General features: G+C 42.7%; 4 protein-coding genes across 5 annotated transcripts in view; 3 read left to right on the top strand and 1 right to left on the bottom strand.

Moving 5' to 3' along the window:
- The first annotated feature begins 13,045 nt into the window (after positions 1–13,045).
- Positions 13,046–41,472, top strand: LOC135522083 (cytosolic non-specific dipeptidase-like). Its single transcript, XM_064948009.1, has 13 exons — positions 13,046–13,097; positions 36,215–36,360; positions 36,539–36,669; positions 36,902–37,045; positions 37,257–37,419; positions 38,125–38,213; positions 38,454–38,651; positions 38,744–38,828; positions 39,034–39,194; positions 39,508–39,672; positions 39,852–39,993; positions 40,513–40,660; positions 40,823–41,472. The coding sequence occupies exons 1-13, from the start codon at positions 13,057–13,059 to the stop codon at positions 40,893–40,895; spliced, it is 1,686 nt and encodes a 561-aa protein (XP_064804081.1). The 5' UTR covers positions 13,046–13,056; the 3' UTR covers positions 40,896–41,472.
- A 32-nt stretch (positions 41,473–41,504) lies between these two features.
- Positions 41,505–47,298, top strand: LOC135522084 (beta-Ala-His dipeptidase-like). The gene is made up of 12 exons (XM_064948010.1): positions 41,505–41,642; positions 42,390–42,530; positions 42,896–43,039; positions 43,165–43,327; positions 43,682–43,770; positions 44,051–44,248; positions 44,344–44,428; positions 45,206–45,366; positions 45,802–45,966; positions 46,334–46,475; positions 46,569–46,716; positions 46,839–47,298. Exons 1-12 carry the CDS (start codon positions 41,607–41,609, stop codon positions 46,903–46,905), a joined length of 1,539 nt encoding a protein of 512 aa, XP_064804082.1. The 5' UTR covers positions 41,505–41,606; the 3' UTR covers positions 46,906–47,298.
- A 4,345-nt stretch (positions 47,299–51,643) lies between these two features.
- LOC135522082 (G-protein coupled receptor family C group 6 member A-like) lies at positions 51,644–59,029 on the top strand. The gene is made up of 8 exons (XM_064948008.1): positions 51,644–52,125; positions 52,421–52,586; positions 52,726–52,860; positions 53,042–53,824; positions 54,447–54,659; positions 55,253–55,376; positions 55,600–55,904; positions 56,131–59,029. The coding sequence occupies exons 1-8, from the start codon at positions 51,644–51,646 to the stop codon at positions 56,995–56,997; spliced, it is 3,075 nt and encodes a 1,024-aa protein (XP_064804080.1). The 3' UTR covers positions 56,998–59,029.
- A 9,284-nt stretch (positions 59,030–68,313) lies between these two features.
- LOC135522081 (importin subunit alpha-6) overlaps positions 68,314–71,663 on the bottom strand; it is an 8,908-nt gene continuing 5,558 nt past the window's right edge. For both annotated transcript variants that reach the window (XM_064948007.1, XM_064948006.1), the window contains 3 exons: positions 70,692–70,819; positions 70,316–70,494; positions 68,314–69,747 (listed from right to left, as the gene is read on the bottom strand). In XM_064948007.1, coding sequence (XP_064804079.1) covers positions 69,560–69,747; positions 70,316–70,494; positions 70,692–70,819 — 495 coding nt within the window. In that variant the 3' untranslated portion in view covers positions 68,314–69,559. The remainder of the gene's footprint in view (positions 69,748–70,315; positions 70,495–70,691; positions 70,820–71,663) is intronic.

The raw sequence follows: 71,663 nt of genomic DNA, 5'->3' as shown, positions 1-71,663 counted from the left end.
TGGTCAGTTGCACAACTGAATGCATTCAACTGAAATTTGTCTTCCGCATTCAACCCAACCCCTCTGAATCACAGAGGTGCAGGGGGCTGCCTTAATTAATGTCATCGGTGTCCGGGGAGCAGTTGTTGTTGGGGTTAACTTCCTTGCTAAAGGGCAGAACGGCAGATTTTTCCACCTTGCCGGCTCTGGGATTCAAACAAGAAACCTTCTGGCTCCTGTCCCAACACTTTAACCGCTAGGCTCCTTCACCAGCCAGAGGTTCCAGTCAAACAAACTACATGCAGTAACAAATGTATTTTATTAGCAGCTAAACATGCATAACTCTCTCTCTGATTTTCATGTGTAACCTTTTGCTTTGGGATCAGTACCCATTTAGAGTGTATTCAAAAAGTTGAACATTTGGGCCAAGTGATAAAGTTTGTACTCTTTCTTCAGTAGGCCATAATATAGCTTAGCTGTAGTTTCACGTGTCTCTTTCTTGGTTTGCTGCAGCAGTGGAACATTTTTCATTACCAAGACAACACTGGTCCCATTATAGAGAAGAGCCACCCTCACCTGTCCTGCTATAAGGCACAAGAGAAGAACTTGTTGAGTTGAACCAGTTAATTTTGGGTGACGTAGAACTACACGGCTAGTGTCCGAGGCCCCACAGTGCAGCAGTAAAATAAAATACACTACATACAGTGCCCCTTGAACTTTGCGACCTTTTGCCACATTTCAGGCTTCAAACATAAAGATATAAAACTGTATTTTTTTGTGAAGAATCGACAACAAGTGGGACACAATCATGAAGTGGAACGACATTTATTGGATATTTCAAACTTTTTTAACAAATCAAAAACTGAAAAATTGTGCGTGCAAAATTATTCAGCCCCCTTAAGTTTGCTGCGATTACAGCTGTAAGTCGCTTGGGGTATGTCTCTATCAGTTTTGCACATTGAGAGACTGAAATTTTTGCCCATTCCTCCTTGCAAAACAGCTCGAGCTCAGTGAGGTTGGATGGAGAACATTTGTGAACAGCAGTTTTCAGTTCTTTCCACAGATTCTCGATTGGATTCAGGTCTGGACTTTGACTTGGCCATTCTAACACCAGGATATGTTTATTTTTGAACCATTCCATTGTAGATTATGTTTTGGATCATTGTCTTGTTGGAAGACAAATCTCCGTCCTAGTCTCAGGTCTTTTGCAGACTCCATCAGGTTTTCTTCCAGAATGGTCCTGTATTTGGCTCCATCCATCTTCCCATCAATTTTAACCATCTTCCCTGTCCCTGCTGAAGAAAAGCAGGCCCAAACCATGATGCTGCCACCACCATGTTTGACAGTGGGGATGGTGTGGTCAGGGTGATGAGCTGTGTTGCTTTTACGCCAAACATAACGTTTTGCATTGTTGCCAAAAAGTTCAATTTTGGTTTCATCTGACCAGAGCACATAACTACCACATGTTTGGTGTGTCTCCCAGGTGGCTTGTGCCAAACTTTAAACGACACTTTTTATGGATATCTTTAAGAAATGGCTTTCTTCTTGCCACTCTTCCATAAAGGCCAGATTTGTGCAATATACGACTGATTGTTGTCCTATGGACAGAGTCTCCCACCTCAGCTGTAGATCTCTGCAGTTCATCCAGAGTGATCATGGGCCTCTTGGCTGCATCTCTGATCAGTCTTCTCCTTGTATGAGCTGAAAGTTTAGAGGGACGGCCAGGTCTTGGTAGATTTGCAGTGGTCTGATACTCCTTCCATTTCAATATTATCGCTTGCACAGTGCTCCTTGGGATGTTTAAAGCTTGGGAAATCTTTTTGTATCCAAATCCGGCTTTAAACTTCTTCACAACAGTATCTTGGACCTGCCTGATGTGTTCCTTGTTCTTCATGATGCTCTCTGCGCTTTTAACGGACCTCTGAGACTATCACAGTGCAGGTGCATTTATACGGAGACTTGATTACACACAGGTGGATTGTATTTATCATCATTAGTCATTTAGGTCAACATTGGATCATTCAGAGATCCTCACTGAACTTCTGGAGAGAGTTTGCTGCACTGAAAGTAAAGGGGCTGAATAATTTTGCACACCCAATTTTTCAGTTTTTGATTTGTTAAAAAAGTTTGAAATATCCAATAAATGTCATTCCACTTCATGATTGTGTCCCACTTGTTGTTGATTCTTCACAAAAAATACAGTTTTATATCTTTATGTTTGAAGCCTGAAATGTGGCAAAAGGTCGCAAAGTTCAAGGGGGCCAAATACTTTCGCAAGGCACTGTATCTCAATGAGAGATCCAACCACTTTCAGCCATTCTTGAATAAGAGAGTTGGCACAAAAAGACCATGACAAAGAGTAGATTCAGATAGATGTGCAAATAAACTTGGTAATACTGTATTCCTTTGCCTGGCTGTTTTTTTAAATGCATTTTTTATTTCACCTTCATTTAACCAGGTAGGCCAATTGAGAACAAGTTCTCATTTACAACTGCGACCTGGCCAAGATAAAGCAAAGTAGTGCTACACAAACAACACAGAGTTACACATGGGATAATCAAATGTACAGTCAATAACACAATACAAAAATCTATATTCAGTGTGAAAATGTAGTAAGATTAGGGAGGTACGGCAATAAATAGGCCATAGTGGCGAAGTAGTTACAATTTAGCAGTTAAACACTGGAGTGAAAGATGTGCAGAAGATGAATGTGCAAGTAGAGATACTGGGATGCAAAGGAGAAACAAAAAAAGAACATCATGGGGATGAGGTAGTTGGGTGGGCTATTTACAGATGGGCTGTGTACAGGTGCAATGATCGGTAAGCTGCTCTGACAGCTGATGCTTAAAGTTAGTGAGGAAGATTTTGCAGGTTTTTCTACTTACAAAGCATGTAGAGGTCTGTAATTTTAGGTACACTTCAACTATGAGAGACGGAATCTGAAACAAAAATCCAGAAAATCACATTCTATGATTTTTAAGTAATTAATTTTATTGCATGACATAAGTATTTGATACATCAGAAAAGCAGAACTTAATATTTGTTTGCAATTACAGAGATCATACGTTTCCTGTAGTTCTTGACCAGGTTTGCACACACTGCAGCAGGGATTTTGGCCCACTTCTCCATACAGACCTTCTCCAGATCCTTCAGGTTTGGGGCTGTCGCTGGACAATACGGACTTTCAGCTCCCTCCAAAGATGTTCTATTGGGTTCAGGTCTAGAGACTGGCTAGGCCACTCCAGGACCTTGAGATGCTTCTTACGGAGCCACTCCTTAGTTGCCCTAGCTGTGTGTTCGGGTCGTTGTCATGCTGGAAGACGCAGCCACGACCCATCTTCAATGCTCTTACTAAGGGAAGGAGGTTGTTGGCCAAGATCTCACAATACATGGCCCCATCCATCCTCCCCTCAATACAGTGCAGTCGTCCTGTCCCCTTTGCAGAAAAGCATCCCCAAAGAATGATGTTTCCACCTCCATGCTTCACGGTTGGGATGGTGTTCTTGGGGTTGTACTCATCCTTCTTCTTTCTCCAAACACGGCGAGTGGAGTTTAGATCAAAAATATCTATTTTTGTCTCATCAGACCACATGACCTTCTCCCATTCCTCCTCTGGATCATTCAGATGGTCATTGGCAAACTTCAGATGGGCCTGGACATGCGCTGGCTTGAGCAGGGGGACCTTGCGTGCGCTGCAGGATTTTAATCCATGACGGCGTAGTGTCTTACTAATGGTTTTCTTTGAGACTGTGGTCCCAGCTCTCTTCAGGTCATTGACCAAGGCCTGCCGTGTAGTTCTAGGGTTGATTCCTTACCTTCCTCATGATCATTGATGCCCCACGAGGTGAGATCTTGCATGGAGCCCCAGACCGAGGGTGATTGACCGTCATCTTGAACTTCTTCCATTTTCTAATAATTGTCCCCAAGCTGCTTGCCTATTGTCCTGTAGCCCATCCCAGCCCTGTGCAGGTCTACAATTTTAACCCTGATGTCCTTACACAGCTCTCTGGTCTTGGCCATTATGGAGAGGTTGGAGGCTGTTTGATTGAGTGTGTGGACAGGTGTCTTTTATACAGATAACGAGTTCAAACAGATGCAGTTAATACAGGTAATGAGTGGAGAACAGGAGGGCTTCTTAAAGAAAAACGAATAGGTCTGTGAGAGATGGAATTCTTACTGGTTGGTAGGTGATCAAATACTTATGTCATGCAATAAAATGCTAATTAATTACTTAAAAATCATACAATGTGATTTTCTGGATTTTTGTTTTAGATTCCGTCTCTCACAGTTGAAGTGTACCTATGATAAAAATTACAGACCTCTACATGCTTTATAAGTAGGAAAAACTGCAAAATCGGCAGTGTATCAAATACTTATTCTCCCCACTGTATAAGACTCCAGCTTCAGGGATATTTGCAGTTTGTTCCAGTCACTGGCAGTAGAGAACTGGAAGGAAATGCGGCCAAAGTAGGAGTTGGCTTTGGAGATGACCAGTGAAATATACCTTCTGGAGCGTGTGCTACTTGTGGGTGCTGCTATGGTGACCAGTGAGCTGAGATACCTAGCAAATACTTATAGATGACCTGGAGCCAGTGGGTTTGGCAACGAATATGAAGCGAGGGCCAGCCCACGAGAGCTGACAGGTCGCAGTGGTGGGTAGTATATGGGGCTTTGGTGACAAAACAGATGGCACTGTGATAGACTACATCCAATTTGCTAAGTAGAGTGTTGGAGGATATTTTGTAAATGACATCGCCGGAGTCAAGGATCAGTAGGCTAGTCAGTTTTACAAGGGTATGTTTGGCAGCATGAGTGAAGGATGCTTTGTTGCGAAATAGGAAGCCGATTTTAGATTTTATTTTGGATTGAAGATGCTTAATGTGAGTCTGGAAGGAGAGTTTACAGTCTAACCAGACACCTAGGTATTTGTAGTTGTCCACATATTCTGAGTCAGAATCGTCCAGAGTAGTGATGCTAGACGGGCGGGCGGGTACGGGCAGCGATCGGTTGAAGATGCATTTAGTTTTACTTGCATTTAAGATTAGTTGGAGGCCACGGAAGAAGTGTTGTATGGCATAAAAGCCTGTCTGGAGGTTTGTTAACACAGTGTCCAAAGAAGGGACAGAAGTATACAGAATGGTGTCATCTGCGTAGAGGTGGATCAGAGAATCACCAGCAGCAAGAACAACATCATTGATGTATACAGAGAAAAGAGTTGGCCCGAGAATTGAACCCTGTGGCACACCCATAGAGACTGCCAGAGGTCCTGACAACAGGCCCTCCGATTTGACACACTGAACTCTATCTGAGAAGTAGTTGGTGAACCAGGCGTGGCAGTCATTTGAGAAACCAAGGCTGTTGAGTCTGCCGATAAGAATGCGGTGATTGACAAAGTCGAAAGCTTTGGCCAGGTTGATGAAGACGGCGGCACAGTATTGTCTTTTATCGATGGGGGTTATGATATCGTTTAGGACCTTGAGCATGGCTGAGGTGCACCCATGACCAGCTCGGAAAACAGGTTGCATTGAGGAAACTTGGCTTTCAAAGACTTTAGGAAGGCAGGGTAGGATAGATATAGGAACCAGACTTGATCTGGAAAGAAGTAGAATAATGGTGAGGACAGTGTTCAGTCTGGTTTAACCAGGTAAGTACAGATGTACTATCTTAATTTGATCACTCTGCACCTGAGGAAATTCAAATGTGCCTCTTGATTTACATACATTTATTGAAAACCTGCAGTTTACTTTCTCTCTCGTTTACTCAAACGCTAAAGCACCAGACAGTGAAATTATTACTTACGAGTCCTTTTCCAAAAATGTAGAGTTAAAGACAAAGATTATATACATGTATGTGTGAGTGTGTGGGTAGTGTGAGTCCAGTGTGTGTGCATAGCATCAGTGCATTATGGAACACACCAGATTAATAAATGTGTTTATGACTAAGCCAAATCTCTAAGCTTGCTGAACCGGTTTGGTCTGGAAAAAGGATGTCTAAGTAGCTTGTATTCATGTTATTGTCTTATTCTTGTTTTTGTTCTATACTCTTTGCTGTACGGTGTCTGTGGGTTTTTCAAAAGGCGCATTAAATCCCATGTATTATTATTATTATTATACATTTTGTACAACATATTCTCTTCATGCTATTAGTGTTTATTATATGGTAATTATCTGAAATAATATTGAATAGATGAGAGGGGCAGTGAGAACAAGGAAGGAATCCAACTTCACTACAGACTGTTCAAATAGATTGCAATTCATCAATACCACATCTCTCTCTCTTTTTTTTCTAGGGGCGGGAGGTAGCTTAGTGGTTAGAGCGTTGGGCCTGTAAATGAAAGGTTGCTATATCGAATCCCTAAACTGACAAGGTCAAATCTATTCCTGTAAATAAGAATTTGTTCTTAACTGACTTGCCTAGTTAAAAAAAAAACATCTCTCCCTGTTCCCTCTGTTAAAGTTCTGTCTATATCTAGCAATAATGTTATGTCACTGCAAGATCTCACTTCAGTGTCACGACTCCTACCGAAGGTGGCTTCCCTTCCTGTTCGTGTGGCGCTCGGCGCTCGTCGCCCGCCTGCTGGTTGTGTGGGATTATTTTGATGTACATGTGTACACGGCTGTATGTCACGGTTGTCCGTGTGTTTGTTTTTTTTGCTGGGCGTTTTTGGGGGGCATTTGTTTTGGTTGGCGTCTGTTCACCTTTGTAGTGCATTAAAAGTAAGCGCTACCCTGAACTCTCTGCTTCCTGCGCCTGACTTCTTCCCCACTACACCCCGGGCGTTACATTCAGTGTCTTTCTATGACTCAATGGTGCATTGTCTGGTGTAATGAGGAATAAAAGAGGGTTTTATGCTTGATGGTAGTGACATTACTTAAAACCTTCAGAGTCAAGTGAGTTAATGAATGATGTTGAGATGTCAGATAAGCTTTTTCCTCTGACCTACATACTGTAAGGTGTTATATAAATATTCATACACATGGCTCATATATTATACAGCACTAAGCTGATCTGCCTGACTCAAGTAATTTCTTGTACCCCTGCTAAAACTTATCTCAGCTCTATTGTTTCAGGACCCCTCTGATCTCCGGGCTCACTGTCCCCCGACACAAACATACCCAGCAATAAACTACCCCCCTCAGCTATGTTATTTCACGACCCCATTTGCTCCCTTATCTCACGACTCCGGGACAAACACGGACATTCCATCACACGAACACACACACCTGGCCATAATGGGACACACAAACATCTTCTTGCATAAACACACACACACACTCCACTCCCCTTTCTACTGGGCAGGAGCCAGGATGGGACGACTTCACGGGGCACCAATAAGGCTCCTGCACAGGCTCGGTCAGGACCCGCCTCCAACCTTCACCAACCAGTCAGAAGACAGAACTACAAGAATCAACCTACATCATTCTATGTACAAAATCTGTTGCACACTCTGTTTAGGGATCCTTGTCAGCTGCCTCCTTCTGAGCCATATGACTAGGTCCGTGCACGCTTAATTAGAGGACAAGATATCTTTTACTTAATAAACTGCCTTTTTGCTATACTTGATTCCACTCTGTCCAGCGTCTTGATTTGGTCTCTCTCTCCGGTAGCTAATCATCAACAAAGGTTACATGCAGCAGAGAGTCACTCTGTGGTAAAAAGCTACTCAACACTTCTCAGGCTCAGAGTGGTAAGGGGCTTCCTAAGAAATTGAGTAGGCTGACCTACGCATCATTTTCCCATTTAGAACTAGCCATACAGTTTTTTGAAATGTGAAAGCAACCGCAGTTTACTTTCCCCCAACAACATGTTCACCAATGTTTGATTGTAATTTCATTTAATTGTATATCTATATGAATTGTGGAAACATATACATTATACTGTTGTTATTACCTAACATGACTGTAATCATAGCTGACCAAATTAATGATAAATAATAAGTAATAATAAATAATCATACTTTGTTGGAGGGTTAAGGGGTATAAATCTATTCCTAACCTAGATTACAAAATAACTTTTAGACGACACATTTCAGTAAGAAAGGAGCTGAGAGCGCAGTTGACGATACCAAACATTGAGTTGAAGAGAAGATAACTGAAATAATAGGTTCAGCTAAGGGCAGTTGTTAGTGTTTTATACTGGAGAGGGAATGCAAATCAACCACGCTGGACAGAGTGGAATCAGGTGTATCAAAAAGGCCGTTTATTGATCAAAGATATCTTGTCCCGCAGTTTAACGAGCACGGATCTAGTTCATATAACCCGGTAAGGAGTCAGGTGAAAAAGAGGCCTAGATATTGGTCACAACAGATTTTATACATGGAATATGTAGGTGGAGTCTTGTCGTGTTGGTCTTCTGACTGGTCCTGAAGAGTTGGAGGCGGGCCTTGCTCTAGCCAGAGCGGGCCCCATTGGTGCACAGCAAAGTCCTTTGCTCTTGGCACCCGACCAGTAGGGGGGTAGAGTGTGTGTGTACAGTGAGTTTTACAGGGGAGTAATATTTGCGTGATGGCAGCTGTGTGTCCTTCGGATAATCATGTTATTGCACACAGGCTCTAGACTTGACTGAAGACACTGGGCCCAGAGTTATCTGAGGGCATCCGGTTTAAACAGAGCTTTGGTCTGCTAGTAACGCTTTATATTAGATTATTTATATAACACAGTGCACAGACCTTTGATGAGGATACTTATTTTGCTAGAACCACTCCTGGGGTGGGTAGGAGGATATATCAGCTAATCATCGCTAATGTAGGCTAGATGAATCAGCTAGTTTGCTAGGCTACGCAGTCAAAACAAGCGAATTCGTCTTTACTCGACTTGAATTTGTTCTGATACTGAAAGAGGCGAACTGTAGTTGCCTCCTTCCCTATCCCTGACAGTGAGACGAGACAACACATTAATTTCAAACTCAGTTTGTTGGGCAATTCATCTTATTTAAGTTACAAGATAGAAAAGAGACAACAAAAATATTTGTTTAAAGCAATGACACCAATCTAAATGTCATGCTTTCATAGAAGGGGAAAGGGGGCAGGTGCTCCAGAACCTCAAAGGGCTCTATCTGTGCATGGGAGTTGCAGTGATGAGACAAGATCGAAATTACACAAAAAAACTTTTTATAATAATAATACAAAATAAAAACAAAACAAATACTGAACAAAATTACAGTACATTTGAGGAAATCAGTCAATTGATATACATTCAGTAAACCCTAATCTATAGATTTCAAATGGTTGGGATTACAGATGTGCATCTGTTGCTCACAGATACCTTAAAAATGGGTCTCAAAAAATGTGTCACTGTATTTTTGTTCACTCAGATTACCACCGATAAAATGCAATTGTGTTCGTTGTCTGTAGTTTATGCCATACCATAACGCCACCGTCACCATGGATCACCCTGTTCAGTTTCTTGATATGCCACACCTGCCAGGTGGATGGATAATCTTGGCAATGGGGAAATTCTCACTAACAGGGATTTAAACAAATGTGTGCACAAGATTTGAATGAAATAAGCTTTTGTGCGTATGGAACATTTCTGGGATCATTTGCTTCAGCTCATGAAACTAAATGGACCAACCCATATTTTTGTTCAGTGTATAAAAAAAGCTTTACATAAAGCCATGCACAGATAGAACCCTTTGAGATTCTGGAGCACCTGCCCCTTTCCCCTTCTATGAAAGCATGACATTTAGATTGGTGTCATTACTTTAAACAAATATTTTTGTTGACTCTTTTCTATCTTGTAACTTAAATAAGATGAATTGCCCAACAAACTAGATCAGTTCTCATGCACTAATTATTCTTGAAAAAAATTCCCCTCTGAAAAAAGCCCTTCCGTCTTGAAAAAAGCCCATCTGCAACCGCAAGCTTCCTCTTCGCATGCAGGAGCTTCACATCTGCGCCTGGCAGTGAGTTTGAAATTAATGTGTTGTCTCGTCTCACTGTCAGGGATAGGGAAGGAGGCAACTACAGTTCGCCTCTTTCAGTATCAGAACAAATTCAAGTCGAGTAAAGACGAATTCGCTTGTTTTGACTGCGTAGCCTAGCTAACTAGCTGATTCATCTAGCCTACATTGGCGATGATTAGCTGATATAGCCTCCTACCCACCCCAGGAGTGGTTCTAGCAAAATAAGTATCCTCATCAAAGGTCTGTGCACTGCCCTTAGCTGAACCTATTATTTCAGTCATCTTCTCCTCTTCAACTCAATGTTTGGTATCGTCAACTGCGCTCTCAGCTCCTTTCTTACTGAAATGTGTCGTCTAAAAGTTATTTTGTAATCTAGGTTAGGAATAGATTTATACCCCTTAACCCTCCAACAAAGTATGATTATTTATTATTACTTATTATTTATCATTAATTTGGTCAGCTATGATTACAGTCATGTTAGGTAATAACAACAGTATAATGTATATGTTTCCACAATTCATATAGATATACAATTAAATGAAATTACAATCAAACATTGGTGAACATGTTGTTGGGGGAAAGTAAACTGCGGTTGCTTTCACATTTCAAAAAACTGTTTTCTAAAGGCTCAGCAGTCATTTTCCACTCCCCAAGTTACTTTATAGTGGTATGTCTGTCTCTTATCTCTTTCACCCCCCTGCAGGGTTCTGTGTCTATGAATCTCTTTTAGCCTTGGGGCGCTTTCTCACAGACACCCTGTTTTGACTGCAACAACTCACACATCTCTCAGAATTCTTATAAGAAGCAGAGACTAGAAAAGAACTGTGGAACAATATTAAACCTTATAATGCATTTTTTTAAATTAACTCCTTTTTCTCCCCAATTTCATGGTATCCAATTGTTTTTAGTAGCTACTATCTTGTCTCATCGCTACAACTCCCGTATGAGCTCGGGAGAGACGAAGGTTGAAAGTCATGCATCCTCCGATACACAACCCAACCAAGCCGCACTGCTTCTTAACACAGCTCTCATCCAACCCGGAAGCCAGCCGCACCAATGTGTCAGAGGAAACACCGTGCACCTGGCAACCTTGGTTAGCACGCACTGCGCCCGGCCCGCCACAGGAGTTGCTGGTGCACAAATGGACAAGGACATCCCTACCGGCCAAGCCCTCCCTAACCCGGACGACACTAGGCAAATTCCCCAAGTCTCCACACAGATCTCCCGGTCGCGGCTGGTTACGACAGCCTGGGCGCGAACCCAGAGTCTCTGATGGCACAGCTGGAGCTGCAGTACAGCACCCTTAACCACTACGCCACCCGGGAGGAATATATATATGTATTGTTAATCTGTCCCCCACGACCCTATAGATGTAGTGAGGGAGGGGTCTTATAACCCTTCCCCTTCTATTAATACAACATAAGCATAATCAATTATTATAATACATCAATCATTTGGTGCAGCCCCTATCATGACCCCCAGGTGACCCCCCATCAGGCCCCCTTCTCTGCAGGGGACATGCTGACAGGAAACCTCAGTGCCCTACACAGAGTGGTCTTTTGATTGGGTTTCAAGAACCTTAACTTCCATTTTTCCACAGAAATGTCAAAGTAAAGGGTCAAAGTGTGTGTGAAGAACGATGTAACATTGTTATAAAGTAAAACAATGCTTTTGAGTTAGGGGGTCAACCAGCTTGTGATATTCCCACTAATGCAGTCAGCGTCCCACTGCCATTCAGTTCAACACGTTGCCCTTTAAATTTGCACCGCTCTGTGGTTAGCATTAATCTGAACCACATCCAACCCACAGTCAGTGACTTTCTGTCACTTGTATGTCAGTCACATTAAAGCTGGGACTTTATTGAAACAATAACAATGTGGTCTCCTCTGTTTTGGTAAAAAGCTGCGGAATAGGCCTCAAGAAATTCAAGCACTTTCAAATTCAAGATCTATGGATGCAGGGACTAACTATTCATTATATCAAAATTATAGTTTTAACCATGTTTTGCGGCTATATAGTGTTTGTTTACATTTACACTGTTTAGGAACACTGGAGTAAAACAAGCTTATTTTTTAGTTCTGATGGGGTATGACCATTGAACGTAACTCATGAGGCATTTCTAAGCTATATTGTTTAGGAATCAATGAATATACTGTATATAATTGATTTCTAAGTCCCAAAATATAGGTAGCAAGTAAGGATTCTAGCATTAAAACTAAAACATGCAATACAACCAAATTAAAATACATTTAAAAATGTATTTATATTGCCAAATTGCATGAGATTACTATGGACGCTGTTTCCGCCATTGTAAAAATAATTATCAGGTAGGGTAGACAGCTCTGTCCACCTATTTAACTCTAGGGAGAGAGAGTTGTGAGACTCAGACCCCCCAACTCAATACATCGCAAAGAAATGGGAAGGCAGTTTCACTCAGAATGCATCAACAGGCTTTCATGGAAACTAACCAGCAACATCGTCATCACTTTCCAAATAGAATCTTGACGTTTTTCTATTTGCTTCACTTTTACCCGTCACTCCAAGAAAGGTGTGGGGACAGCTATAAGAGTGTGGTATTGGAACCAGACTGGTTCTAACCCGACCTCTGTGGCTGCTCAGTGGGCGGGGTTTCCATCACAGTGGAATGAGTAGCAATCTGAGTCAGGGGACTTTCATGTGGTAATTCATCACCCACGTTAATCTACCAGCAAGACAATAACCCCAGGCACTAATCAAAATCCACAAAGAAATGGTTAATTGTCCATCAAATCAACATAGTGCAATGACCATCTCAGTCTTCGAACTTGAACCCCATTGAAAACCTGTAGTTTTAATTGTAAAGGGCAGTCCCATAAGCGCAGACGAAGGATATCAAGGATCTGGAAAGATTATGTATGGAGGAATGGTCCCTCCCAATGTGTTCTTCAATCTCATAAAATATTTTAGAAAAAGGCTAAGTGTCATCATCCTCACAAGGGGAGGGTGCTGGAGTATTGAAAACATGGGATCCAATCATTTTGACCCCTCCTTTTATTTTATTTTTTATTATTACTTATTTTATTACATCTTTCTCTGAGAAAAGTTATTAGTATAAAAGCATACAATATAGCTCAGTATTTGTACTGTTTGTTTCATACAGTATTTTTTGCTCATCTTTCTCAAGGGATGTAACGGATGTCGTCTGGAGATAGAGAGGAGGACCAAGGTGTAGCGTGGTAAGTGTTCATGTCTTTTTAATAAACAAACTGAACACTGGAACAAAACAATAAACGATGTGAACAAAATGAAACAGTACTGTGTGGCTCAAACACTCACACTGAAACAAACACCCACAAATCAAAAGTGAAATCCAGGCTACCTAAGTATGATACTCAATCAGGGACAACAATTGACAGCTGCCTCTGATTGAGCACAATACTAGGCCGAACTCAAAAACAAACATAGAAAAACAAACATAGACTGCCCACTCCAACTCACGCCCTGACCATACCAAAACAAAGACAAAAACAAGAACTAAGGCCAGAACGTGACAAGGGATCCAATAATTCCAGACCCCACTGTATATGAATTGTTGGAACATATAAATTACTTTTGTTATTACCTAACATGACTGTAAAGAACAAGTAGTAAAAAGAGCTTTACTTTGTTGGAGGGTTAAGGGGTTTATAAATCTATTCATAATCTAGATTACAAAATAACTTTTAGGGGACACATTTCATTAGTAAAGGAGCTGAGAGCTCACTTGACGATACCAAACATTGAGTTGAAGAGGAGAAGATAACTGAAATAAAATGTTCAGCTGAGGGCCGCGCACAGACCGTTGATGGGGATACTTCTTTACTAGAACCACTCCTGGGGTGGGTAGGAGGCTATATCAGCATATCATCACTAATGTAAACTAGATGATCATCTAGTTAGCTAGTCTATGCTGTCAACTTGGGAAAGATAGCATAGTGTTGTGGGAATTATGAAACTGTGTACAACGCAACCCCAATTTGAATCAATGAAACCCATTGATTTAAAAAAAAAAACTGTCTAACACTGGTTCACGCAGAGGTTATCATTCCAATTCTTATTGTGTGTTTTCATGTCGATAGTGGTGCGAGTCTGAGTGATAATAGGCAGTAGAAAACATTTCTCTATTACCCCTAATTTGTCATTCTTACCTTCTGTAAACTGTGTACGTGAACCTCACCATCATTTGGGATGCTGCAGAACTGCACGGCTATGCTACGTGACAGAGGTCGTGTTCCCCTGATAAGGCGAGGTGACGCAACAACCAATAAACAATGAAACAATTGAAATGACACGGACGACACGCACACACTCCCACTACTGAGACACCAGCAAGAATAAGCCAGACCTGGCAAGAATAAAGCCGTTACCTCGGCGATTTCCCTTCTAAATAGAATATTAAGATTAATGAAGATCGTAAGCAATAACACAAATGGTCGAAATTTGTAAAATGTTATTAGGAAGCAGAATTAAAAATACAATTGTGAATAGCCTTAATAGCACAACTAATATTATAGCATTGACAATATTGTTAACAGCATTAAGAGTAATGATTACTAGAAAATTATTATGGTAAAAACAGTTAAACATATAACAGAACATTCTTTATCATGCTTCTCACTAATAATAGTAGTAATAACAAATAATAATAATATCATTATAATAAGCAACTTTTTGTTCAATCTTTTATCCTATTGTTATTTGGGCCATTATTATTTAAGTGGTAATGCCCGAGAAGCGGGTGTTGCTCGTCAAGTGCCAGAAAACTGTGTCAATATGTCCTCCCAACACCGGCATTATTCCCGGGCATTATCACTTATATACAACGGTTTACCAACACATTCAAATAATAATTTATTCATACGATTTCATCCTTCCACAATATATAGTCCTGACCAAATCTAGGGTTGCTACCCAAGCCGGCTGGTCGTTCGTTCTAACTGTTTGTTTGCTAGAGAGCGACCTAGTCATTCAGTATTTTTGTTCTGTATCTATGGACGCGACCCAGTCTTTCATTCTAAATGTTCCTTTGCCGTACTGGCTGGCAACGGTCTTTTCCCTTGCTTGCTAGCTAGTCAACTACAGCTAATTTACAGTCACGTAAAAAAAAAAAAATTTAAACAGCGAAGTAGCTGCATTTGCGTTTGTTTAAGCTGTTTTCTAGTGACATTTATTTGGATACATCCATAACAATAAGCTAATGATGCACGATTTCACCTGGTAAAGAAAATGTGCTCTTTCGTCAGGACACTGTTGTTCAGAGGAGCTAGCCAACAACACAACTAACACAATCACTTCCAACTGAAGCTGGACAGACAGAAAACCAGCAGCACTTTGTTTAGTTTGACCTTTTTTCTATTGATATTTCTTTGTATATTTCAAAAGAAATTATGCTGATTCATGATTTCGACTGTGAAAAGCTGCATGCCTGTCTGTCTCATCCCGACACCTTCATTACTATAGGACAGCTGGAGATTGAATTTGAACATTGAAACAATGTTGTAAATGTCAGAGAGGCAGACAGCAAGGTTTATACAAATATCCACTGTTGAAAACTAAATGTTAGTCTTAAAGAAATGTGAGATAATGTCTAGATGATTTTTATAGTGGAGATTAAGTTTATACATTCCCTGGCTGGGCTGATGAGACAGTGGATTAAGCAGTCAGATGGAACAGAGTAAATGGGCATTTTAATGTCATAGATTTAGCCGATGATAACTTGTGGAATAGACACTGGCTGGAATGCGTTCAGGATTAGACCCACCTGTTGTATAATGCACTGCACACAATGTTCTGTCTTTCATATTTCACTGAACACAATTTCCTGTACATTGTGTCACAGTAAAAGGTCAATATCCCTCAGGAGTTCACACCCCCAAGGTCGTCATTGGTATTATTGTGGCCCTCTAAGGCTGCGTTTATACAGGCAGCCCAATTATGATGTTTTTTTCAGGTCTGAAAAAACATCTGATGTGAAAGTTCTAATGTGATTGGTCAAAAGACCAATTAGTGGAAAATAATATCAGAATTGGGCTGCCTGGCCCTCCCGGGTGGTGCAATGGTTAAGGACGCTGTACTGCAGTGCCAGCTGTGCCACCAGAGACTCTGGGTTCGCGCCCAGGCTCTGTCAAAACCGGCCGCAACCAGGAGGTCCGTGGGGCGACGCACAATTGGCCTAGCGTCGTCCGGGTCAGGGAGGGTTTGGCTGGTAGGACAGATATCCTTGTCTCATCGCGCACCAGCGACTCCTGTGGCGGGCAGGGCGCAGTGCGTGCTAACCAGGTTGCCAGGTGCACGGTGGTTCCTCCGACACATTGGTGCGGCTGGCTTCCGGGTTGGATGCGTGCTGTGTTAAGAAGCAGTGCGGCTTGGTTGGGTTGTGTATCGGAGGACGCATGACTTTCAACCTTCGTCTCTCCCGAGCCCATACGGGAGTTGTAGCGATGAGACAAGATAGTAGCTACTAACAATTGGATACCACGAAATTGGGGAGAAAAAGGGGTAAAATTCAACTAAAAAAACTAAAACTAAAAAAAAGAATTGGGCTGCCTGTGTAAATGCAACCTAAGAGTGGGAAATCAACTTACATCCAAATATTTTCATATTAGATTGAGGTTATTATTTACACAAATACATGTACAACAATGGAGCACTTTGGCAATTTCCAATAAAACGGAATTGCAGTGCAGCTTACATAGATATAAGAAAATGAACATGATTCAAAGAGGCACACATTAATAAAAACAGTTAACTTTGAATAACAACCTCATCTAGTGTCCGTTTGAAAGCCTAACAAATTATGGAATTGGGCTTTTTTTCTCAGTTCCATGATCCATGAGTCGGTGATGAGCATGAATGCAAAATGAAGGTAATTTGTAGTGTCGATGCTACTTTTAAATATCTAGAATTTATTTTATAGCAGGAAGTTTTAAAAAACTGAAACCCATTTAAAGGGATACTTCTGGATTTTTAGCAATGAAGCCCATTATCTACTTCAAATTTGAAGTTTTAATGCCACAGTGAAATTCCTTTCTTGCAAACTCAAAAACCAACAATACCATAATCAATAACAATATATTACTAGAAAGAAGAAGATGAGAAATAAGAATAAGAAATATGAAATACACAATAAAGTCATTAAGTAAGAATGTATTGTGGTATCCCAGGAGGTCTACCCCAGGGGACGATAATAGAGGGGAGGTACATGAGGCGACGTTGGCTCCCTCTGCTGGGAATACGGGAGCTGGGCACCCCGACACGGACAGCGCTCAGTGGAGGTAATTAGAGGAAAGTGCCAACCAGCCGTGGAGGCCAAATAATAGGAGCAAGGAGGCACACCGCAGGAGAGAACGGGGAGAGACCAACACCAAGCCACAGTAGAGAAGAAGGACCAAGCCAAACCTAAGTGATTTTCTTTGTTATGTTTATTTTCTGTCTTAGAAGAGTTGTTTTTGTCGACTAACACTTCCCTGTCTCTGTGTCAATCTCTGCACACTCAACCAAACACCCCACAGTTTACCACAGTATATACAAGAAATATTTAGAAAGTCAGTTCCAATACTATATTTACATGTTTAGGGATACTGTAGCGGTGGAGGTAGATATGTATAGGGGTAACAGGATATAAGATAAACAGAGTAGCAGCAGCTTGCATGTCAGTGGGTGTGTGTGCGGGTGTATAGAGTCAGTATAAATGTATGTGCATATTATGTGTGAGTGTTTGTGTGTGTTGGAGTGACAGTGAGTGTGTAGGGCCCAGTGAGTGTGCATAGAAGCAATGCAAAATACTGAAATAAACGGTCAGTAAAGATACAAGGTTAACTCGGTCTGTGTAGCTATTTTGTTAGCTATTTATTAGTTGTATTTCTTGGAGATAGAAGCTGTTCAAGAGCCTGTTGGTGTCAGATTTGATGCACCGGTACCTCTTGCTGTGTGGCAGCAGAGAAAATAGTCAATGTGTCACGGATCCCTCCAGTACTGTTGCTCTTTCCAAGCACCAGTTTCGGAGGTCTATGTCACCGGCCTCCAAGAACTGAATTGTGTTCATTACGCACACCTGGTACCCATTCATCCTTGATTTTATATTGTATAAATGTGCCTTCTGTTCACCATTGAGGTTTCGATTATTGTTCCAATGTCCGTTGGTTGTGTGAGTACCTGTGCTGTGTTTTGGCTTTCGTGCCGCTTGTATTGCTCAGATGATTATGGGTCTCGTCTCGTGTGGTATCATTGTGTGCGCTTGTATATTTATTTGAGGTACTCCTCGCTCTTTTGTTTTGGTCTCAACCTTGTGTTTTGTACACATGTTTGGTCTTTGTCCCTGTGCCTTTACATGGCACACTGTAATTTGGGTAAATAAAAAAAACTTACGCATTCCTGCGCCTGTCTCCCGATCCCTTTATACCAACGTGACACAATGGTTGGGGTCATTAACGATTTTCCGGGCCTGGGTGGCAGGGAGCTTGGCCTCAATGATGTACCCGTCTGTCCGCACAACCCGCTGAAGCGACATGCGATCGAGGGCGGTGCTACTGGCATACCGCCCTCTCTGCGGATGACTTTGTCAACCACAAAAGTTTGACAACATCCGCTACTCATTCACTCAATTGGCATGCTGGCTGCAGGAATGTCAACCGGAGCTGTTGCCAGAGAATTTAATGTTAATTTCTCTACCATAAGCCGCCTCCAATGTCGTTTTAGAGAATTTGTCAATTACATCCAACCAGCCTCACAACCGCAGACCACGTGTAACCACGTCAGGCCAGGACCTCCACATGGGCTGATCTGAAGCCAGCCACCCGGACAGCTGATGAAACTGAGGAGTATTTCTGTCTGTAATAAAGCCCTTTGTCTGTAATAAAGCCCAGTCATGTGAAATCCATAGATTAGGGCCTTCTGAATGTATTTCAATTGACTAATTTCCTTATATGAACTGTAACTCAGTAAAATTGTTGAAATTGCTGCATGTTGCATTTTATATTTTTGTTCAGAATATTTACATGAATATGTACAGTACTTTAAAATACCTGTATAAAAGTGAGTTATCACAAAATACACTATTTACAGACACACAATCATTAGACATATGAACTAATCAGGGATGATCCAACCTGCTCTTAAGGAGCCACATGGTGTACAAGCCCTTGTGCAAGCCTTTGTTCAAGCCCAGTTCTACATGTTTATACTAATAAGCTGATTAGGTGTGGTAGAACAGGGCTTGAACATGAATCCTGCTCACTCTGTTTGTCTCTCAGAGAATGGGTGGCCACCCCTTATAAGAATACCGTAACATATGACAAACTGCTGGGAAACACCTGTAAAAACATGTCACTAGACAAGTACAAAAGCACACCAAAATTAAACACAAAATACAAATTATTGAATTACAAGTCATACATTGAATATGAATTGAAACTTTAGCTAATGTAATAAGTAATGCTTTTAAACAATATGCCTATATTTTCAAGAAGATCAACACAACTTCCACTTAGTTATCTCTGTGATGTCAGCAACTGCCTTTGGCGAGGAACATACTGGTAACATGCTTTCAGTTCCTGAAAGACAAAATGTCACACCCTGATCTGTTTCACATGTCTTTGTGCTTGTTTCCACCCCCTCCAGGTGTCGCCCATCTGCCCAATTATCCCCTGTGTATTTATACCTGTGTTCTCTGTTTGTCTATTGCCAGTTTCTTGACAGGTCTTTCCAGCATATCTTCCCGTTCCTCAAGTTCTGTTTCCTAGTTTTTCCCGGTTCTGATCATTCTGCCTGCACTAACCCCGAGCCTGTGCCTGCCTGACTCTGACCTGATTATGAACTTCTGCCCACCCTAACCCTGAGCCTGCCTGTCGTCCTGTACCTGCCTGACTCTGACCTGGTTACAAACCTCTGCCTGTCCTTGACCTGCCCCCAAAGTACCTGTTACATTTTGACTGGAAATGTATCCAATTCACAAACTTATCAAGTGAACATCCCTGGTCATCCCTACTGCCACTGATCTGGCAGACTCATTAAACACAAATGCTTTGATGTCTGAGTGTGCCCCTTGCTATGCGTCAATTAAAAAATAAAATTGTGCCGTCTGGTGTGAAATAATTTGTACTTTTACTTTTGATACTTAAGTATATTTTAGCAATTCCATTTACTTTTGATACTTAAGTATATTTAAAACCAAATACTTTTAGACTTAATACTCAAGTAGTGTTTTACTGAGTGACTCACTTTAACTTGAGTCATTTTCTACTAAGGTATCAAGTATGACAATTGAGTACTTTTTCCACTACAGTTCCTAGTCCATTGTTGCCAATTTAGCAACTTTGTTTTCAGAGCCCTCTAGTGATTTTTATTGGTTAAAGAGACTAACTGTAACGACGTTCTTCGTTTGTCGAAAGAGAGTCGGACCGAAATGCAGCGTGTTTGTTACTCATGTTTATTAGTGAAAACAAATAACAAAACTATACATGAAATAACGAATAAATACAAAACAACAAAACGGAACGTGAAACCAATTACAGCCTGACTGGTGAAACACAGAGACAGGAACAATCACCCACGAAATACAAAGCGAAACCCAGGCTACCTAAATACGGTTCCCAATCAGAGACAACGAGAATCACCTGACTCTGATTGAGAACCGCCTCAGGCAGCCAAACCTATGAAACACACACCCCTAATCAGCTACAATCCCAATAACTAAAAAACCCCACAAAATACAACAAACAATAAACCCATGTCACACCCTGGCCTGACCAACTAATTAACTAAAACACAAAATACTAAGACCAAGGCGTGACCGAACCCCCCCTAAGGTGCGGACTCCCGAACGCACCTCAAAACCATAGGGAGGGTCCGGGTGGGCGTCTGTCCATGGTGGCAGTTCCGGCTCCGGACGTGGACCCCACTTCATAAATGTCATTGTTCCTCCCCTTCGCGTCCTGGGATGATCCACCCTCGCCGCCGACCATGGCCGAATAGTCCTCACCCAGAAACCTACATAACAGAGGAGCAGCTTGTGACTGAGGGGCAGCTCGGGACTGAGGCAGCTCGGGACTGAGGGGCAGCTCGGGACTGAGGGGCAGCTCGGGACTGAGGGCAGCCGGGACTGAGGAAGCAGCCCAGCACTGAGAAGAAGCCCAGTACCGAGAAGAAGCCCAGTACCGAGATGAAGCCCAGCCAGGCAGTTGAATCCGGCAGATCCTGGTTGACTGGCGGATCCTGGCTGACTATCAGATCTGGCAGATCCTGGCTGACTGGCGGATCCTGGCTGACCGGCGGATCCTGGCTGACTGGCTGATCCTGGCTGACTGGCAGATCTGGCAGATCCTGGCTGACTGGCGGATCTGGAAGGGTCTGGTTGACTGGCAGATCTGGAAGAGTCTGGTTGACTGGCAGATCTGGAAGAGTCTGGTTGACTGGCAGATCTGGAAGAGTCTGGTTGACTGGCAGATCTGGAAGAGTCTGGCTGACTGGCAGATCTGGAAGAGTCTGGTTGACTGGCAGATCTGGAAGAGTCTGGTTGACTGGCAGATCTGGAAGAGTCTGGTTGACTGGCAGATCTGGAAGAGTCTGGTTGACTGGCAGATCTGGAAGAGTCTGGCTGACTGGCAGATCTGGAAGAGTCTGGCTGACTGGCAGATCTGGAAGAGTCTGGTGACTGGCAGATCTGGAAGAGTCTGGTTGACTGGCATATCTGGAAGAGTCTGGCTGACTGGCAGATCTGGAAGAGTCTGGCTGACTGGTAGATCTGGAAGAGTCTGGCTGACTGGCGGATCTGGAAGTGTTTGGCTGTCTGGCGGATCTGGAAGAGTCTGGCTGACTGGCAGATCTGGAAGAGTCTGGCTGACTGGCAGATCTGGAAGAGTCTGGCTGACTGGCAGATCTGGAAGAGTCTGGCTGACTGGCAGATCTGGAAGAGTCTGGCTGACTGGCAGATCCTGGCAGAACTGGACTGGCTCTGGCTGCTTCATGCTGACTGACGGCTCTGGCTGCTCCATGGAAGAGCTGGCTGACTGGCGGCTCTGGCTGATCCATGCAGACTGGCAGCTCTGGCTGCTCCATGCAGACTGGCAGCTCCTTGCAGACTGGCAGCTGTAGCTGCTCCATGTAGACTGGCAGCTCCTTGCAGACTGGCAGCTCTAGCTGCTCCAGGCAGACTGGCAGCTCTGGCTGCTCCAGGCAGACTGGCAGCTCCTTGCAGACTGGCAGCTCTAGCTGCTCCATGCAGACTGGCAGCTCTGGCTGCTTCATGCAGACTGGCAGCTCCTTGCAGACTGGCAGCTCTAGCTGCTCCATGCAGACTGGCAGCTCTTTGCAGATTGGCAGCTCCTTGCAGACTGGCAGCTCTAGCTGCTCCATGCAGACTGGCAGCTCCTTGCAGACTGGCAGCTCCATGCAGACTGGCAACTCCATGCAGACTGGAAACTCCATGCAGACTGGCAACTCTGGCTGCTCCAAGCAGACTGACAGCTCTGGCTGCCCCATGCAGACTGACAGCTCTAGCTGCTCCATGCAGGCTGGCAACACTGGATGCTCCATGTAGACTGGCAGCTCTAGCTGCTCCATGCAGACTGACAGCTCTGGCTGCCCCATGCAGACTGGCAGCTCTGGCTGCTCTATGCAGACTGACAGCTCTGGCTGCTCCATACAGGCAGGAGGCTCCGGCAGCGCTGTAGAGGAGGAAGGCTCTAGAACCGCTGAACAGGCGGGAGACTCCGACAGCGCAGGAGAGGGAGAAAGCGCTGGCTGCGCTGAACAGGCGAGGCGCACTGAAGGCCTGATGCGTGGTGCTGGCACTGGTGGTATTTGGCCGAGGACACGCACAGGAAGCCTAGTGCGGGGAACTGCTACCGGAGGGCTGGGGTGTGGAGGTGGTACTGGATAGAGGACAGGCACAGGAAGACTGGTGCGGGGAGCTACCATCGGAGGACTAGTGTGTGAAGGTGGCACAGGATGGACTGGACCGTGAAGGTGTACTGGAGAGCCTGAGAGCAGGACTGGCACAGGACGTGCAAGGCTAGGTAGGTACACAGGAGGCTTAGTGCGTGAGGCTGGCACATTTTTCGCCAGCCGACTAACACGTAACTCAGGACTAGTATGGAGCGCTGACCCAGGTGCCATTAAATCCCCGACACGCTCCGTCGGACGAATATTGTACCTAAAGCACCAAACTAGCAACTCCCTCATTAATTTCTCCTCCAATTTCCCCATTAACTCCTTCACAGTCTCTGCTTCGCTCACCTCCAACACCGATTCTGGTCTCCTCCTTGGCTCTTCACGATAAACAGGGAGAGTTGGCTCAGGTCTGTCTCCTGACTCAGCCACTCCCCCTCTGAGCCCCCCACAAGAAATTTTGGGGCTTCGCTCTGCGCCGCCGTGTCTTTTTTCCGACTCCATTCTCCTATAGCCCTCTTCGCACTGCTCCAGCGAATCCCAGGCGGGCTCCGGCACTCTCTCTGGGTCGGCCGCCCACCTGTCTATTTCTTCCCACGTCGTAATATCCATACTGTACTCCATTCTGGGCTGCTCCTGTTTCCATCCACGTCGCCGTGCTGCCTCCTCATACCAGCGCCTCTCCACTTCAGCCGCTTCTAGTTCCTCCTTAGGGCGGCGATATTCACCAGGCTGAGCCCAGGGTCCTTTTCCTTCCAGCTCCTGTTTCCTCTTCGCCTGCTGCACCTTTGGGCGGCTACACTCCCCTGGTTTAGCCCAGGGTCCTCTCCCGTCAAGGATTTCCTCCCATGTCCAGAAATCCTTAATACGCGGCTCCTCTTTGGGCTGCTCCTCTTTGGGCTGCTCCTGCCTGTTGACACGCTGCTCGGTCCGTGTGTGGTGGGTGATTCTGTAACGACGTTCTTCGTTTGTCGAAGAGAGTCGGACCGAAATGCAGCGTGTTTGTTACTCATGTTTATTAGTGAAAACAAATAACGAAACTATACATGAAATAACGAATAAATACAAAACAACAAAACGGAACGTGAAACCAATTACAGCCTGACTGGTGAAACTAACACAGAGACAGGAACAATCACCCACGAAATACAAAGCGAAACCCAGGCTACCTAAATACGGTTCCCATCAGAGACAATGAGAATCACCTGACTCTGATTGAGAACCGCCTCAGGCAGCCAAACCTATGAAACACACACCCCTAATCAGCTACAATCCCAATAACTAAAAAACCCCACTAAATACAACAAACAATAAACCCATGTCACACCCTGGCCTGACCAACTAATTAACTAAAACACAAAATACTAAGACCAAGGCGTGACACTAACTACTTTTCAGGCTGCCTTTGGGGAGTTTTGCCACAGAGATTTCCTATGGTTTTAATAGCATTTAGGGACTTTTCTCACTCAATTCTGCCGCAAACGGGATTGTGAGAAGCTGTCTGCAACAGCAACGGGTCTGCAGCTGTGCTGCAGAAAGGCAAATTGGTGCTGTGGTGTTGTTGCGGTAATGGCTCAATGTAATCTCGTGTTTCTAGAGACAGATCAAGGAGCCAATAGCATTTCTCACTGAAATATTGAGAGCTTCAAGTTCCTCAGTGTCCACATTACTAAGGACCTATCATGGTCCAAACACACCAATACAGTCGTGCCACGTGAATGACAACACCACTTCCCCCTCAGGAGGCTGAAAAGATTTGTGGTTCAGGCAACACTGACCTAGTCTCGAAAAAGTCTACTAGATAAGCTACCTACCATCACAAGATAGTTAGTAGAAATCCCCACAAAGTGAAATCACCAGATAGAAATATAGTGTTTTGAGCGATATTCTTTTCAAGAGTTGTAATTTTTTTGGTTTGAAGATTATTTTGTTTCATGACAGCGAAAGTGTTTATCAACAGCACAGGCCAGGGTGTGGCATGGGTTTTTTGTATGTGGTGTGTTTTGTATTGGGATTGTAGCTTAGTGGGGTGTTCTAGATAAGTCTATGGCTGTCTGAAGTGGTTCTCAATCAGAGGCAGTTGTTTATCGTTATCTCTGATTGGGAACCATATTTAGGCAGCCATATTCTTTGAGTGTTTCGTGGGTGATTGTCCTTATGTCCCTGTTCTGTGTTTATTTACACAAGTATAGGCTGTTTCGGTTTTTGTTACGTTCATTGTGTTTGTAGTGTTTGTAATTGATTCGTGTTCACGTTTGTTTATTGAACATGGATCGTAATCTACACGCCGCATTTTGGTCCGACTCTCCTGAGACGGAATCTAAAACAAAAATCCAGAAAATACCATTGTATGATTTTTAAGTAATTAATTTGCATTTTATTGCATGATGTAAGTATTTGATACATCAGAAAAGCAGAACTTAAAATTTGGTACAGATACCTTTGTTTCAGTGTATCAAATACTTGTTTTCCCCACTGTATATATACCGCCAGTTGCCCATCCCTGTTTTAGAATGTGTATTGGCATATTCTTCTCGCTCGTGGAACTATAAGTTTTTTAATGCAGTCAAATGTCGATACCTAAGGTATTTTAATGGAAATGTTATTATTTATGTTAGAGATACTATTATTCCTGTTATGAACTTGTTTCTTCGTGAAGAGTTTTATCATATTGAGACGCTATTTCATGTAAATATGTTATTCTAACATCCATATTCTAGCTTTTATTTGATGAATATATGTTAACTACAGTACTGTTGCTAGCAGTTTTTATGGAGTCAGTGTCTTGTTTACATTGAGAATTGAGAACTTTTACCGGTAACTTTAACATTCTATGTAAGATCCTGTGCAGCTCTAGGCAGATTTTTTTTTTAAATGTATCGCTTGATTCTTATTTATTTTTAATACATTTTCAAATATGACTAAAACCCTGTTTTTCTTTGTCATTATGTGGTTTCGTGTGTAGATTGATGAAGGAAAAAAATGATATTTCATCCATTTTAGAATAAAGCTGTAACATAACAAAATGTGGAAAAGGTAAAGTGGTATGAATACTTTCCGAATGCACTCTATGTACAACAATGAAATGATAATCAACTCCTCAAATCCATATGAACAAAGTAGCTGTCCATAGGTCCAAAATGGCCAAAAATGGCCAAAACCATCCTTAGGTAGGTCTGTTCTGTCATTATTGAAACATCCATTACATCCTTGCTCTCTTCAGGAGACCCACTATGAGTAATTGGAGCATGCCATCTTGTGGTGACAGCCTACCCACAGGTGATGAAAAGTATAGAAAAATGTTTGCTGTACAAAGTCGGCCTACAGCCAGTGAGAAAAGTTCCCTGCTACAAAATCAAATAGTTTTCCCCCACAGATGCTACCAGGCCTCACTAGGGAGTGTACTCTGAGCATGCGCTGACCAACCGAGAAGTGTCTTAACTGATATTTTCAACCTCTCCCTGTCTGAGTCTGTAATACCAACATGTTTCAAGCAGACCACCATAGTCCCTGTGCCCAAGAACACGTCTGTAGCCATAAAGTGCTTTGAAAGGCTGGTCATGGCTTACATCAACACCATCCCATCCCTAGACCCACTCCAATTTGCATACTGCCCCAACAGATCCACAAATGACGCAATCTCTATTCCACTCCACACTGCCCTTCCCAAGCTGGACAAAAGGAACACCTATGTGAGAATGCTATTCATTGACTACAGCTCAGCGTTCAACACCATAGTGCCCTCAAAGCTCATCACGAAACTAAGGACCCTGGGACTAAACACCTCCCTCTGCAACTGCATCCTGGACTTCCTGGCGGGCCACCCCCAGGTGGTAAGGGTAGGTAGCAACACATCCGCCACGCTGATCCTCAACACGGGGGCCCCTCAGGGGTGCATGCTCAGTCCCCTCCTGTACTCCCTGTTCACCCATGACTGCACGGCCAGGCACGACTGCAACACCATCATCAAGTTTGCTAATGACACAACAGTGGTAGGCCTGATCACTGACAATGATGAGACAGCCTATAGGGAGGAGGTCAGAGACCTGGCCGTGTGGTGCCAGGACAACAACCTCTCCCTTAACGTGAACAAGACTAAGGAGATGATTGTGGACCACAGAAAAAGGAGGACCGAACACGCCCCCATTCTCATCGACGGGGCTGTAGTGGAGCAGATTGAGAGCTTCAAGTTCCTTGGTGTCCACATCACCAACAGACTGACATGGTCCAAGCACACCAAGACAGTCGTGAAGAGGGCATGACAAAACCTATTGCCCCTCAGGAGACTGAAAAGAATTGGCATTGGTTCTCAGATCCTCAAAAGTTTCTAAAGCTGCACCATCAAGAGCATCCTGACTGGTTGCATCACTGACTGGTATGGAAACTGCTCGACCTCCGACCACAACGCTCAACAGAGGGTAGTGCGTACAGCCCAGTACATCCCTAGGGCCAAGCTTCTTGCCATTCAGGACCTCTGTACCAGGCGGTATCAGAGGAAGGCCCTAAAAATTGTCAAAAACTCCAGCCACCCTAGTCATAGACTGTTCTCTCTGCTACCGACGGCAAGCGGTACCGGAGCGCCAAGTCTAGCTCCAAGATGCTTCTAAACAGCTTCTACACCCAAGCCATAAGACTCCTGAACATCTAATCAAATGACTACCCAGACTATTTGCATTGCTCCCCCCTCTCTTTTACGCTGCTTCTACTCTCTGTTATCATCTATGCATAGTCACTTTAATAGCTCTACCTACATGTACGTATTACCTCAATTACCTCGACTAACCGGTGCTCCCACATATTGACTCTGCACAGGTACTCCCTGTATATAGCCTCTATTGTTATTTTACTGCGGCTCTTTAATTATTTGTTACTTTTATATCTTAATCTTATTTTGGGGAGGGGGGGGTTACTGCATTGTTGGTTAAAGGCTTGTAAGTAAGCATTTCACGGTAAGGTGAAATGTTGTATTCGGCACATGTGACAAATAAAATGTAGTAAACTGGATAGATTTTTGATTGACTTTATCAACAACTGCTCAAAGTTTTGTTCACCAGGAAATTCCTATTGCATTAGCCTAGAATGCTGACCAAAAAAGTATGTTTATTTATAAACTAGAATTATTTAAATATTATTGATTTCGAAATTGGGATAAATAGTAGTACAGCAACATCTTCCATCCTGGCAATAAGATACGGTTACAAGCCATATCCTTCATTCGTCACCGCAGTGCCAACAAATAGTCATAGTATCGTTTCGACTTTAAGGAGAAAATTGAACTTACCACTGAACCTCAAATAGGACCCATTCTGGCTAGGTAGGCCTATGTGTTTTGTTGACCTTGAATCAGATAAAGAAACGCTAGAAAATGGGAATGAGAGAGAGAACTATGAAACACAAAGAACGATACAGGGCAAAGTAGGCCAAATCAAACAGTTTTCTGGTTAAAAATCCAAACTTTTGAGGGAAGGTAAACCCTTATTTTCAAACCTTTTAGGATAAATAAATGTCTTGTATGCCAGTTTTAAAGGGTCCTTGATCTTGCTATTTTTAATTAATCTGATTTTCAGCTCTGTAAATAAAGTAGTGATGAGGTGCATGCTTTATTTCCTTGCGTTTAAACTCAAAGGAATGCGCTTAATCTGTTTCTATAGAAACACTCTACATCACAAGCACACACTCACACACACACACAAGACTGCTAAAATAGACTAGAGTACACCGTGTGTTGGTGTTGTCACAAGTGTAATATTGTTATGCATTTTCATTTGAAGAATCACTCCAGGCTCCTTTTCACCTCATTTATCACCTGATTTACTTAACACAAGGCACAACTCAACAGGGGGTCCAGGTACTGTAGACATGACATGGTACAAGTGGGGGAATTGACCTTTCCACTTTTGTCCTCTATTGTTCTCACAAGCAAGGGGAGATGCCAATGACATCAGAGTAAGTGCATCAGACCAAGTCCTTAAATGGCCAACTCTTTAAGTTTCCAGTTGTGTATAAAAAAACTCAAACTCAAAACATGTTATTTTACCCTTGTGTACATGACAGTATTTATACTTGGGGTATTGTTTTTCAACGGGAGAAGGTCAAAAATAGCTGGATTGCATCTATAACTTATTTTAAGCTGTTTGGCTGTGTTTACACAGGCAGCCCATTTGAAATCTTTAGCACATTTTTTGAGAAGCATCCAGCTGCAGATGATGTTGGCTGAAGCTACCTAGTCTGTGAATATCAAAGTGCATGCGCATGCGTCTCAGATGGTGTTGGCTGAAGCTACCTAGTCTGTGAATATCAAAGTGCATGCGCATGCGTCTCAGATGGTGTTGGCTGAAGCTACCTAGTCTGTGAATATCAAAGTGCATGCGCATGCGTCTCAGATGGTGTTGGCTGAAGCTACCTAGTCTGTGAATATCAAAGTGCATGCGCGTGCGTCTCAGATGGTGTTGGCTGAAGCTACCTAGTCTGTGAATATCAAAGTGCATGCGCGTGCGTCTCAGATGGTGTTGGCTGAAGCTACCTAGTCTGTGAATATCAAAGTGCATGTGCATGCGTCTCAGATGGTGTTGGCTGAAGCTACCTAGTCTGTGAATATCAAAGTGCATGTGTCAGATGCTACCTAGTCTGTGAATATCAGATGGTGTTGGCTGAAGCTACCTAGTCTGTGAATATCAAAGTGCATGCGCGTGCGTCTCAGATGGTGTTTTTGCATCTCCGAAGGTGCGTTCGTGTGCTACCTGAACTCGAGCCGTAACATAGTAGACGTTTTCTTGTATCCTTCCATTTCATATATGTGACATTTCTATGATATGTCTACTCTTGTAGCTGTCCCTACAATTTGTATGATATGTTTCAAATCTGTGCCTAATGGTAGTTAGGTGTCAGCGTTCGTATCATAGAGGTCAAAATTGGGAGAGTGAGCTGATTGTTCAGGATTATTTTAGTTTTGTCATACAATGTCAATACCATACTTGTACTTTTTTGGTGAAAATCACTACAATGAGTCTAAACAAAGCTTCAGCTGTCACCTTGACAAATTGGCTACACTAGCTATCTAGAAGCTAGCTCTCTGGCAACATTCAACATAATTTCTCAGCTCACATGTCTCACAGCATCTGTGTCCTGAGAAGGTATATAAAGGAGCCAGACCCTATTGAAATATTTGGCATACCTGATATCTATGATCTTTTCAGTAATGTGTAAACAGCAACAACAACAAAAAGCCCATGGAATCGGATCTTTTGAGTTCATATTTTATCTACTTTAGATGCTCAGATTTTTTGCTCTGAAGTGTTTTTTGCACATGACCTGGCATTACTAAGACAACTACTCCCACATTCAAAGGAACAATGAAAAAAAAACATTGCATCTGTGTGCTACGTCAGTGTGCATATGCAAATCTGATATGGGTCACATGCTGTGTTTACACAGGCAGCCCAATTCTGATATTTCTTCACTAATTGGTCTTTTGGCCAATCAGATCAGAAACATTTTTGATGTGAAAAGATCTGATGTGATTGGTCAAAAGAACAATTAGAGGGAAAAATATCAGAATTGGGCTGCCTCTGTAAACACAGCCATATAAAACTGAGTGTAGACAGTCAGAAAAAAAGATTGGATATGGAGAAACAAATCTGAATTGGGTTCTGAAGGTGGCTGTGTTAACACAGTGTCTGTGACATCTGTAGAGTTGTCTGAATCCCAGTGGGATAGGCTACTGTGAAACATCTATAAAGTTGGGAGGACTGAGGACACCAAAGAGCAGGAAGCAATGTTCCTATTTTTATATGCACCAATTGTCCAACGGTCATGCAGGATAATGGGATTATACTTGGTTTTCCTATTAGTTGGTTTCTTAATTGGTGTCCATACTGTGCGCACAGCGTGACCACGAGGGATTCCCTCAATTGTGTCGGCCATTATTGGTGGTGATTATTCTGCATCAACAGGCAATACAGTTATGCAAAAGTTACATTATTGACTTCAATGAGAGATTTGTGCTAAAATGTGATTCATGCTCAGAAATCTTAAATGAGTATTCGACCCTGTAGATGTTTTGGTAATTAGACCGCTATTTAGATTTTGTAGGCCAGCTCCCGAAATGACTCTCAACAATGTTGTATGCAAGGATTCCTTTGTCCTCTCAGGAATTCTTCCTTTTATGTGTTGCTATCACCGAGCCTCCATCTTGACACGTCTGGGAAGCATACAGTGCCTTGCGAAAGTATTCGGCCCCCTTGAACTTTGCGACCTTTTGCCACATTTCAGGCTTCAAACATAAAGATATAAAACTGTATTTTTTTGTGAAAAATCAGCAACAAGTGGGACACAATCATGAAGTGGAATGACATTTATTGGATATTTCAAACTTTTTTAACAAATCAAAAACTGAAAAATACTGTATGAAAAAGATTCCAGCACTACAATAACTACAATAACAAGACATTTTTGCAAACTTACCTGTTGTGTATATTGTCTGAATTGAAGAGGTGAATTGTTTATTCCTCTGCTGTGCTTGGGTAGGAGGTGGGGGGTTTGAATTTCAAAAAAAGCTGCATCTCGGAAGCACTAATTATCATGGGTGTTGGGTGGGGACAACGTTTCTAATTGATCAATACTGGTATGGTCCAGGTGAAGGTCACGATAGAAGGACATTTCAGCGCCTTCATTTCTGTCCTGAGGACTGAGGAGACATTGTGAGGTTGATGTAGGTTCAGGCATTATTTAGTCCAGGGGCCTCATTTAGCAAAGGTGTGCTTTAATTAGCAAAATGTATTAAATGTTACAAATTCTAGCTAGGTGGCTAAGTGGCCAATGTTAGCTAGGCTAGGGGTTAGAGGTTAGGGTTAATGTTAGGGTTAAGTTTAGGAGTTAGGTGAAAGGGTTAGGGTTAGGGGAGGGGTTAGCTAAAAGGTTAAGGTCAGGGTTAGGGGAAGGGTTAGCTAATATGCTAAGCAGTTGCAAAGTAGCTAAAAAGTAGTAAGTACTAATTAGCAAAAATGCTAAAGTTGTCTGTGATGAGAGATTCAAAATGTGTTATAAGCCCACCCAATGAGATTCGAACTCATAAGCTGTCACGTTCTGACCTTAGTTCTTTTGTTATGTCTTTGTTTTAGTATGGTCAGGGCGTGAGTTGGGTGGATTGTCTATGTTCCTTTTTCTATGTTGTGTTTTGCGTTTGGCCTGGTATGGTTCTCAACTAGAGGCAGGTGTCGTTAGTTGTCTCTGATTGAGAATCATACTTAGGTAGCCTTTTCCCACTTGTGATTCGTGGGTGATTATTTTCTGTCTTTGTGTATGTCACCTTTCAGAACTGTTTAGTTTAGTTTCGGTCACATAGACACAGCAGATGTTTTTGCAGGTGTTACGAAATGCTTGTGCTTCTAGTTCTGACAGTGCAGCGATATCTAACAAGCAATCTAAAATTCCACAACAACTACCTAATACACACAAATCTAAGTAAAAGGATGGAATAAGAATATGTACATATAAATATATGGATGAGCAATGACCAAGCAGCATAGGAAAGATGCAATAGATTATATAAAATACAATATATACATAGGCATTAGTTACAAATGAGAATTTCTATTGGGCAAATTCAGGTATGTTTAGCCCCGTTTCGTCCCATTTGCTTCATTCACTAGTGCCAAAGTGATTGTAAAAAACTGTAAATGTCATACGTGCAGCCCTCTAAATGATTGTCTCAACCCAAAGTGGTCCCCTTACAAAAAATAGTGAGTAACACTGGTCTACACAATGGTGCTACCCGCTGTTGAGGCTACTGTAGACTTTCACTGCAAAACAGGGTGTTTTAATCAATTATTTGTTGACATTTACAGTGCATTCAGAAAGTATTCAAACCCCTTGACTTTTTCCACATTTTGTTATGTTCAGGGTTGGGGAGTAACGGATTACATTACAAAAAAACAGTAACTGTAATCCGTTACATTAACAGCAAAAATATTGTAATTAGATTACCAATACTTTTGAAAAACTAGATAATTACTTCAAGGATTACTTTTAAATTCAGAAAGGATGTTAGCGAAACAAATTCTTTGACACTTCTCTGTTTTCTTAATGACATTCAAATCAGCAAATGTGTTTGATGGGTCTCGGGAAAAGAGCTGGAGTAGGTTTTTGTAGGCCACAGTCCAAACTATGTCTTTCAATGGTGCGACTGCTGTCGGCATCCAAGGATTATCCAACTTGAATAAACACTTGGAGATAAAGATGACAGCAGTGTTGTAGTCTACAGCATATGGATATCACTTATTATTGATATTTACATAGTGCATTGATGTGAATCACACTGCTGCTCTCTCATGTAGCTATTTGTGTCTTAAGGATTGTGGTTGTTGTGGACGGCTGTTCACAAATCTAAATGTGAATTTGAACCCAATAATGGTTGAATTCAAGAAGTTTAAACTGCCTATCAATCATTGTTTTTGAAACCAGTGGACAGCCAGTGAAAAATGTGCTCTTACAATAGCTGCATAGTGCAGATCCAAGCCTATGGAATAAAAGTGGGGCTTTTATTGCTCAATCTAATTTATGCTGTTAAAAAATTAATCCATAGGCCTAATGGACACATGTTCAAACTTGTACACTTTTGATAGACTTAAAAGGGCAATCTGTAGTTGCTATCTATTTTTGGACGTATAGGTACATTATATAATAAGTACCAGTCAATGGTTTGGACACATCTACTCATTCAAGGGTTTTTCTTTATTTTTACTATTTACTACATTGTAGAATAATAGTGACGACATCAAAACTATGAAATAACACAAATAATCATGTAGTAACAAAAAAGTGTTAAACAAATCAAAATATATTTCAGATTTTAGATTCTTCAAAGTAGCCACATTTTGTCTTGATAAAAGCTTTGCACACTCTTGGTAAATTGTGGTTGGGCCTGAAACAATGCTTGCACCATTTGAGCATGGTGGAACCTGACAATGTCCCACATAATGACATAAGTCACGCCATCAGCTCTACAGACCTGATTTAGCTATTCAAGGACGGTTACATTCGAACAGCAAATCATGTGGCTGCCTGCAACTCAATATATAGAGTGTATAGAGTAGGGAGCTTTAGATGTTGTTTGACCAAACATTAGAACGGGCAAGATGAGTAATCTAAGCAAATTTGACCGTGGTATGATTGTTGATGCCACACATGGTGATTCCAGCATCTCAGAAACAGCTGCCTTCCTGGGATTTTTACACACTACAGCCTCTAGAGTTTACAGAGAATGGTGCGATAAACAAAACACATTCAGTGAGCAGCAGTTTGGTGGCCAAAACACCTTGTTAATGAGAGAGGTCAGAAGAGAATGTCCAGACTCATTCAAGCTAACAGAAAGGCCACAAATGCTCAAATAACAGCTGTTTAAAACAGTGGTGTGCAGAAGGGCATCTCTTAACGTACAACACCGTGAATAATTCAGGCTGTTGTGGAGGCAAAAGGGGGTCCTACCCAGTACTAGATAGGTGTACCTAATAAAGTGGCTGGTGAGTGTACAGTAATGTCAAATCTGAAAACACGGTCTGGAAAAGTAGTACATGGGACCATAGAAACAGTGTCTGATAAAGAATGATGATGAAATATTACATCCATAGATAATGTGGTTCATGTTCCACGGTAATTGGTGTCAATGGATCACGTTATCCTGAAACTTTCATGATTGAAACATGGAAAACTATGCATTAAGAGTAACGCAACAGTTACTTATCATTTTGAGCAGTTGTATCAGTTGATAGTTAGATCATTGTAATGAAATGAATAGACAGTCATCTATGATGTAATGTGTGAATTGCATTTTGAAATGGTAATACTTTGATGTTAAGTTGTGTCATTTTGAACAGGTGATTTTAGTTCAATTAACAAATGATCTTAGCTTTATGTGTATTTATGTGTAATTGGAAAAAGTGTTGAGTTTAAAAAAAATGCATTTTGATCATTGGTTGTGAGTTTTGTGTCTAGAGTTTTGAAAAAGGACATCAAGGTTCCAAAATTAGTGCCAAAGTGATTGTAAAAAACTGTAAATGTCCTATTTTCTTCAAGGATTCCACTGTGTCTGTAGTATTCTCTCTACTAGTTATTTTATAGTGATGTATTTACGTGTAGTAGCATAATGAAAAATGTATCACATATTTTGTACTACAATATTTAATGATTGTATGAACAACTACACAGCGAAACTATCGGTATCTTGTGTGTGGGTGATCTAAATGAATGTTCCTATGGTATTTCATGATAAATAAGTTATTTGAACCAATGATTCTGCAAGTGCAAGGTTTCTTTAAAGATATGAATGCACAATGCAATGTTTTGAACATTGGACAGCCTGTGTTACAAGTGATGACCATTTTGAGTTTTGTGTCTAGAGTTTTGAAAAATGACCACAAGGTTCTGAAATTAGTGCCAAAGTGATTGTTATAAACTGTAAATTAGCTGAAATATCTAAAAACCTGTTTCGCTGTGTCATTATGGAGTATTGTGTATTGTTTGATGAGGGCCATTTTTTTATTTAATCCAAATTAGAAAAAGGCTGTAACGTAACAGAATGTGGAAAAGGGGAAAAGGTGAAGGGGTCTGAATACTTTCTGAATGCACTTTCTGAATGCACTGTTTATAGTTTTATAGTTTTTATAGTTTCATCTAAAAAGGATATGTTTGTTAATGTTACACTATTTTTATGAAATTCACTGAGGAGGATGGTCCTCCCCTTCCTCCTCCGAGGAGCCTCCACTGTGCTCTGTTTATCAATGGAAACATGCGTAGCCTCTAGTACATCCTAGAATCTCCACGTATGCCAGAATTTCAGTAAGAAATGTAAGCATGGTTAATAATGAGGCCTCTACTGTATTATAATTTGAGTTTGAGTTTTTGATTGCTGTTTCGTTCATCAACATGTTTGTTATTTTTATTTGTAGACTCCATTCTGATCCTTACTCCTCCGCCACGAGGAGTAAGCACCGGCCAAGGCTCAGGCTTCAGAAAGAAAAGTATTTTAGATGTGTGGGAAATATAATCCATTACTCTTGAATATAATAAGGCCTAGGTCAGGAGCTATGCAGAATGTAGACCTACATGTTTTACTCTATAACGTTTCTATTTTGTATATGTGGCCAGCCGTTTATTAAACCCTGCCAGAAGTTATGCTTCCAGTGTTGCAGGTGAACAAGTGTAGTTCTTCTACAACTCCCCTGTTAGGCCATCTGTTTTTTAAGGCCTACTTAGGCAAGGCCCCACAAATTACCGGACTATTAAGTCCTTCACTGTATTTTGTTCATTACTTAATGTTGTTCATGTCGAGGGGACACAGCATGCATTCTTTCTTGGAGTTGGATCAGTTGTGCCACAATTGTGCCTGTCAGCGAGAAAATGTAATTTGTCAGGTTTCTTGGCTTCTCTCCAGGAAAGGCTTGACCTCGCGACCCTTCCCATCAGGAGGTGAGCCAGTTACCGGAGGTATAAAAACCCGGTGTGTCCCCGGAGACTCCAGTCCAGTGGGTTCTGAAGACAAGGGCAACATTAAAGAAGTACCAAACTTACAAGGCTACGGTAAGATGTATTCTCTTGCCGTTATAGTTTAAAAGTTGAAGAACAGAAGAGTAGTGAGACATAATGAGATATAACAATTAGCTTTTTAAGATGTAATCATTTGCTAATTAATGTCTCTTATTAAATTGCTTTCATCATTGCTTAATTTTCAGTGAATAAATCCTTCTATTCTTTCTAGAGATGACGATCTGGCAACTGCCTTCCATGCTCCTTGTTGTTATATCAAGTGTCTCTCCTCATCCTCATCACTTATTTGAGTATGATGAGCTGAGTCAGTATGTTGACAGCCATCAGGACGAATATGTACAGGCAAGTTTCTAAACAGAACAATGATGTTGTCTGTTTTATTATCTGATAATACAATATTCATTATAAATAAATACTGTGTGTGCGTGTGCGCGTGTGCGTGTGCGTGTGTGTGTGTGTGTGTGTGTGTGTGTGTGTGTGTGTGTGTGTGTGTGTGTGTGTGTGTGTGTGTGCGTGCGTGCGTGCGTGCGTGCGTGCGTGTGTGCGTGTGTGTGTGTGTGTGCGTGTGTGTTAGACTCTGAGGGACTGGGTTGCTGTAGAGAGCGACTCCAGTGATGTCTTGAGGAGGCCAGACTGCCATCGCATGATGGATATGACGGCTGAGAAACTACAAGCCATGGGAGGGAAGGTGGAACTGGTGGACATCGGCGTACAAGAGGTCAGTTTTCTGAAATGTGGTCAACTTAATGATTATGTTATAGGATCTTATTGTTTGCTTTTAGCTTAGTCTTTAGAGTCCTTTAGTAGCAGATCAGACTGGTTTGCAGAAAGCAATACTGAAAGTTGGGTGTTAACAGAAATGCTCCCTGCCTTGCAAACTGTATTCAGGTCATTTTCTGCATCTATCGTGTCTTTATCACCATGCTTAGCTGCCTGATGGCAAGACAGTGGCCTTACCCAAGGTGGTGACAGCCCAGTTTGGCAGTGACCCCAGTAAGCAGACAGTCTGTGTGTACGGACATGTGGATGTCCAGCCCGCTAAGCTAGAGGACGGCTGGGCCACTGAACCCTACAACCTGACAGACATCAACGGTAGGCTATGGCTTCCAACAGTAGTCTATGGTATCCAACAGTAGGCTGTGGGTTCCAACAGTAGACTATGGGTTGCAACAGTAGGCTATGTTCCAAGGGTAGGTTATGGGTTCCAACTGTAAACTATGGATTCCAGGCGTTGACAATCACAGCAATCAAATCAAATCAAATTGTATTAGTCACATGTGCCGAATACAACAGGTGTAGATCTTACAGTGAAATGCTTACTTATCATCCCCTAACCAACAATGCAGTTTAAAAAAATACGGATAAGAATAAGAAATAAAGGTAACAAGTAATTAAAGAGCAGCAGTAAAATAACAATAGCAAGACTATATGCAGGGGGGTACTGGTACAGAGTCAATGTGCGGGGGCACCGGTTAGTTGAGGTAAAATGTACATGTAGGTAGAGTTATTAATTAAAGTGACTCGTGAAATGTATTATAAGGATTTTTTACAGTGCTTTACATTAATCCATTCTAGACTCAACACACAGAAACATCTATCTACAACTAACAGCCATGGGATATTGTAGCTAACGTGAAGGAATGAAGCAAGTACTTGGGTGTGGGATGATTTTTACCATACATATTTTCAACCAATGTAATGTAACTGATGTAACTAACACATGCATGTTAAATGTCAATGTAAGGTGAACAGAATGGACATTTATTTGAAAATAATGACTTTGATTCTACCGCTAAGGAAACCTCTACGGCAGAGGGGCGTCTGACAACAAGGCCCCTGTCTTAGCCTGGATCCATACAGTGGAGGCCTATCAGGCCCTCAGCATTGTGAGTGTCCAGTAAGAAGAGATATCAGAGTGAACTCATAGGAGATGTAGAGACATAAGACGTGGTGAAACAAGTTAAGTTGCCGTCTATCTGCCCATTATTAGTGAGCCTTCCTTTGTTATAAAACTTTTTTCCCCCTCCTCCTCCTCTCCACCCCCTGCCCTCTCCACTTCCTGCCCTCTCCACCCCCTGCCCTCTCCACCCCCTGCCCTCTCCACCCCCTGCCCTCTCCCCATGCAGGACCTGCCAGTCAATGTGAAGTTCATCATCGAGGGGATGGAGGAGACCGGGTCCAATGGCCTGGACGCCATGATCGTGGCGCAGAAAGACACGTTCTTCTCCGACGTTGATTACATCATCATCTCAGACTGTGGTTGGCTGAGCCGACGCCCCGCCCTCACCTACGGGACCAGGGGGAACTGCTACTTCTTTGCTGAGGTAGGACGGGCTGGGGGCAGTTCCAATTCTGTGGAACGTTACTTTTTCAAGATCATTAATGAATAGCAATGGTGACTTTGTATGGTTGGTAGGTAGAGGGCCCAAAACAGGACCTACACTCAGGGGTGTATGGAGGCACTGTTATAGAGCCTATGACAGATCTGATTGGCATATTGGGTGAGTTTTTAACCTCTTTGAGTGACAGAATGTAATACTATCTTAACACCTACTGTATAGCTATCTCTGGCTCATGTTTGCATGCAAAGCTATCGTTCGTGTGTCTGTGTGAGCTCTCTATTGGCACAAATAATAAAGTATTAGATGTCCCTACAAATGTGTGTCTATAAGGACTGCTTGTGTGTTGGCCTATATCTCCCCCCAGACACACTGATCAGCCCCAGTGGAAAGATCCTCATTCCAGGCATCAGAGAGGCCGTCGCCCCACTCTCAGACGAAGAGTGGAAGATGTACCAGGACATTGAGTTTGACATTGAGAGCTTTAAGTCCAAGATTGGCGTCAGCCAACTCATGTACAGCAACAAGGTGATGCACAGGGGAGTGGATAAAAAAAAATAAAAAATATATATTTTTTTATTGTGTTCTTTTAAGGTTTTCGCTCCTCCTATCTCTGTTTCTCTGTTTGTATATAGCCAGTATGTATATATCCTCGTTATTGTTAATTTTTGTTATGTTTTTTATTGTGTTATTTTACTGTCTTTTATCTATTTGTACATTTTCATACTTTTTAACTGCCTTGTTAGGAAAGGGCTCGTAAGTAAGCATTTCATGGTAAAGTCTGCACTTGTTGTACTCGGTGCATGTGACAAATAAGAGTTGATCTGATTTGATTTCTCAGGTAGATCTGCTGGCCCATCGTTGGCGTTACCCTACCGTTACCATCCATGGAATCGAGGGAGCCTTCTCTGGCCCTGGCTCTAAGACGGTCATCCCTGCTAAGGTCATTGCCAAGTTCTCCATCCGACAGGTCCCCAACATGGACCCAGCAGTGGTCAAAAAACAGGTGGGTGGTACACGCCTCTCACCCAGTGCATTGTACAGTTGCAACAAACACAGTTACATGCAGTTACACACAGTTCACACACATTTCTGGAATTGTTCTCACTATTTCAGTTTGGTTTCAGTTAATGAAATAGATGTGAAGACTGCATGTATGCCTGTTATATATTTGTTCTGTTGTAGGTCACAGACTACCTGTACTCTGTGTTTGCCAAGAGAAAGAGCCCCAACAAGCTGAAGGTGACCATGATCATCGGGGCTAAGCCCTGGTTAGCAGACACCAAGCACCCCCTGTACGAGGCAGGGAAAGCAGCCGTGAAGAGAGGTACAGTTAGACAACTCTGCTCTGGAGATGTTCAGAGGAAGTTTCGTATGCTGTGTGTGTGTCTGTATGAACAGTGGTCATAGGGGTAATGATTACTGTATTGTAGCTGACTGGACATTTATTGCACAAGAGTAGCTTCACAGTCATAGGCCTATCTGTAGTTGTTAGAGTTATGATACCAGACATAGATACATATCCTTATCGCTAAAAGAAGCCAGTGTGCTGTGGTTTTACTGTAGACCTATCAGTGGTTAAGGCATGACAGTGCAGCGATATTGTAATGTTTGTGTAGCAGAAAGGACTTGGAATGACAATCTCGCGAAGAGGTAGCCCTGTCTGAGGCTTGTATTCCCAAATGACACCCTTGGACCTTGCAGAGGTACTCTTGGTCTAACGGTTAAGATATTGACTTGGTGAGCAGGAGACCTGGCTTCTAATCCCACTGGTTGCAGTTGGTTTTCCTTTACTGCAGGTATAATGCATTATGACGCAGTCAGACTTGTCATTGTTTTCCTCTAGTGTTTGACGTGGAGCCAGACCTGATCCGTGAAGGGGGAACCATCCCCATCGCCAAGACCTTTGAGGACGTGACCGGGAAGAGCATCATCATGATGCCTATCGGAGGCTTTGACGACGGCCTCCACTCCCAGAACGAGAAGATGAGCAGGTTAGCCCTTCAATCTGCTAATACTGTACTGTATGCATAAAATTTTTTACCCTGAACATTTAGAGATTTTTACCCATGCACACACAAGCACACACACACAGATGTATCAACAGTCTTATTTCTGTTTAAAGGATTGGTTTCTCTCACCCATTCCTTTCCCAGGTACAACTACATAGAGGGGACCAAGTTGTTCATCGCGTACCTCCATGAAGTGGCCCATCTCAAGAAGGACTGAGAGCACCTCTTTTCATCACCACTGTTAAAAGACAGTTCTATAATGTTTTGTATGAGATCCCATCAGTGGAGTCTGTCCTTGTTTAGCTTGTATGAGATTCCATCAGTGGAGTTTGGCCTTGTTTAGCTTGTATGAGATCCCATCAGTGGAGTTTGGCCTTGTTTAGCTTCTTTCCTGACGTTAACTTGTGACTGTTCTTGTTTCTTTCCCTCTAATCAAAACATTCCAGGAACCCTGTGAGTTCTTGGCATCTGATATAGCCTCAACACTCTGCCTCTCTTCTTTCTCTCTCTCTCTCTCTCTCTCTCTCTCTCTCTCTCTCTCTCTCTCTCTTTCTCTCTCTCTCTCTCTCTCTTTCTATATCTTTCTTCCTCCCTCACTTTCCTCCATTCTCTCTCAATGTCTCTCTCTCTCTCTCACTCTCTTTCTCTCTCTCTCTCTCTCTCTCTCTCTTTCTATATCTTTCTTCCTCCCTCACTTTCCTCCATTCTCTCTCAATGTCTCTCTCTCTCTCATTTTCTCTCTCGTTCACACACAAATATCTACTTGAGACAGCAAATAAAACTGGTATGACGCACTATATGTCTTCTTAATCTTTTTCATCTGGGATTCTTTAGAAATAACATTTTCAAGTGTTAACCAAGATATAAAAACTGTTTCACAATACCACCACACCACCAAGACATAAAAGTAGCCACAAAAACTCTCTTTATGTCTGGCACATGGACACTTTTCGTCAGCATTATGGTGAGTCTTTACTATTTTAGCAAAACATGTATACATTTTTTTCAAGGACATCCTTAATTAAGTGCACTACAAAGACTTTGTCATGGAAAAACAGAAGTGGCTGCATGTTCATAGATGGTATGAGGAAGAAGAAGGGTGAAATTACTTAACAGAAAAATGTGTCTGATATTGAACATCAATATGATTGTATGACGACCTGAGTGGGGTCGTGAGTGTGTTTGCATGCATAACAGGCTTTGCATGAGCAGCTAACCTTGCTGGTGTAGTGTACTGTAGCCTAGATATTGTTAAAACAGTATTATGGCATCACCAACTTTACCAACTTCTGGGATCATCCTTCCCGGTCTCTGTATTAGTTATGTTAGAAAGTTAAACAGTAATCCCAGTTGAGACAGTGCTAAGTTGCGTGTTGTGTCATACTGAACCCTGATCTTTGATCCTCGAGTCCAATCAAGTCAATCAGATACCAGAGACTACATACAACCATAGAAATGGAATTACTAGAACAGACAATTCCATTCAAGTCACTGCTGTGTGTTGTTTTGGAATTCTATTTCTATGCCCCTACACTCTCTGGAGGAACATGGAAATCTAAACTCCCCAAACAACCCAAACCTGTACAAGTATGAGTCAGTAGCTAGAGACAAGTAGAAAGGTATTGTGGCAAATATTGCTACATTATGGAGTAAGTTATTACTTGGTTATTATCATCACTGGCTTCCTGTGGCATCTTACTCTCCCTCACAGACAAAGTTATTTGTTGTTGCGTTCTTGTTACTCCACACATCGGCTTCCTCTTCGTCCTCCTCCTCCTCTTCTCCTGGAGCAGCAGGCATGTTGAAGCAACTGTTTCAATACATAGATGACCACCAAAATCAGTTTGTTCAGGTGAGGAACGAGCACTATTATGACATTCTACTTGGAGTTGGGACTCATACCTACTCTCTGTTACTGAACTGTAGAATGATACAAATAGAGGTGTTTTTGTGCTGTAGCGAGGTGAATAGAGAGAAACCGGAATGAGAGAGAAAGAGAGAGAGAGTGAGAGAGAGCAAGAGAGAGAAGGGTTTAACACTTTCATGATAAATACTGTGATCTCTGATTAAACTATCAAAATGATTCTGAATGTAGGTCAGTGGTGCTGTTGCAGTGTTCTCTGCACGTATCCCTGCCCTATACAGTCTATGGCTGTGTCCAGTTATTATACAATCTATGAAATATTCTGACCCTCTCCTGGGTGGTGCCTGACTCAGAGGCTGAGGGAATGGGTTGCTGTTCAGAGTGACTCAGGAGATCACACAAAATGGGGAGAAGTTGAAAGGATCCTGAACATGACAGCAGTGAGGATCCAAGAGATGGGAGGCACAGTGGACTTTGCAGATGTAGGCACACATCAGGTAGGCTACAATACACACCACCAGTCAAGTGTATTATTCTCCAGATAATGTCACACAATTGGATGTAATAATTTGTCTTAAAATACCTTTTAAAAAGAATGTACCTTTCCGGTCTATCACATAAGCTGCCCAGTGGGGAGACTGTGCCACTTCCACCGGTGATACTGGCTGAGTTTGAGAAGGACCCAAAGAAAGCTACTCTCTGTATCTACGGCCATGTGGATGTTCAGCCAGCCAAGATGGTGGATGGCTGGACCACTGACCCCTTCAATCTAACAGAAATCAAAGGTATTGCTGCATGTTACATGCCATGAATGGAGGGGTTAGATGTACATCCAAAATAATAACATGAGCTGGACAAAAAGAAAGTCAATTTTGAGGGAACGTAATGTCCACTCACTGTTTTACTGGGCCAAAATGGGATATTTTAAACAAATCAGTTTGATTACTTAGAGAAAAGAGGAATGTCCACTCACTGTTTTTCTGCTCCCGTACGAGATATTTTAATAAACCTTAGATGATATAATCACAACCAGGTTGCCTGTCTGTTATTCATAGGCCAGCTTGAGCTAGCTAATGTACCCTGGTATTACAAATGGGACAATATGAGAATGATGGTGGCTCAAGATTTTGGTTCCCTAGGTAACCTGTATGGGCGAGGGGCCACGGACAACAAAGGGCCGGTCCTGGCCTGGCTTCATGCTGTTGAGTCCTACCAGGCCACAGAGAAGGTTAGGATTTGCTCTGAAACAGCACAGCTGAAATCTGAATCTTAATGTTCTGCTTGTGGTCTCTAGTTAGTTTTCAGACATTATCTAACCAATGCAGTGTTGCTTTACATAGCAATGTTTATTAAAGGGATTCGGTAATGCATATATCATAACCTCAATGTTTGGGGTAATCTGTGAGTCTGAATATAAAACCATTTGTGGGATTGTAGTGGAGTCAAACAGTATGTGAATGAGAGACGGGTCACTGACTGGTAGGATTGCCTGGATTTATTGATTTCAGGAGATACCAGTGAATATAAAACTCATCATTGAGGGTCTGGAGGAGGTGGGCTCATACGGTCTGTTGGAGTTGACCAGGAAGATAAACGACAGCTTCTTTGCAGATGTGGACTTCATAGTGATCTCTGACAACGTGTGGGCGACCAGAAACCCAGCCCTGACCTATGGAACCAGAGGGAGCAGCTATTTCTTTGTGGAGGTGATGATATAGCTTATTTGATTGGTCAAATAAAAATATGACACACTCTACCAGGGCACCATTTGTTCAGTATCTTCCTCTGTTATGTGTTTCAGGTTGATGGCCCTAAACTGGACTTCCATTCTGGAGTGTATGGGGGTTCTATCCAGGAGCCCATGTCAGATCTGATAGCCTTACTGGGTGAGTGTTATAGGAATTAAATTCCTCTATGTTTTAATACCCAATTAAAATTAAACACTCTGTCAATTCAAGAATTTGCAAGACTCTTATTTGTATGAAATGGACAGAGACCAGTCTTTGAAATCAACCAGCTGCGTTTATTCTCGAGAGTACTGCCCATGATACATTTTACCACAGGTTATAAACTGAAAATGACATCAGCATTTTCTAACTGTTCCGTCTCTTCTTGACACTGGTACAAAGGCTGTATAGTTCTCAAGCCTTCCCACATCGTCTATCCTTACTAAGATAATTTACGATCAGAGCTAAGGTCTGCCTGTGTAGATAAGCCTTCTAGCCAGTCTGGCTATAAATCCATTCATTTCTACCAAGGAACAGACAGTCATTGTTCTAATTCTTGATTATATTTACACACATTATATTCAGTACTAGGATTATAAAGAAAATTCATGCATATACAGTAATATAATAGTATTCTGATTAGTCAGTCCTGATTGAAATGTATACATAATTAGTCATTATTGATAAAAATTCCCTTAACAGTGAGATACAGAGGCGTCTGACTGACAGCTCTATCCAATCATCAAGAAAAGATAGGCGCAACTCTCTTGTCTGATAGTAAAAAATGATAATTTCATTCCGTTATAGTTAAGGCCAGAAGTCCCTGCACCAAGCAAAAAAATAAGATAAAGGTGTATGTGCTTACCCAAACTCGGTTCTAGTTAAAACATGTTTCATCCCAAAATGTCTTCATTATTTCTTATTCCTCCCAAACAGGAAGTCTGTTGGACCACACAGGTAAGATCCTGGTTCCTGGAGTCACTGATGATGTCGCGCCCCTCACTGAGGATGAGAGGAAGCTCTATGACAACATCAGCTTTGACCTGGAGGAGATGAAGAGTGTGGCTGGGGTCAAACACTTCCTACAGGACACTAAGGTACTTGTCTTACCAATTATGGTCATTGTCATGCCAAAAACTGATAATGGCATAACAACCATTGGAGTTGGCTATACTATTTTTTTAAATTGTACCTTTATTTAACTAAGCAAGTCAGTTAAGAACTAATTCTTATTTTCAATGATGGCCTAGGAACAGTGGGTTAACTGCCTTGTTCTTTGGCAGAACGACAGATTTTTACCTTGTCAGCTCGGGGATTCAATCTTGCAACCTTCTGGTTACTAGTCCAACACTCTAACCACTAGGCTACCTGCCGCCCCATACTAAACTAATCTGGGCGTGAGGAGGAAGACATGTTTTGTCAGTGGGTTGTGTAGAAGTCGATGTTTGACAGCGGGTGATTACTTTTTTGGGGATACACACTATCTGAGCTGTATAACATGATACAAACAAAGTGTGTTAATATATATACAGGAGAAAGTCCTCATGGCTCGATGGCGTAACCCATCCTTGTCCATCCACGGGATCCAGGGGGCGTTCTCAGAACCAGGCACCAAAACTGTCATCCCCAAACAGGTCACAGGGAAGTTCTCCATCCGACAGGTCCCCAACATGGACCCTCCAGATGTGGAGAGGAAGGTACAGAGTATCTACCTGTCATGGTTTGAATGACAGGTGTAGCACGCTTGGGACAGGAGAACACCCATAACAAACCCTTTAAGGATCAAAATACATGCACGCAACCCTCATAACCCCCACAACCCCTGCAACCCCAGTAAACCCTGTAACCCCCATAACCTCTGTAACCAGTGAAATTGGTAAATTACCAAAATGTAAATGTATTGGTCTCTGAGTAAGTGTACAGTATAGAAATGTTGGCCCGCTCTATCTTGGGCACTCCAAGATTCAATGTGTATATTTAAAACCCAGAGACCAATGTTAACATAACCACCTTCTTTAAGCCTCCATGTCAAACTATCCCCTGTCACAATGCCATGTTTCACAGGTGAAGGAGCACCTTCAGCAGGTCTTCTCCACTCTAAAAAGTCCTAACAGGCTGAGGGTGACCGCAACTGTTGGGGCTAAACCATGGGTGGCTAACCTGAAGAACCCACAGTACGTTGCCGGACAAAGGGCAGTCAGAGAGGGTCAGTTGTAGAGGCCATTTACATAACCTCTCTCATTTGAAACCATGTCTAACTTCATTGTTTAAGTTAAGATGCGGTTTACCCTTGTGTTAGTGTTTGGAGTGGACCCCGAGCTGATCCGTGAGGGCTCCACCATCCCTATCGCTCAGAACTTCCAAGAGGAGACAGGCAAGAGTGTGATGATGCTGCCTATAGGGGGCCATGATGATGGAGAGCACTCTCAGAACGAAAAGATCAGCAGGTAAGAGGAGATAGAATTCCTTACGTTTCTCCCCTAAATTTGTTTGAAGTTTTTTACATAGCAGATGAATCATGGCGAACATCATCTTCAGTAAAATACTGAATATTGTTTTTCTCTCTCAGGTACAACTACATTGAGGGGACGAAGCTGTTTGCTGCTTATATTTATGAGCTTTCACTAGTAAAATAGGTGCAGGATATATTTCCATCCAAGCTGTGACCATGATAAATATGCTGTAGGTGACAGCATTGTGCTACTTGAGTGCCCGGGTTTCTGTCAATAATGTCTGATTCCATGCTGACTCCACTCTCCCAGGGTGTCTCAGGGGGAGTGGGATATGCAAACAACACATGTCCATTTCACTACACAATGGATAGGTTACACACTTGTAGATGTGTGTAACAGGAAAAATATAACCACCCCTATTCGACCTTTGAACAGGTATTATTACATAGCCTGAATGAGGGTTATTGCATAAGTACAACATTTTAGCCCCCTCTAGAATAACTATTTCTACTATTTGTTTTTTTTGCATGTATTCTACTGTGGATGAACTAATAAAGGGGGCAAAGACAAATGGTGGCATGTCTTGTGAAATCTATGTATTTGTCAGAAGGTGGGTGTAGCTGGTGCATGAAGTCAGGCGCAGCAGAGCAGAATGAGTGAGCAACGTACTTTACTCAAAATAAAGGCACAAGGTAACAATACATTTGACCAACAATAAACGGTAATCAAATACGCACGAGTGAAAACACCACCCGTCAAAATCCAGCCGTAACGCCCTGAAAGAACATAGAAACACTCACGCACAAAAACATGGGGGAAACAGAGGGTTAAATACACTAAAAAGTAATTGGGTAATGAAACAAAGTGGGTAGAAAACAAAGACAAAATAAATGGAAAATGAAAAGTGGATCAGCGATGGCTAGAAGACTGGTGACATCGACCGCCGAATGCCGCCTGAACAAGGAGAGGGACTGACTTCGGCGGTGACAGTAACCCCCCTCCTTGACGAACAACTCTAGCAGCGTGCCGACACCGAGGACCGGGGACGACCCGGGGGATGACCTGGAGGGCGAGGCGCAGGGCGATCCGGATGGAGATGGTGGAACTCTCGTAGCATCAATGGGTCTAACACGTCCTCCACCGGCACCCAGCATCTCTCCTCCGGACTGTACCCCTCCCACTCCACGAGGTACTGAAGACTCCTCGTCCGACGCCTCGAATCCAGTATGGATCGAACTGCATACGCCGGGGCCCCCTCGATGTCCAAAGGGGGCGGAGGAACCTCCTGCACCTCAGACTCCTGGAGTGGACCAGCCACCCCCGGCCTGAGGAGAGACACTAAATGTTTAAAAAAACAGTAGGATCCAGGTGTGCCAGATGCATGCTGGTGGCTATACTATAGCTCCATGTATTATCCATTGGAGGTCAGCTGTCCTCTTGTCAATAGGCAGTTTATATAAAGACCACCAAACAGTCTTTTGGGGAGGCAGCTAACCAAACACACCCGCCCACCTCGTTGATTTTACCCCTTTCCAGGGAAGAAGCATGGGACACTTTTACACATATTATGTACATGGCCTTCCTTCCCACCGCCTTGAACTCCCCCAGTTCCGGGGTATCGAAAGAAAACAGCATCCCCACATCCTCCTCTAATGCACATCTGCATCAGATGACCCAGCTTGGTACATCCCACACCTAACAGGAATGAACGTAGGCTGGCTGAACGCATCGCATGGGACTGGATGACAGTGCAAAAAAAAGAGGCTCTTCAAAAAGCCAAGTCCCTGGTGGCGTGCCGGCCTTACGGGACTTAGCGAAACTTTCCAAGCCTGCATAACAGACTCATAGAATGGAGTCAGACCAGAAAAGTAACCCCCCTCTAGATTTAAGAGGAAATGGTGCTTGTCTAAGCCCAAACAGCCTGTTCTCCGCATCAATGTGTAGGCTGTATTGACCCAGCTAGAACCGTCACTGTACAACAGTCTCTGGGTTGCTTGAAGCCGGAAAGCCATGATCCTAGAAGAAATGTCCACCAGGCCTTACCCACCCTCGTGCAGTGGCAGGTACAGGGCTGCAGCTTTAATCCAATGTTGTCCAGACCAGAAGAAATTGACAAGGGTCCTCTGAAGCTCTTGTATCAGCCCCCCCCGGTGGCTGTAACATCATTAGCCTGTGCCACAGGGTAGAAGCAGCTAGGTTATTGGCTATTAGCACCCTTTCCCTATGAGACAGCTGGGATAGCACCCATTTCCACCTAGACAATCAGGTACACACCTTCTTCAATACACCCTCTCAGTTATTTTTTGAAAGACACCAGAGCCTAGAAAAAAAAACAAAGTCTTCATCCCATCTCTGCTCCACTGGAGCCCCCCTGGTAACCGTGGAGCGGACCCTATCTGAAACCCCCCTGGTAACCGTGGAGCGGACCCTATCTGAAGCTGACCTGCCCACAGCGAGTCACTCTTTTCCCAATTAACTCTAGCTGAGGAGGCTCCCTCATACTCCTTCATAGCGTTTGAGAGAACCTTAACATCCTCACCCCCTGTAATAAGAATGATCACGTCATCAGCATAAGCAGACAGTGTTATCGTAGGACCCTTCATAACCCCTGGCACAGAGAAACCAGTAAGCCTCGCACTTAAAAAACAAAGCATTGGTTCAATTGCCGGACAATATAACTGTCCTGAAATTGGGCAGCCCTACCTAATAACCATATGGACAGGGATGGGACAGCTCAAACCACCCCCCACCTTCACCATACATGAGGCCCCAGTGTAGAGTAAACTCATTCAAGACAAAAAAAACACCTACAAACCCAAAGGCTTTCATTGTTTTGAACAAGAACTGGTGGTCCACACGGTCAAAATTAATCTCCTGATCCAAAGAAAGCAAACCCACATTCACATCAGACAGTTTACAAATGTCTAAAACATCTCTTATTAGAAACAAGTCATCAACAATAGAGCATTCAGGTACACTGTAAGACTGGTCCTTGTGGACCAACAGCCCTAGTTATTCTTTCAACCTGTTTGAGAGACACATAGATATAATTTTATATTCTGCACACAGCAATGCAATAGGTCGTCAGTTTTTAAAAAGAGACAAATCCCCATTTTTTTGGCAACAATGAAAGCACAGCATGTTGACAGGATACAAGAAGAGAACCCTCATGAAAAGACTCACACACCACTTCATAAAAATCCCCCCTAATAGACCCCCAAAAGTGCTTATATAAATCAGTGGTAAACCATTGCAGAGTTATGTCAGAGTCAAAAGCAGCTCTCTGTTCGGGGCCCAATTGAGGAAGTCCATGTAACAACTCTCCGCCTTATAGAGGGCAGAGTAGAAATCCACGGCATGTTGGCGCATCTCACCATCCTCCATGGTCACCGTCCCATCAGGGAGACGAAGGCAGACCTTCTGTTTGCGTTGCAATGTCTACTGCCCTAGTTAAAAACAAAAGGCACTAGGCGCATCCATATCCTTGAGGGTAGCAAAGCAAGACCTAATCAAGGCACCCTTAACCTCTATGGGATTGTAAACAGCAAGAACATTTCCCAGGACCTAGACGTCTGATATGGGAAGAAAGCTTACATTCTTGTTAGTCTAACTGCACTGTCCAATTAACAGTAGCTATTACAGTGGGAAAAAACGTCATATTGTTTGAAGAGAGTGCACAACAACAAAAAACTTGTATCATGGTAACTGGTTTGATACATTGATACTCTGATGGTAAATAATGTACTTAACGTTCAATAATCTTGCTCTGATTTGTCCTCCTGAGGGTCCCTGAGATAAAAATGTAGCAAAGTTTTGTTTGATAAAATACATTTTTATATTCAACTGTAGGAACTGGGTTCTACAGTTTGAACCCCTGCTGTGTCTGGCTCCACACCCACCCCACCCGGCCATCTAGATGTGTGAAAGTTAGTGTATAAGCTAATAATCCATCATGACATTCCTGGGAGTGTGTTAACTTACATTTTATATTATCATATCATTTTTGTATGTTCTCTATAGTTATGTACTTCAAAATGTATCAATTAACCATTTCGGCACATTTGGGCAGACTTGATACAAAATATTGTCCAGTAATTGAAATGCTTCACTGGATCAATCTGAAACATTGCACATACATTGCTGCCATCTAGTGGCCAAAATCTAAATTGCGCCCAAACTGCAATAATACATTCAGGCCTTTCTCTTGCATTTCAAAGATGACAAAAGAAAACAAAGCAGCACATGTTTTTTTGTTTGTATTAACTTTTACCATATCTAATGTGTTATAGTTTCCTACATTAAGTGTTTGCTTTCAAATGGTATCAAGAATATACATATCATCGCTTCAGGTCCTGAGCTACAGGCAGTTAGATTTGGTTATGTCATTTTAGACGAAAAATGCAAAAAAAAGGGTCGGATCTTTAAGAGGTTTTAATTAAAGGGTCTGGATACTAATGTAAATGTGATATTTCAGTTTATTTTTAATACATTCTCAAAAATGTCTAAAAACCTTTTTTTCGCTTTGTCATTATGGGCTATTGTGTGTAGATTGATGATGGATTTGTTTAAAAATTATTATTAATTTTAGAATAAGGCTGTAACGTAACAAAATGTGGAAAAAGTCACGGGTTTCTGCATACTTTCTGAATGCACTGTAAGTATTATTTAAGTGTTAAAAGATCCAAGTGTTAAAAAACACTTGGGTATTGTGAGAACATTTCTGGGAAAAGAGGTGAGTCAACAAGATCTTTCACCTTCAACAAGAAATGTTTATATTGTACTTCAGATAGAGATCAGCTGTGACTTACATTTGTGTGACTTGTCTGTCATCTTTAGCTGAAAGAAGGTGAGTCAGTCAGTGTGGATGTCTGTCAGAGATATTGGCCTGGGCTGGCAGGGGGCAGGGTTAAACATACATTAGATGAGATTAGGAGGAAGCAACAGGTGTGTTTTTACTGGAGATACTGACAGGTCACTGTGTCAGTCTGCTAGAGGAGCTTACAGAGTGAGAGACAAAGAGAGAAAGAGAGACAGGGGGAAAGTGAGCGGAAGGGACAGCGAGAGAGAGAGAGGAAGAGAGAGAGAGAGAGGGAGAGGGAGAGAGAGACGGACAGACACAGTCGGGGAGAGACCGGGAGTGTGCGAGAGAAACTGCAAAGGAGAGACACCGAAATTGAGAATTGGACAGTACCACCAGAGAGACGTGATGGAACCCATTGGTGATGTTCTCCACCTGTTAGTCATCCTGTCCTTGTTGGAGAAAGGCAATGCCAAAGTGGGAGACTTCAAAGCAGCAGGAGCTACAGCACCAGGAGATATCATCATTGGAGGGCTGTTTGCCATCCATGAGGGAGTAGAGGAATCCGTCAACCTCTCAGCACCCCATGCATCACAGTGTGCCAGGTGAGTGCCAAGATAAGATTTGGTGTTGTAAAGAGAATCCCGAAGATTCTCTCTCTCTCTCTCTGTGGGGTGTGTGTGATTCTGTCCGCATGTATGATTAAGTGTTCGTGAGAGAGAGTTGATTTACCCTGACAGGTTGACCACAGACAGTGTGATGATCCAACTACGCCTTATGTACCTTTTACAAACACACACACACACACACACACACACACACACACACACACACACACACACACACACACACACACACACACACACACACACACACACACACACACACACACACACACAGGTTCAACATGGACGGGTTTACCCAGGCATTGGCTATGATCCACGCTGTAGAGTCGGCCAACAGATCCCCTGTCCTGACTACACTAGGGATCTCTCTGGGGTACCGTATCCACGACTCCTGCTCTGATGTCACCACCGCTCTGAGGGCCTCAGCTGACTTCACACAGGTAAAAGCTCTTTACCTGAAACGTTTGTCAAATCAATCCACAGCAAGTATAGATGAGTGTGTTGCCTGTTTTCATTTGTATAGTTTATCTTCCATTAGCCAGCATCTCATTTAAATAGTGTACATTTTTTACTTCACAGGAGCCCACCACGGACTGTGGGGGAGGGGCCAACACCTCTAACTCTTCCCCGCCGATTATGGCCGTCATTGGGGCCTCTTCCTCTGAGATTTCCATCTCCGTTGCCCGGCAACTCAATCTAGAGCTCATCCCTCAAGTAAGCAGCCAACCCCCCCCCCCACAGAGTGACGGTTGATGGACAGTAACAAAATAAATAACAATAAAGAACTGAGTTGTGTTGAATAAATTAAATAGACAGCAATAATGATACAGATGAATGGCCAAATCAATCCAACAGAATGTAGACAGAAATTAATTCTCTCTTCAAATCATCACAGATCAGTTACGCCTCCACCGCCATCATCCTGAGTGACAAGAAACGTTTCCCTACTTTCCTGAGGACCGTACCTAGCGACCTGTACCAGACACGGGCCATGGTCCAGTTGCTTAGCGACAGCAAATGGACCTGGGTGGGCGTGGTCACAACAGATGGAGACTACGGCCGTTCTGCCCTGGACAGCTTCTTCTCCCAGGCAACCGCCTCAGGCATCTGTGTGGCCTTCAAGGAGATCCTCCCTAATTCGCTAACCAGGCCTGACGGTGAATCAGCAGTCAGACAAGTCGCCGCCACCCTCCGCCGGAACCCCAATGTCAAGGTGGTGGTGTCATTCGCCAAGCCTACTCAGATGATGTACCTATACCAGGAGCTGAGGGGTCTGGGGTCAGGGCTGGGAGAGAGGGTGTGGGTGGCCAGTGACAGCTGGTCCTCGTCCAAGGAGGTCCTGGGAAAGATGGACCTCCCAGATATTGGTCATGTGGTGGGCTTCACCTTCAAAACAGGGAACCTGGCTCATTTCCATCACTACCTGATGAATCTGAGTGACAGCAATGATGTCATAGGAAACAACTCCTTCCTAAAGGAGTTCTACTCCCTGCCAAACGGGTCGGGAGACCCCAAGGTTGTGTCCTCCTCCACAGCCGCAGCAGAGATCCTGTTAAACAACAGCTATGCGAACGTAGTCTTCAATGTGGAGATGGCTGTCAGTGCCATCGCCCATGCAGTGGCTAATATCTGCAGCAAAAAGGACTGCAAGACACCAGGCAATGTCCAACCCTGGCAGGTAGCTAATGCGCAACTCCTCAGGTCTACAACACATCAAACTTTACTTATATACTGTATCCCGTCTAATATACACTGAATATAACAAACATGAGGAACACCTTCCTAAATTTGAGCCGCACCCCCACTTTTGCTCTCAGAAAAGCCTCAATTTCTCAGGACATGTACTCTACAAGGTGTCGAAAGTGGTCTACTGTGATACTGGCCCATGTTGACTCCAATGCTTCCCACAGTTGTGTCAAGTTGGTTGGATGTCCATTGGGTGGTGGACCACTCTTGATACACACAGGAAACTGTTGAGTGTGAAATACCCAGAAACATTGCAGTTCTTGACACCTGGCACATACTACCATATCCCATTCAAAGGCACTTAATAGCACATATACACAATCCATGTCTCAATTGTCTCAAGTCTTAAAAATCCTTCTTTAACCTGTCTACTCCCCTTCATCTACACTGATTGAAGTGGATTTAACAAGTGACATGAATAAGCGATCACAGCTTTAATCTGGATTCCATCTGGTCAATCGATGTCATGAAAAGTGCAGGTGTTCTCAATGTTTTGTATACTCAGTGTATTTTGTAAATGGCTTGGGTCTATGGCATGAGAACTTGTATTTCAGGTGCTTGAAGCCCTGAGACGGAGTCAGTTTGAGCTGGAGGGGAAAAGCTACATGTTTGACCAGAAAGGAGACATCAACATGGGCTATGATGTAACCCTGTGGAGGTCTGTGAGAGGGGTCATCAACATCCATGACGTTGTAGCTGAGTACCATCCAATCAACAACAGCTTCAGCTACACCAGCGGAAACACACAAAATATCACTAACCTGAGGGTAAGGGTTAGGTTGAGAGTTCGGGATAGGGTCAAGGTTAGGGTTAGGGATAAGGTTAGGTCTCACTCTCTTTTAGTCTATTTTCTAGGCTGGAACAAAGGTTCAAGTACACATCCATATTAACCTATCCCACTTGACATAGAGACATAAAACACTACGTTTTCTTCCTCATAGTGACTAAAGAAAACTAAACATACCTGTTTGAGAGACTTCTCAGCCAAACTGTACAACAAGTAAAGATGGAAATGAAATAACTTCAACTCAATGAAACAATGGGGATTGTTTGAATATGAAAACCACATACCTTCCACACACTGGGAGCACCTGTCTGTTATCACACATTTTTGTTGGATCTCAGTGATGATCTAAAAACAAAACAAAAACACAAAACTCATAATTACCAGAGCATATTGGTTGAATACTTTGAATACACCTGGTCTGTTGAACATGGTTTTAAATCGAGAGCTAGGTTAAACTGTGTCCAGGAAACTGCCCGTACATATAAAGCCTTGTTTGAATGCTTCTATGAATAGATTTCAGTCACAGTTTTCTTGGGTCAGCCATTTAAATTAGTGCATTGTATCCCAATGCAGGATGTGGTGTCTGTGTGCTCAGCAAGCTGTGAACCTGGGAAGTTCAAGAAGACTGTGGAGGGTCAGCACACCTGCTGCTATGAATGCATCAACTGCACTGAGAACCACTACTCCAACAACACTGGTTAGTTCTCTTGTACTGTCTGTCTATACACACCAGTGTACTCTATCTCTCCTCAGTAAACTAGAGTTGCCAGGTTGTTCACACAATCTTCCTCCATTTCTTCAATATGTTTCCTAAGATTTCCCAACACTGTCCTTGTCCAAAACAGTTAGTACTAGGGAACAACAGACATATTTCTAAATGCTAAACAGGTGTTCAAACACTATCCTCCTTTCCTCTCCAGACATGGATCAGTGTCTCTCTTGTGATACAAAGAGAGAGTGGTCCCTGGAAGGGAGCTCTGGGTGCACCCATAAGACCCTGGAGTTCTTCTCCTGGCAGGATGGTTTCGCGGTGGTGCTGCTGGTGCTGTCTGCCCTTGGCATTGTCCTAGTTCTCCTGGTGGGGGCGCTCTTCCTGCACCACCACCAGACCCCCGTTGTGAAGGCTGCCGGGGGTCCTCTCTCCCAGATCATCCTGCTCTCCCTAGTGGGAAGTTTTGTTAGTGCTGTGTTCTTTGTAGGTCATCCCAGCAGCCTACAGTGTAAGGTATGTACAGTACACACACTTTGGGAAACACTGATGTAATGCAGTATTCTGTGACGTTGTCTGAATGTACCAGTGTTTTTTGTAAATTCAGAGTTTATTGTGTGTGTATTGTTCTGAACCTTTGTGGTAAGGAATTTAGTTTGTAAACGGAAAGCAAATTTAAATACAAAGAGAGAATACGGCTGTCTCATTGTCTCATCTCTTCTCATCTCATCTCATTGTCAAGGTGCGTCAGGTGCTGTTTGGACTCAGTTTCACCCTGTGTGTTTCCTGCATCCTGGTCAAGTCCCTGAAGATCCTGCTGGCCTTCCAGCTCAACCCTGACCTGAAGGACATTCTCCGCCTCCTCTACCAACCCTATGCCATCATGTGTCTCTGTGTGGCCCTACAGGTCCTCACCTGCACCCTGTGGCTGGTCCTGCAGAGCCCTCGGGAGAAGGCCACCGTCTTCGCCACCACTGTGCTGGCCGAGTGTGACGAGGGCTCCAACGTGGCGTTTGGCGTGATGCTGGGCTACATCGCTGTCCTGGCGCTTGTCTGTTTCGCCTGTGCGTTTAAAGGCCGCAAGCTGCCACAGAAGTACAACGAGGCCAGGTTCATCACCTTCAGCATGCTCCTCTACCTCATGTCCTGGGTAATGTTCGTGCCCGTCTATGTGACCACCTCGGGGAAGTACCTGCCAGCAGTGGAGATGGTGGTCATCCTCATCTCCAACTATGGTGTCCTCAGCTGTCATTTCTTCCCCAAGTGCTACGTCATCCTCTTCAAGAAGGAGCACAACACCAAGAGTGCCTTCATGAAGAACGTGTTTGAGTATTCCAGAAAGGGCATTACTGACTCTAGCTCTGTCTCTGAGACTTCAGTCTCTCAGACAGAAGGGAAGTGCATCAGTAACTCTTATTCCATCAGTTCACCTTCCTTCTTCATGTCTACTACACCAATAGAACCCACAGCACCTCAGAACTGCTGGTCCGTTGGCCAGGACATTCAGAGCATTGACCCCGCAACCCATTGCACCATCATAGACCATGGAGTGTTTGTCACAGGTCAGCTGACTCGACCACACCGTCTGAGGAGAAGCATGAGCCTATGAGTGGAGTGGACCAGTGTCTGGAACGTTTACATCTTACAGTACATCACACTGTGTGTCTCTGTGATCCTCTCTTTGGTTTGACTGTTCCCATTTCCTCAGTCTACTGGTATGTTTTTTACCCAAGTGGGTTGTGGATTTTACATTCAAGGCAATTTAGGTAACACTTTATTTGACACTGATATGGACATGATAAACAGGCATAAATTCTGTCAAACAGTGTCATGTTAATCCAGGGGAGCAACTTAGGTTTTATAAATGGGGGGTACGTAATATATATATACACTCCCGGTCAAAAGTTTTCAAACAACTAATCATTCAAGGGTTTTTCTTTATTTTTACTGTTTTCTACATTGTAGACTAACAGTGAAAACATCAAAATTATGAAATAACACATTTAATAATTGCATTTCAATGAACAGGTGTGCTTTATTAAAAGTTCATTTGTGGAATTTGTTTCCTTCTCAATGCGTTTGAGCCAATCAGTTGTGTTGTGACAAGGTAGGAGCGGTATACAGAAGATAGCCCTATTTGGTAAAAGACCAAGTACATATTATGGCAAGAACAGCTCAAATAAGCAAAGAGAAACGACAATCCATCATTACTTTAAAACTTGTTAATGGTACAGGTTCCCCAAGGGGTACCACCCCCCCCGCTCAAAACTCAAACGGTGGCGCACAGAATGCAAAAATATTCTTAGAAATATTTAACCTCCACACATTAACAAGTCCAATAGCTCAAATGAAAGATAAACACCTTGTTCATCTACCCAGCGAGTCAGATTTCTAAAATGTTTTACGGCAAAAACATAGCACATATTTATGTCAAACCACCACAAAGACACAGACGATATGCAGCCATTTTGTCGAACAAAAGATGCAATCACAAACGCAGGATTAAAAGAAAAATAATTCACTAACCTTTTGAAAATCTTCACCAGATGACAGTAATAGGACATGTTACACAGTACATTTATGTTTTTTTCAATAATATGCAATTTATATCCATAAATCTCCGTTTACATTGACGCCATGTTCAGAAAATCCTCAAAAATGTCAGGGAAATTATAGATAGCTCCGCCAGATAACAGAAATACACATCATAAACTTTGACTAAATATACATGTTCTACATACAGTGCCTTGCGAAAGTATTCGGCCCCTTGAACTTTGCGGCCTTTTGCCACATTTCAGGCTTCAAACATAAAGATATAAAACTGTATTTTTTTGTGAAGAATCAACAACAAGTGGGACACAATCATGAAGTGGAACGACATTTATTGGATATTTCAAACTTTTTTAACAAATCAGAAACTGAAAAATTGGGGCGTGCAAAATTATTCAGTCCCCTTAAGTTAATACTTTGTAGCGCCACCTTTTGCTGCGATTACAGCTGTAAGTCGCTTGGGGTATGTCTCTATCAGTTTTGCACATCGAGAGACCAATTTTTTTCCCATTCCTCCTTGCAAAACAGCTCGAGCTCAGTGAGGTTGGATGGAGAGCATTTGTGAACAGCAGTTTTCAGTTCTTTCCACAGATTCTCGATTGGATTCAGGTCTGGACTTTGACTTGGCCATTCTAACACCTGGATATGTTTATTTTTGAACCATTCCATTGTAGATTTTTCTTTATGTTTTGGATCATTGTCTTGTTGGAAGACAAATCTCTGTCCCAGTCTCAGGTCTTTTGCAGACTCCATCAGGTTTTCTTCCAGAATGGTCCTGTATTTGGCTCCATCCATCTTCCCATCAATTTTAACCATCTTTCCTGTCCCTGCTGAAGAAAAGCAGACCCAAACCATGATGCTGCCACCACCATGTTTGACAGTGGGTATGGTGTGTTCAGGGTGATGAGATGTGTTGCTTTTACGCCAAACACAACATTTTGCATTGTTGCCAAAAAGTTCAATTTTGGTTTCATCTGACCAGAGCACCTTCTTCCACATGTTTGGTGTCCACATGTTTCCACTTCATGATTGTGTCCCACTTGTTGTTGATTCTTCACAAAAAAATACAGTTTTATATCTTTGTGTTTGAAGCCTGAAATGTGGCAAAAGGTCGCAAAGTTCAAGGGGGCCAAATACTTTCGCAAGGCACTGTATAGTTAGAAAGATACACTGCTTCTTAATGCAACCGCTGTGTCACATTTATTTTTAACGTTACAGAAATCGTTCACTATGCAATAATCTGAGGCGGCGCTCAGACGTAAGCAATATTTCTCCTCTATGTTGAGTCAACAGAAATACAAAATTACAACATAAATATTCCCTTACCTTTGATGGTCTTCGATCAGAATGTGGTGGAAGGAGTCATACTTACCCAATCCATTGTTTTGTTTCAGTTCGTGTGTCTTTGTATTAGCATCTGCTACCACTTTCAGCTGAACAGAGGAAGGTCTGTGGCCAATTCGCGCCCTAACGCGCATGTATTTTCTGCGACACCCACTCTTTTGCCTCCCAAAGGGTCAAAGCTCGCGGGATTTGCACAATTAAACGCTCTACTGAATGAGGACATCTAGTGGAAGACATAGAAAGTGTTTCCAGATCCAAAGCTGGTTGGGAAGGGTGGGGGCGATGACATCAAAGTTGCCCCAACTTTCAGGTTTCCAAAACTAGTTTGGGAGATTGGCTGCCCTGTGAGTTCTGCTATACTTACAGACATAATTCAAACGGTTTTAGAAGCTTTAGAGTGTTTTCTATCCAATAATTATTATTATATGCATATATTAGCAATTTTGGACAGATTTTTTTTCAGTTTACTATGGGCACGCAATTCATCCAAAGGGGGCAGTATTGTCCATAGCTTTAAGTATTTATTATGACACGAAGGTCAGTCAACATGGAACATTTCAAGAACTTTGAAAGTTTCTTCAAGTGCAGTCGCAAAAACCATCAAGCGCTATGGTGAAACTGGTGAGGACCGCCACAGGAATGGAAGACCCAGAGTTACCTCTGCTGCAGAGGATAAGTTCATTAGAGTTACCAGCCTCAGAAATTGCATCCCAAATAAATGTTTCACACAGTTCAAGTAACAGACATATCTCAACATCAACTGTTCAAATGAGACTGTATGAATCATGCCTTCTTGATCAAATTGCTGCAAAGAAACCACTACTACAGAACACCAGTAATAAGAAGAGACTTGCTTGAGCCAAGAAACATGAGCAATGGACATTAGACCGGTGGAAATTTGTCATTTGGTCTGGAATCCAAATGGGAGATATTTGGTTCCAACCGCCATGTCTTTGTGAGACATAGTGTGGGTGAACGGATGATCTCCGCATATTTATTTCCTAATGTAAAGCATGGCGGAGGAGGTATTATGGTGTGGGGGTGCTTTGCTGATGACACTGTCAGTGATTAAATTAGAATTGAAGGCACACTTAACCTACATGGCTACCACAGCATTCTGCAGCGATACGCCATCCCACCTGGTTTGGGATTAGTGGGACTATCATTTGTTTTTCAACAGCACAATGACCCAACACACCTCCAGGCTGTGTAAGGGCTATTTGACCAAGAAGGAGAGTGATGGTATGCTGCATCAGATGACATATGTGAGAAGTCCTTCAAGACTGTTGGAAAAGCATGCCAGGTTAACCTGGTTAAGAGAATGCCAAGACTGTGCAAAGCTGTGATCAAGGCAATGGGTGGCTACTTTGAATAATCTCAAATATAAAATATATTTTGATTTGTTTGATACTTTTTTGGTTACTACATAATTCCATATGTGTTATTTCATAGCTACAATGTAGAAAATAGTACAAATAAAGAAAAATCCTTGAATGAGTAGGTAATCGAAAACCGGTTGTGTGTATTTTTTTATCCAGTCGGATAAACACTCCAAACAGCCTACCTGTCACGTTCTGACCTTTATTTCCTTTGTTTTGTCATTATTTAGTATGGTCAGGGCGTGAGTTGGGGTGGTCAGTCTATGTTTGTTTTTCTATGATTTTGGTATTTCTATGTTTCGGCCTAGTATGGTTCTCAATCAGAGGCAGGTGTCATTAGTTGTCTCTGATTGAGAATCATACTTAGGTAGCCTGGGTTTCACTATGTGTTTGTGGGTGATTGTTCCTGTCTCTGTGTTTGCACCAGATAGGGCTGTTTTAGGTTTTCAAGTTTCTTGCTTTTGTTAGTCTGTTCATGTATAGTTTAATTCATTAAAGAACCATGAATAGAAACCATGCTGCGTTTTGGTCTGCCTCTCCTTCACCGCAAGAAAACCGCTGCACTACCCGACCGCTCGGAGGCATCCTCATGGTCCTAAAGCACACTGTTGTTTGGTTTTGTATTACATTCCAATGATAAAACTGGGGGGGAAATGCAATTTCAGAATGTGAAATGCACTTAAAGACTCATAGACTGATAGTTCATTGGTGATGTGAACACCAAGGAATTTGAAGCTCTCAACCTGCTCCACTTCAGCCCTGTTGATGAGAATGGGGGTGTGCTTGGTCCTCCTTTTCCTGTAGTCCACAATCATCTCCTTTGTCTTGTTCATGTTGAGGGAGTGATTGTTATCCTGGCACCACACTGCCAGGTCTCTGACCTCCTCCCTATAGGCTGTCTCATCGTTGTTGGTGATCAGGCGTACCATTGTTGTGTCGTCGGCAAACTTAATGATGGTGTTGGAGTCGTGCTTGGCCATGCAGTCATGGGTGAACAGGGAGTACAGGAGGAGACTGAGCACACACCCCTGAGGGGCCCCCGTGTAGAGGATCAGCATGGCAGTTGTGTTGTTACCTACCCTCACCACCTGGGGTTGGCCCTTCAGGAAGTCAATGATCCAGTTGCATAGGGAGGTGTTTAGTCCCAGGGTCCTTAGCTTAGTGATGAGTTTAGACGGCAGTATGGTGTTGAACGCTGAGCCATAGTCAATGAATAGCATTCTCACATAGGTGTTCCTTTTGTCCAGGTGGAAAGGGTAGTGTTGAGTGCAATAGAGATTGCATCATCTGTGGATTTGTTGAGGCGGTATGCAAATTGGAGTGGTTCTAGGGTTTCTGGGATAATGGTGTTGATGTGAGCCATGACCAGCCTTTCAAAGAACTTCATGGCTACAGACGTGAGTGCTACGGGTTGGTAGTCATTTAGGCAGGTTACCTTGGTGTTCTTGGGCACAGGGACAATGATGGTCTGCTTGAAACATATTGGTATTACAGACTCGGTCAGGGACAGGTTGAAAATGTCAGTGAAGTTGGTCAACGCATGCTCGGAAATATACATCCTGGTAATCCATCTGGCCCTGTGGCCATGTGAATGTTGACCTGTTTAAAGGTCTTACTCAAATCGGCTACGGAGAGCGTGATCACACAGTCCTCCAGAACAGCTGATGCTCTAATGCATTCTTAAGTGTTACTTGCCTCGACGCGAGCATAGAAGTCATTTAGCTCGCCTGGTAGGCTCGTATCACTGGGAAGCTTGCAGTTGTGCTTCCCTTTGTAGTCTGTAATAGTTTGCAAGCCCTGCCTATTCCGACGAGCCTCGGAGCCGGTGTAGTACGATTCAATATTAGTCCTGTATAGATGCCTTACCTGTTTGAGGACATGATCTTTATGGCCTTCCTGTAACATCGGGTGGTGTAGGTGTCCTGGAGGGCAGGTAGTTTGCCCCCGGTGATACGTTGTGCAGACCTCACTACCCTCTGGAGAGCCTTACGGTTGTGGGCGGAGCAGTTGCCGTACCAGGCGGTGATACAGCCCGCCAGGATGCTCTCGATTGTGCATCTGTAGAAGTTTGTGAGTGTTTTTGGTGACAAGCCGAATTTCTTCAGCCTCCTGAGGTTGAAGAGGCGCTGCTGCGCCTTCTTCACGATGCTGTCTGTGTGAGTGGACCAATTTAGTTTGTCTGTGATGTGTATGCCGAGGAACTTAAAACTTACTACCCTCTCCACTACTGTTCCATCGATGTGGATAGGGGGTGTTCCCTCTGCTGTTTCCTGAAGTCCACAATCATCTCCTTAGTTTTGTTGACGTTGAGTGTGAGGTTATTGTCCTGACACCACACTCCGAGGGCCCTCACCTCCTCCCTGTAGGCCGTCTCGTCGTTGTTGGTAATCAAGCCTACCACTGTTGTGTCGTCCGCAAACTTGATGATTGAGTTGGAGGCGTGTGTTGCCGCGCAGTCGTGGGTGAACAGGGAGTACAGGAGAGGGCTCAGAACGCACCCTTGTGGGGCCCCAGTGTTGAGGATCAGCGGGGTGGAGATGTTGTTGCCTACCCTCACCACCTGGGGGCGGCAGGATAGTGCCGGCGCCGAAAGAGATGGCCGGCAGACATTCAAAGATTCACACAGATACAAATACATCACAAGCCAATGTATTTGAATACGAAAAAGTAACTATATGTATGTACCATATGTACGTACATTCAGAGGTACAAGGTAAAAACAATATACTCATTGTCTAATATGGGAGGAGAGGGTTGGTTTAGCATGGATAACACAGCTCATTGTCGTCTGTCTGCTAGCGTAAGATGATAGCTTCTGGAAAATCTACTGTCATGTAGTTTCTTCTACTCTGAGAATTCCCCATTCTGAACCTGTCTGTCTGGTTATGACACAATAACACCATGAGGAGAGAGACAGTGAGAGGGAGTGAGAGAAGGGGTGGAGAAAGAGAGCAAGAGAGGAAGAAAGAGAGTTGGCAGAGTACAGAGAGGGTAACAGGTGTCCCTAGGGATAGTGTCTTGTAGAAGCTTTGAGGTTACAGGCAGCATCAAAATGAAACCATGATCTCTGTCAAGAATATCTTTATCAAGAATGGGTGCCCTAATTAATTCAGATGATACACTCACTAAGTATATAACAGCTAAATAATATTCAGAAAGAGTTCCACAGCCACTCAGCTTACACCATTCTCACACTTTGAACCCATCTCAACAGACCATAAACTCAATTCCAGCTAACTGACATTGGACAAATACTACACTGAAATAGGATGTGGATGGAATAGTTCTCTTAGAATGCCTAGTCACTAACACTCTGAGGAAATAATCGTCCTTGAGCAGGAAGAGCCAGCATTAACTGAAAGTGTTTATAATTTGCTATTCTATGACAGCTATCCTGATTCTGGATTCTGGCTAATCAACTTGTTAGTGAGAAAAAGTGACAATGTGTTATACATAGGGATAGTTTGGGTGTTTTTTATGTGGATCACAACAATTAGAACAACAAGGCAAAGTATGCAAGCTCTGTAGACCTGCTATCATGATGTGAACAAATAATTTGCTTCCACGGTCAAACATAAAAATACAATAAACAACACCATTTCATTTGATGGGACCAATTTTGAGACACAGTCTGTGCTTGTCTAGCCATGGTAAACAGTGGTGTGAAGTGAAGTTGTCGTTGTTGTTTTACAGTGGTTGTCTCCAATCCTGTGATGTATGACGCTCTCAGGTTGACTTCTACCGGTTTCTTCTCGTAGTTGGGTTAGGTGAAAGGGCTGGGGGATAGAAACGGATCAGCTGCATAGACAGCAGCCCCATAGAGAAAGTGTCTTTAGGTATGTGTGTGTGTTTCGTAGGAACTGAACAAGTTCTGTCGAAACCATCATTGCTTTTGTGCAGAAGAATACATTACATTTACATTTAAGTCATTTAGCAGACGCTCTTATCCAGAGCGACAGATGTCCTGAAGGCAAAATCCACTAAGTTCCATCTGACAAGAGGTCTAATGTGTAACAGATAATTATGTATTTATTTGTCATTATTTTACAGTCAAGTCAACATTAACCCCTCATAGAAGAGCCAGACAACAGTTACATGAGTAACACAGAGAGGAGTTGTTTAGTCCAGCTTCACACACAGACCTTTGTGGTCCAATGGCATAAAGGAAACAGAACCACAATGGTGGCATAATACGGTAATCACCTAAACTACGGGATTCTGGACAGAATGCCGCAGAAGTCCTTATAGCCTCGGTATCAAGGCCAAAATGAAAACACAAAACAATTCCCAAATGGGGGAGAAATAAATCAACCTAAAAATTATATATCATCCAATCGTACAAACATGATAAATATTAGAAAACTATACACAATTTTTGATGTGCATGACAAAATGTAGCATTAAACTGTTTACAGTCATAAATAGGGAGAGTTTAGGTGTTTTTGTGTGCAACACAACAGTTAGAACTACAGAGCAACATATGCAAGCTCTGTAGACCTGCTATCATGATGTGAAAAATATACAATAAACAACCGTTTCCTTTGATGGGAGTAATTTTGAGACGCAGTCTGTCTAGCTGTGGTAAACCGTGGTGTGATGTGTTGTTGTTGTTGTTGTTTTGCAGTAGATGACTCCAATCCTGTGACGTACTGTATGACGCACTCAGGTGGACTCCTACTAGTTTCTTCTTGTAATCACACAGAGGTTGGGTTAGGTCAGCATTTCCCAAACTCGGTCCTCGGGACCCCAAGGGGTGACAATTTTGTTTTTTTTGCTGTAACACTAAACAGCTGATTCAAATTATCAAAGCTTGATTATTAGTTGATCATTTGAATCAGCTGGGGGTGGAACTGGATCAGCTGCATATACAGTGCCCACATACAGAAAGTGTCTGGAGTTATACGTTCCTTCAGAAAGAATTCATACCCCTTGACTTATTTCACATTTTGTTGTGTTACAGCCTGAATTAAAAATGGATAAAAGTATCTAATTTACATAAGTATTCACACCCGAGTCAATACATGTTAGAATCACCTTTGGCAGCGATTATAGCTGTGTGGGTGTTTTTGGACAAGTCTCTGACAGCTTTAAATACCTGGATTGTACAATATTTGCACATTACTTTTTTTTATTATTCAAGCTCTGTCAAGTTGGTTGTCGATCATTGCTAGTCAGCCATTATCATGTGTTACCATAGATTCCCAAGATTTAAGTCAAAACTGTAACTGGGTCACTCCGGACCAATGCCATCTTGGTAAGCAACTCCAGTGTATATTTGACCTTGTGTTTTAGGTTATTGTCCTGCTGAAAGGTGAATTTGTCTCCCAATGTCTGTTGGAAAGCAGACTGAACCAGTTTTTAATCTAGTAATTTGCCTGTGCTTAGCTCTATTCTGTTTATTTACCAACAAATAACTCCCTAGTCATTGCCAATGACAAGCATACCCATAACATGATGCAACCACAACCACCTTGAAAATATGAAGAGTGGTACTTAGTGGTGTTGTGTTGGATTTGCCCCAAACATAACGCTTTGTATGGAGGACAAAGTTAATTTCTTTGCAAACATTTTGTAGTTTTACTTTAGTGCCTTATCGCAAACAGAATGCATGTTTTGGAATAATTGTAGCCTGTACACGCTTCCTTTTTTTCACTCTGTTATTTAGGTTAGTATTATTGAGTAGCTACAATGTTGATCCATCCTCAGTTTTCTCCTATAACAGCCATTAAACTTTGTAACTATTTTAAAGTCACCATTGTCCTGAGCGGTTCCTTCATCTTTGGCAAATGAGTTAGAAAAGACATCTGTATCTTTGTGGTGACTAGGTATATTGATACACCATCCAAGGTGTAATTAATAACTTAATAATTTTACCCATCTACCAATAGGTGCTGTTGTTTGCAAGGCATTGGAAAACCTAATTGGGCTTTGAGGTTGAATGTTTGAAATTCACTGGAACCTTAGACGATTGTATGTGTGGGGTACAAAGGTAGTGATTAACAAATCTTGTTAAACACTATTAATTCACACAGTGAGCCCATGCTTATATGACTTAAGCAAAATTGTATTACAGAACTTATTTAGGCTTGCCAGAACAAAAGGGGTTCAATAGTTGACTCAAGACATTGCAAATGATCATTTTTTATACATTTGTAAAACTTTTCTAAAGACATAATTCCACTTTGACATTATGGGGTATTATGTATGGGCCAGTGACACAAAATCTCAATTTAATCCATTTTAAATTCAGTGTGCAACACTTCAAGGGGTGTAAATACTTTCTGAACTTCCAGCAGTCACACATAGGACTAATGCCTCCATGTAGTGTATGCACTGTTACCGCAGACAAAGATGCTCTGATAACAAGGCCAGGACCAGACTTCTAAAATCAGCTGCAGTCAGACTCCCTACTAGTCCCCCTTAATAACTGTAACAGGCTAGACAACGTCTACTGTAAGCTCACGTGTGTTTCATTCATGAGAATTGAACAGACAAGTTCCTATGAAAACAAATTGAAGACAAAATCCCCAATATTCCAGTCGACAAGACGCCTTGTGTAACAGATCATTGTATTTCTTTATTCTTCATTATTTTACAGTCAACTCCACATTAACCCCTCAAAGGAGAGCCAGACAACAGCTCCATGAGTAACACAGAGAGGAGCTGTTTAGTCCAGCTTCACACACAGCCCCCTGTGGTCCACTGGATTAAAGGAAACAACCACAATGGCGGCATGATATGGTAACCACCTAGAGAATTCTGGACAGAATACCACAGCAGTCCTTATAGCCTCTGTATCAGAGCCAAAACAATTCCCAAATGGGGAGAAATAAATCAACCTAAAACATAAAAATAATATATCATCCAATCGTACAAACATAAGAAATATTAGAAAACTATACACAATTTTTTATGTGCATGACAAAATGTAGCACTACAAACTGTTTCCATCTCACGTAAATATATATAATTTCCAAGGCCTAAGATCAATTAATATGATACTCAAAATGTATACAGCATCTTCAATTTCCAAAAATGTAACACGCCAAAAGTAAAGCGCCAGGATTCAGGAGTGATGAGTTTAAAACTAAAAGAAAAGTAGAATGCTGAAATACTTGTCGTCGCACACTAATAAAGGCTCAGCAGTTCAGTTTAGCCAGGTTGGGTTTCCTTCACCAATCAAGAGTTCATATCATTTTTTATAAAAAAAAAAATTAAAAAAATGTAAGGAGTCCTTAACAAAACATGCTCTAGAAGCAGTTGTAAAGGTGAGGGGAACCAGGAAACAAACAAATACCCAACAAAAGATCAGAATAAAGCAGCAACAGGTAAGTGTGCAAAGACTCAACAATAAGTACAACATTGCATATCTCAGTCAGAAAACACATTATACTGCAATTAATAAATCACCCCTTCCAATTAGGTATTTTTTCCCCCATATAATTTCTTACATGTATATATAATATACAAAGCACTCAAGTTCAACTGAGCATTTTATATCAACGTCCAATAGCGTTAAGTCCAATGTAAGGTTAACCACCACCGATAAAAAAAATAAAATAAAAAAATAAAGACTTCAGCAAAACAAATAAGTCATGACATCATAATAACTCATGGTGAGATGACGGGAAAAAACACAACTACAAAAGAACTCTGAGAGCCTGTGTTTTTATTCACCTGGAGATTGTTACAGACAGACACTGCATCACACAACAGATACTAGTCACTGAACCTAACCCGTCTGGCACTGTACTGTGGCTGGCGGCGCTTCAATAAGGAGCACTCACACAAGCAGAACACTCCTCAACGTTACCCTAACGTTGTGTCAATCCTACCGTAACGTTGTTACAGATAAGCATAAGCCTGGCTGAACGCTATGCTGACTAATGCAGCAAGTGACATGCAGTGTTTCCCTACACAATGCATCTAGATTACTGCGGTCAGTACGATGCAACTGGTGTTCTGTTATTCTAAAGTTAATATTGCAGCCAGGGTCAAGGAACTGAAAGACATTTCAACAGAATAAATAAGATTAGGAATCTCCAGGTCAACCATTGTCAATTTTATCATTGAAGACAGACCCAAGAGAAAGATGTCCACCTGCTTTCCAACTTAAATAATAATATCACTGGAATACACACACCATCATCATCTTGACACAATGTACATCCTCCAACGAAAACACTAGGCTGTCTGTAGCCAACTGTTCTCTCAGCTCTGGTCAAAAGGTACAAGAAGTTAGGAAATGAGCTGATACAGTCACTAAACCTCTTCAGGACACTAGTTGGGAGTTTTACTTGGACTATCTGGTGAAATCCAGAGAATCCTCAGTCAAAATGCTTCATATCTTTTGTTTTCTTTTTGAAGACTGAAGAGGTAGTTTCACATTTAAAAAGGAGATATGGAGGGTGATTGAGACACCAGTGTCGTAATAATAATAATAATATCACAGGAAATTATAAAATAAAATAAACATTTTAGGGAGTAAGACAAAATATCAACCAACTCTTTCTTTCCTATGCCTACCATGTTAGGAGGCTTGCCACTGCACAGACGGTATAGTCTACAATAGAAAGAAACAACCCAAACGCTGCATACAGCTCCAGGAAGTCTCAAACACTAAGAATGAGCTGTCCTCAGTCAGTCTTTCAGTCAGTCAGGTTCTCTCTCTCTCATGCTCCCTCTCTCACCCTTTCCAGATAGGGTGCTGTGGCAGGGCAAGGCTAGCCTTGCAGGAGAGGAAGATTTGGAGAGAGAGAGGTAGAGCAGGTGGGTTCAGTGAGAGAGGCGAGATGGGGTAGTGTCATCAGTTCAGGTCTAAACAGCCCTATGGAGACTGGACTCCCCTGGGGGGGTGGTAGATACTCAGAGGGGTGAAGGTCAAAGGTCAGGGTGTGGTTAGAGCTGGAAGCCCTCCATGGGCCCATCCTGCTGCTGGAAGATAAACTGGCCTTGGTTCTGGTCCACCTGCGGGGCGATGCTAGCGTCCTCCTCCTCTACACCAAAGTAGTGCTCGATCAGGTCAAAAGCCTTCTGGTAGATCTCCTGATTCTCATGGCTCTGCAAGAACTCGATCTTGTCCAGACCTGCCGTGGACATTTTTACATTTAGCAGATGTTATTATCCAGAGCGACTTACAGTCAGTGCATTCAACGAAGGTAGGTACGACATCTACACAGTCATTGCAAATACAACTTTCTCAAATAAAGCAGCCATAAGCTAAAATCAGTGCTTGTAAGAAAGGCCAGCGGATACACATAAGCACACAAATTAATATCAGGCCTTAGTGACTCACATGACAATACAGAGTCATAAATCACTAACGAATGGCTGTTTAAATTTGGCAGCATGTGTCCTTGCATCTCATTAGATAAGAAAGAGAGTACACTATTCACTTCACAGCAACATATCTACTGCCATCTAGTGGAACAGTGTGTGCATTCCACTGGCTAAGTGATTATCCATAGCCTAATGACATTTCTCCTTCTCCCTGAAGAGTGCAATCGTTCCCTCTGCCTCCTTACATCAGTACATTCCTTAGAAATCCACGAGAAATGTGCAATTTCAGGGAAACGGTGGAGAAACAGAATTGAGCGTACATCTATGGGTTGATGCCTGTCCCATTCTCTGATGGTGTGTGAATGTGTAACATACCATAGGCTTCCTCTATGAGGGCACAGTAAGGATTGATGCCGGTGCCGTTCTGCTTGGCCTCCTGCTCTCCCAGTCTCAGGATGTTCTCCAGGCCATTCAGTGACACCTGCACTATCTTACTGTCCATCACTGTCAGCAGGTCACACATGGGCTTGATGGTGTTCAGACTAACCAGGTACCTACAGGGACAGCATGACAGACAGATTTACTCACATTTGTTACAGCAGATATAGGGTTATACAGGCCTGCTACACTGGGACAAAACTAGTCGAGCATGAGACTACTCGCATTCATTTCATGAATTCTTGGTGTAAGCAACAAGTCTCCAAAATGATAGCCCCGGTTCTATTTTCAAGAATTTGACAGGCGTTATTACCTGATCTGCTCAGGAGTGCCCCCAGAGGTAGCGTTGGTTATAGCCCACGCTGCTTCCTTCCTGGTACGGAACTCTGCCTTCTGAAGAATCTCTATCAGCACTGGGAAGATGTTGGCATCTATCACCGTCTGACCAAGACAAGAGAGATAGAACAGAGAGAGAACAGTGAGATGACATATTATATAGACCCCCCCCTCCCCCCAGAACTACACAGTTCAGATTATTCCACATTCAGCTCTAAGTTATAAAGCATGTAACTGCACGCTTTTCATGATCAGTAACCATAAATTGATCATGTAATTTCAGATACGTGAAGGTAGACTCACAATATCGGCCACCATTAAGGGGATAATATAACAACCAAATAGTTAAGATTATTTTAACAATCCCTTGAAAACAGCATGTCGTTGTCAATGTTTTTCCTGAGCTGGGGGTCTCCTTGACCCCAGGAGGCAAATTGAACGCTCTGCACCTTGTGACATTTTAGCAATAATGACCTACAGAGTGTACAAAACATTATGAACACCTGCTCTTTCCATGACAGACTGACCAGGTGAAAGCTATGATCCCTTATTGATGTCACCTGTTAAAGGGGAGGAGACACGTTAAAGAAGGATTTTTAAGCCTTGAGCCCTGGCTTGAACAAGACAAATGGGCAAAAGTATGGGCAAGACAAAGGATTGAAGTGCCTTTGAACAGGGAATGCTAGCAGGTGACAGGCGCACCAGTTTGTGTAAACAACTGCAACCCTGTTGGGTTTTTCATGCTGAACAGTTTCCAGTGTGTATCAAGAACGGTCCAACACCCAAAGAACATCCAGTCAACTTGACACAACTGTGCGACGCAATGGAGTCATCATGGGCCAGCATCCCTGTGGAACGCTTTCGACACCTTGGAGCGTGCATGCCCCAATGTATTGCTGTTGTTTTGAGGGCAAAAGGGGGTGCAACTCAAAATTAGGAAGGTGTTTAA

The sequence above is a fragment of the Oncorhynchus masou genome, chromosome 30, assembly GCF_036934945.1.
Source record: "Oncorhynchus masou masou isolate Uvic2021 chromosome 30, UVic_Omas_1.1, whole genome shotgun sequence".
In the NCBI taxonomy this organism is placed as follows: domain Eukaryota; kingdom Metazoa; phylum Chordata; class Actinopteri; order Salmoniformes; family Salmonidae; genus Oncorhynchus; species Oncorhynchus masou.
Note: the sequence above shows the minus strand (reverse complement) of the source record. Positions and strands in the feature narration are given on the sequence as shown.

What these genes read in the sequence shown, in the direction of transcription:
- LOC135522083 (XM_064948009.1), top strand. Translation starts at nt 13,057, where the DNA reads ATGTCGTCTGGAGATAGAGAGGAGGACCAAGGTGTAGCGTG. An exon ending in GAGGACCAAGGTGTAGCGTG is followed by an intron (nt 13,098 to 36,214) that starts GTAAGTGTTCAT and finishes GCTTCTCTCCAG; the next exon opens with GAAAGGCTTGACCTCGCGAC. An exon ending in AACTCATGTACAGCAACAAG is followed by an intron (nt 39,195 to 39,507) that starts GTGATGCACAGG and finishes TTGATTTCTCAG; the next exon opens with GTAGATCTGCTGGCCCATCG.
- LOC135522084 (XM_064948010.1), top strand. Translation starts at nt 41,607, where the DNA reads ATGTCTGGCACATGGACACTTTTCGTCAGCATTATG. An exon ending in ACCAAAATCAGTTTGTTCAG is followed by an intron (nt 42,531 to 42,895) that starts GTGAGGAACGAG and finishes TGCCTGACTCAG; the next exon opens with AGGCTGAGGGAATGGGTTGC. An exon ending in ACAAAGGGCAGTCAGAGAGG is followed by an intron (nt 46,476 to 46,568) that starts GTCAGTTGTAGA and finishes CCCTTGTGTTAG; the next exon opens with TGTTTGGAGTGGACCCCGAG.
- LOC135522082 (XM_064948008.1), top strand. Translation starts at nt 51,644, where the DNA reads ATGAGATTAGGAGGAAGCAACAGGTGTGTTTTTACTGGAGATACTGAC. An exon ending in CATGCATCACAGTGTGCCAG is followed by an intron (nt 52,126 to 52,420) that starts GTGAGTGCCAAG and finishes ACACACACACAG; the next exon opens with GTTCAACATGGACGGGTTTA. An exon ending in CCACTACTCCAACAACACTG is followed by an intron (nt 55,377 to 55,599) that starts GTTAGTTCTCTT and finishes TTTCCTCTCCAG; the next exon opens with ACATGGATCAGTGTCTCTCT.